General features: G+C 33.7%; 1 protein-coding gene across 1 annotated transcript; it reads left to right on the top strand.

Annotated features, from left to right (window-relative positions):
* The first annotated feature begins 16,121 nt into the window (after positions 1-16,121).
* LOC115695641 (uncharacterized) lies at positions 16,122-18,062 on the top strand. The gene is made up of 2 exons (XM_030622694.2): positions 16,122-16,872; positions 17,734-18,062. The coding sequence occupies exons 1-2, from the start codon at positions 16,387-16,389 to the stop codon at positions 17,887-17,889; spliced, it is 642 nt and encodes a 213-aa protein (XP_030478554.1). The 5' UTR covers positions 16,122-16,386; the 3' UTR covers positions 17,890-18,062.
* Positions 18,063-72,089: the final 54,027 nt, after the last annotated feature.

The following is a 72,089-nucleotide window of genomic DNA, read 5'->3' on the forward strand; positions in this document are numbered from 1 at the left end:
GTTCAAATCTTTCTGAGTAAAGAAATACTTGAGACTTTTATGGTCGGTATAGATCTCACACTTCTCCCCATAAAGGTAATGCCGCCAAATCTTCAGTGCAAAAACCACTGCGGCCAATTCTAGATCATGAGTCGGGTATCGCTGTTCATAATCCTTTAACTGACGAGAGGCATAAGCGATAACCCGGTCGGCTTGCATCAATACACACCCCAAACCCTGTTTGGATGCGTCACAGTAGACTACGAACTTCTCCTCGTCCGAAGGCAAAGCTAGCACCGGAGCAGTAATCAATCTCTGCTTCAGCTCCTGAAAGCTAGCTTCACATTTATCTGACCAGATAAATCGCTGATTCTTCTTTGTAAGCTCGGTTAGGGGCATTGAAATTTTGGAGAACCCCTCCACGAACCTACGGTAGTACCCAGCTAATCCCAAGAAGCTTCTGATCTCTGTCACTGTCTTCGGTCTCGGCCAATCCCTGACGGATTCAATCTTCCCGGGATCCACCTTGATCCCATCTTTACTCACAATGTGCCCTAGGAAGGACACCTGAGATAGCCAGAACTCACATTTCTTGAACTTGGCATAAAGTCTATGTTCTCGAAGCCGTTGCAGTACCATCTGAAGATGTAACTCATGCTCCTCTTCTGATTGAGAGTACACGAGGATGTCGTCGATAAACACAATCACACAGATATCGAGGAAATCCTTGAATACTCTATTCATCAGGTCCATGAATGCTGCAGGAGCATTGGTTAGTCCGAATGACATAACCAGAAACTCGTAATGTCCATATCTAGTGCGGAAAGCCGTCTTTGGAATGTCCTCCTCTCGGATTCTCAACTGATGATAACCCGAACGGAGATCAATCTTAGAAAAGACCGTCTTCCCCTGAAGCTGATCGAACAAGTCATCGATCCTAGCTAATGGATATTTATTCTTCACCGTCAGCTTGTTCAACTCCCTGTAGTCGATGCACATCCTCATAGATCCATCCTTCTTCTTGACGAACAAAACCGGGGCTCCCCAGGGTGACACACTGGGCCGAATGAACCCTATGTCAAGCAACCCTTGGAGCTGAATCTTTAATTCCTTAAGTTCAGCTGGAGCCATCCTATACGGGACTTTGGAAACCGGATCCACCCCTGGTGCCAAGTCAATCACAAAATCAATCTCCCGCTGAGGTGGTAACCCTGGAAGTTCTTCGGGAAAAACGTCCAAAAATTCCCGAACCACTCTGATGTCCTCTGGCCGAGTGGAGTCCACCACCACGGCCAGAAACCCTAAGCACCCGCCGTGCAACAATTCTCTCGCTGACATAGCCGAGATCACCGGGATCCGAGATCCCTGAACTGAACCCACAAATACAAACGGTTCTTCACTTTCCGGTTGGAAGACAACCATCTTCCTTTTACAATCAATGCTCGCCGAATATTTAGATAGGAAATCCATTCCTAAAATAATATCGAATTCGACTAAGCTCATCTCTATCAGATCAGCGCTTAACTCTCTATCATCTATCCTGATCGGCATAGACCTAATCCACCTATTGGAGATAACCAATTCTCCGCCAGGTAACAGGGTTCCAAACCCTGATTCATATCTATCAAAGGGTCTACCCAACTTACTAAAGACTCTGGCCGCCACATAAGAATGTGTAGCCCCAGAATCAAACAGCACTGAATATAGCGAGTTGTTAATAGAAAGCTGACCTGTGACTACTGATGGGCTGGCATCTGCATCAGCCTGCGTGATAGCGAACACCCTGGCTGGAGTGGGTATCGCTGGAGCTCTCGGTGCCTCTGATCGGAGCTGGGGACATTCCCTCTTGAAGTGTCCGGGCATGCCACAATGAAAGCATCCCTGACCTTTGCACTCACCCCGATGGTGCCTCTTGCAGCTAGGGCACTCGGGATAGGAGAATCGGGTCTCAGTACCACCAGGACGACTCCCTCTATTCTGGTTCCCCCGGAACCTCTTGTTCTGACTCGAGCCACCTAAGCAGTGGGTGCCCTCTTCCTCTGATCAATGGCCGAACCACTACTCCCCCTGCTATAGCCTGATGCAGGAGGGGTAGGAGCTCCGCCACTCACTGGAGTACTGGCTGATTCTGACATGCACCCCACTGCGCCCTCAGCTCGCAGTGCCTTCTCCACCATCTGAGCATAGGTGGTGCTGTCGTCTGTGGTGATCATCAGGTCATGCCTGATCTTGGGGTTCAACCCGTCCAGATACTTCTCCTTCTTGCTGAAGTCGGTCGGCACAATTCCCGAGGCTAACCTCGCCAACCGATCAAACTGAGTAGTATACTCAGTGACGCTCATGTTCTCCCGCTGGGTCAGGTGAACGAACTCTTTCCTCTTGGCGCTTCTGACCGCCTCATTGTAATACTTTGCGTTGAAGAGTTCCTGGAACCTTTCCCAGGTCATGGTGGTGACGTCATGGATCTGAGACACCATGTCCCACCATACCAACGCGTCCTCCTGGAACTGAAACGTGGCGCACACCACTCTGTCGTTACCGGTGACACCCATGAAATTCAGTATCTTGGTGATCACCGTCAGCCATTGCTCGGCTTTCATTACATCCGGACCTCCCAGGAAAACCGGAGGTGCTTGCTTCCGGAACCACTCATACAATGGTTCCAATCTATGGGCCGCCACCACTATTTCGGCACAGGCGGCGAGGGCGGTGCCACCGGAACTATGGGCACCGGGCTGCGGGAGCACCCTGCCGTCTCAACCTCTCGAATCTCGAGGTCTTGTTCTTCGATCCGGCTTGCATTTCCGCAAACCGTAACTCCCGGCGGGGCTCCCCGATCGGGCGGGGAGCACAGGCGGCAGCCTGTGGCGGGTTCTCATCACCCCGACCACGAGCCCTGCCTCGGGGACCTCTGCCTCGGCCCCTAGCAGGTGGGGGAAACTGAGCTCCCTGTCCTTGGTTCGACCCTACGGAGTTGCCCTGACTCCTGGTAGTCCGCCTGGCGTCCATCTGATTAGAACCGCCTGCGAAACCAAGAGTTGGCATATCAGGTCGTATTCAAGGCGAGCTTACTAATGCCGCTTAATTTGGAAATTAAAAACGAAACATGCGCCTATTCTACTATCAGGCTACTAACATGCTTCCTAACAGGCTTTTCTTTTTCACAACTGAATACTACTAAAGCAATAAAGGCTTACTGAACCGTGAACCGAGCTAACTGCTGATGACGATTGTACATGTCGTGACGATCTTCGGAAGACAACCTGGCGGCTCTGATACCAAATTGTAACACCCTAACTAACTTAGGCGTATTACGTGATTTTTAAACGTACTGTGCAGCTCGTTGCTAATCAACGAGGTTTATGGAAAAACGTGATTAATTAAAATTTTGCTTTTTAAATAAACTTATAAAACAGTATTACAAAAGACTCGGGATCCCGATTATAAAAATATTTACAAAAAGTTTAACTGTTCAACTGTTACATAAAATTAAAAGTCGTCTAACGACCAGTTACAAAATTCAGCCCTGCTGTCCCGAGGATCGTACGCTCCAGGCCTAACCGCCCCGACATGTACAATCTCATAAGCTCGCTCACGGTCCATCAGCTATAGCGTTGCCTTTACCTACACATGAACATAAACTGTGAGTCAACAGACTCAGTAAGAAAAGCATAATAATACTCATACATAATACTAACTACCGTGTCCAACACGATACTGAGTCCCGCTACTGCCATGTCCAACATGGTGCGAGCCACTTCTTGCCATGTCCAACATGGTGCGAGTTACGAACGTTCATAGGGACGGTACTATTGACACGTAACAACTCGATCGGTCGAACCGGTCATACTCCGTCTTGGTCATACTCCAGCCTGTACCGACGTGTTCCTATATCCTCCTGATCGGTCGAACCGGTCATACTCCGGCTGCTGGTCATACTCCAGCCTGTACCGACTGGATACGTCAATAGTACGGAACCACCAACCAAGTGTCAGCTTGATCGGTCAAACCGGTCATACTCCGGCTGCTGGTCATACTCCAGCCTGTACCGACGTGACAGGGTTGGATGGTTCGAAGCCTATATACAACTAATGTAATCTAATAGGCTTCCTACATGCACGCTAAACATGTAATCTACATATGCATACTGTTATACTAATCTTACCTGGATTCCGATTTCAGGTGTGCCGGTCAACCTGACTGGAATCGAAGCCGAGCGGCTACGGACATCGGCTCCTAAACCATAAAAATCACAACGCTATAAGTGACACGCTAAATCACTTCCCGGGGACTAAAACTAGGAACTAAAAGTTTCCCTATCGATAAAAAGCATGGCAATACCCCCAAAAACATAAAAACGAGGAAAACTAGGGTTTCGGAAAATTCCCCAACCGGTAGACCGGTTGCCCAACCGGAATTCCGGTTCTGGGAATTACTGGACACCCATCCGGAATTCCGGTTGCACAACCGGAATTCCGGTTCCTCGCAGGAATTTTTCAAAAATTCCTAACTCAACCAAATCAAACCCAAATGGTTCCAAACCTTCCAGACCTGCTCTAAATACCCCAAAGAACAAATCTAAGGCATCAAACAAACCCAGAATCCACAGATACACAACTTGCCATTAAAGCTCAAGCTTTGAGTTCTAAACTCAAACTTGAGCAATTCCCACAAACATGCAATAAAATCAGGTTAATTCTACCTAATTAAGCATGAATAAGCCTCTGAAAACTATTAGAAACTACAGCAACAACACAGAAACAGAATCACAATATTTTCCTCCAAAAATCACATTTTTTTGCATAGAAACTCAAAGCTTTAAACAATCTATCCAACATGCTTTCAACATAGCTCAATTAACATTAATTAACATGCTTAAACTCAGAAACAACAACCAGATATCAGCAGCAACAACAACAATTATTCAAGCATGCATTTCAACAATTTTTTCATCAAAACTCAAGAAATTAAAGAAGGGAGAAGGTGAGCTAACCTAGCTTGTAAAGGACCTTAAGAGATGATGAATTAACAAGCCAAAATCAAAGGAGAAAACCCACTCCTTGCTGCTCAATGCTTGGCCGAAAATGGAAGGGAAAGAAAGAGAGAGTTTCTTTTTGAAAATTCTATTTTTGCTAAGTGTTGAACTTTTGTGTGAAAAGGAATATAAATCACATAGCCTATAATAAATCCATTTCAGCCAAAAAAACACTTAAATAAATATTTATTTTTCAAATAATAAACTCACATAAGACAAAACACTAATAGGGCAAAAAGACCATTTTGCCCCTCCACCATAAAATCATGAAAATCATACTAAAGGGGTATTTTTGGGACATTCTAAATTCCCGGCCATTCCCGACATTCCCAATGTCTAAAACCCGTCCCCAAACTACTAACATACTAAGTTGTGATTTCTACTGAGCCAAACGCCGAGTTCCAAAATACCGGACACCGGAAATGCAAAATATGCAAGCTACTGAATAACATAAATAACAGTATAATAAATTATTTAAATAGCTATAAATAATTTCATAATTAATCATAAACAACTGTTAATTTCCAAATTAACTAAGCGGGCTTTACAAGCTAAGTATTTTAAGAATAAAATACATTGAAGGGTATGTAAAATAGTAAATTTGTCCCTACTTGATGTAAACTGTCGATAGAGGATTAATGACTATTTAGATTAAAATAATGAAGAATCATACCATATATGTATTTGGTATATAGAGTAGTTTTTGTAATCAAGAATGCAATTTTGAATCTATAGTGGAGTTAGGAGAAATTCATAAGTTAGAAAATTTATTCATAAATTTTGGAAACTGCTTAATAAGATATTCGTTACATAAGCCTATATGGTCCTCATATTATATGGGATAATATTGACTTTAGATTTAGTTAGTTGATATCGTAAATTAATTAGAATTTTAAAGAAGACTATATCTTATTTATGAATTTTTAATAAGGAAGGGAAAATTTGAAAAGAAAAGTAAAGAAATAGTTTATTTATTAATAAAGATACTTTATAATGCTAATTAATATATTAAAATAGTAATTTTTGGGGTAGTTATTTATAATTGTTGAGCAAATTAAATTAGCATTTAAATAATTAGAATAGAAAAATAGCACCTTAGAAAAAGATGGAAAGTTTCATTAAATGAAATAAATATGGCAAAACACAAATCTATTTGGGCCTATGGAGGGTTTCGGACAAGGGATTGATTTTGAGAGTCATTATCTTTTCCTAAAGCCCATTCTATTCTTACTTTAACCCTGAAAGTGACCATATAAAAGGAATGTTAAGGCTTTGTAACACATAACAGTGTTTGTCTGCCAAAATAACAAAAACTAAATCGGAAAAAGCCTTCTTTTCTCTAAAGTAATTTTGAGTTCTCTTTCTCTCTTTCACTCTCAAATTTTTGGGTCTTATAGTATTGAGTAATTGGCCACACAATTCAAGGTAATACATAGATCTGTGTGGAAGACTCTGCAAAAGAAATTGTTTGTTATATTAAGGAAGTAATCCAGGTTCATTACTTGGTGATACTCTACTACGGAAATGATTCAAGGGTTAGAGTACTGAATTAAAGGAGTCATTATATTATGCTACTATTTTTGTAAGTAATCCTAATCTTTAAGGTGTTTATTATCGTTTTATGAATTTTATATTTTAGGATGTTAGAGTATATTGTTTATAATCAACAAACATGTTAGTAAATTAATATCCTGGTAAAATAAGTTCCAGACTGAGCCCCAAACATGGATCCCAGATCCAAACCTCAAACCCTAGACCTCAGACCCTAACCTAGATGCCTAATCCCAACCTGGCCTCGGAACATGAACCCCGACCCTAAATCCTGGACCTCGGCCCCGACCCCAACCCCAGCTCTAATCCTAATCTAGACCCCGGCCCCAGACCTTGACCTTGAGAGAGTAAGTAATGGGAGATAAAATAATGTGAGAAAGTGATGACAGAGAAATAATGTGAGAAATTAGTGGGAGAGGAAATGATGGACAAAAGGATGAGAGAGAAAGTGGTGAGAGAAAAATAGGGAGAGCGAAAATGATGTGAGAAAAGATGAGAGAAAATAATGTGGGAAAATGATGAGAGAGGAAGTGGTGAGAGAGACTGAGGAGAGAGAGCGAGGAGAGAAAAACTAATGTGAGAAAATGATGAAAGGAAAGTGATTAGAGAGATAATAATATAAGAAAGTGATGAGAAAAATGATGTGAGATAGAGTGGAGAAAAAATGTTGATAAAAAGTGAATTATTTTTTAAAAAGAAAACAATATTTTGTTGTTAGCAATATTCTTATTTTGTGTAACTTTATTTTCTGAAATTGTTTTTGAAAATAAGGCTAAACATGTCTAATTATTCTCAAAAAATAATTTTTTATATATTTTTTAAACAATTTTTAATTATGATGCAAAAAATGTATTATAGTTCTCCAGACTACCATTAATTACTAACGGTGGAAGAATAATTGCCTAAAAATTAAAATTAAGAGATCAACTTACGAAAAAAAAAAAAAATAGAGACCAACTTATCATAAACATACAGTGAAGGGATGTGCCATATATAAATAATCTTATTATTATCATATCACATTACATACCTAGCTTTATACCATGCAATCCGTAACAACGCGTATAAATTTAGAGAAATGTTAGTAAATAGCCTTATTTTTCTCTCTAGTAAAAGTTAATGTCTCCTTATTTTTAGAATAATAAAGCAAATATTCTTTTTTATTTTTTGCTACCTTAAATACCCTTGACTATACATAAGGTGTTATCATATTGTGGTACATCAGTTTATTTTTCAATTATAGTTGGAGTATGTTATATACTGTAATGGATGTGTATATATATTCTATTGAATGAATTTGGTTGTTCACTTTTTATCAACAAGTGTTGATATACAATAACTACAAAACTAGTTATTGTATATATATGAATATGAATTATATATTTCATACTAACTTAGAGAGAGAAAAGTTATGATATATCAATTATTGTACTAAGATAAAAAAAAATTGATGGAATATTAATTTTTAGTTTGTGGTATATACATTTTAATTATAGTATATACATTTTGTGTACAAAAATTTAACATTCAGCAAAATAAAATAATAAAATTTAGATTGTATAAAAATATACCCCAATCCTAACCTACTATACCACTATAAAAAAATAATATACTAGCATAGTAAAAAAAAAATAGGGATTTTTACATTAGGTTTCATCTTTAGCTATTTTTTTTTACATTTTTAATACCAATCGATTTTTTAAACATTTTTACAAAACCTTTCCTTCCTTGGATAGTTTTGTTGAAGCTGAAGTCCTAACCCTTGCCTTTTCCCAATATTTATTTCAGCCACGATTCATCTATCATTTTTAACCTCTCTCTTTCCTGTCTGTTATACTCACGATCCTCTATTTTTGTTCAACCGATTGTATTTTCCAACTGTATAAATAGCCACAATGAGGTCATGTTCGAACTCCCCTTCACCTGCTAAAAGGTTTCCTAAGAAAACTAAAAAACTCCTCAGAAGAGCAACAAAGCTTAGGTTCAAGCTAATACCAAAATGAGGTTGAAAGGTATTGGAAAAAAGGGAAGGTCAATTGAATGTGATGTACCAGAGGGCTCTAGTTTTAGAAAAAAAGGCATCTACCATCTAAGGTAGAGGCTCGAACGACCAAAATGATCAAATCTTTGAAGAACGTCAAGTATGTAAGATTTCGAGTGTTTTTTTTTTTTTCCTGCTGTGTGTGTGTATTTTTTTTCTGTTGTGTGTGTTTTAGTTATTTCAATGCCCAGTTAAAAAAAGTTGTTGACCGAGGTTTTCGGCAACCAATAAAATAATAGTAGATTAAAGAGCTGTAAGAAATTAAGAGAATGATTTTTACGTGCTTGGGGCGTTAATGAGCCTTAGTCCACGAGTCTGTGTATTTATGAGTGTATTTAATACAGAGAATGTTCTTGGTGAGTATTTACTCTTCTTGCACTTATGCAACCCAAAATTCTCGACTCGATTAATGAGCTTTGAGGGGGTATTTATAGTGTTTTTGGTGGGGTGATTCCCAGAATCATAGTACATGTATTTCTGTAACTATCAATAAAGTTGGGTGTTCCCAATGAATATACCATGGGTAATGCATGGTCAAATCCCTAAGTGTTGTAGGACTTTTATGTGGAATGTCCTTATTGCCTTTTGATTGACGTGACTCTTCGCAGTGTAGCCGTCAATAGGCTTAAGTGATCATAGCCTTGCAGGTGCAGATCGGGGGTTGTGTCGACAAACTTTATTGCGTGTGGCAGTCCCAACACGTTTCCTCCCATGCGGCATTAAATGCGAGATGACTGCTGAGGGGAAGCCTGACACCTCGCGAAGATGCTTTGATGGTACTTAGGCCTCTGGGAGCATAGGGGACTTCGTATGCCTTCTCCGGGAGGCAGGTCCCGGATGCTACCTTTCTTCATAAAAACTTAGCAATTAATTCAAATGTTAAGATCTTTTGGTCCACGTGTCCCTGTCTGGTTGGTCCACGTATATTGGGCAAAATCAGGGGCAACAAAGTTATATTCTAGTATTGATTGAGTTCTTATGCGGTTATTATTTTGGATTTTTTTTTTTTTTTTTAAATTTTGTTGTCCTTTCTGAAAAAATAGTTCATGGGTTTATATCTTTCACTATTCTGTTTTTAATTAGTTATTTTTTAGTTTTCATAGAGCTATTATACGACTTTTATTCTAGGGTTCATGAGATATTTTTTTTTTTTAAAAAAAAAAAAACTTGATCATTGTATTAGATCTTTCATTTATCAGTTGTTTTTGATTTGTATTTGAGTTTTAATTGAGTGTTTTAGTTATGTTACGATTTTTTGAGTTTTCTTTCCTTTTTAAATAATAGTTCGTGAGTTTATGTCTTTCACTTTTCTTGTTTCTAATTAGTTACTTTTTAATTTTCATTGAGTTATTATACAGTTTTTATTCTAGGATTCTTGAGTTTTTTTTTTTTTTTTTTTTTTTTTAAAAAAAAAAAAAAACTATATCATTGAATTAGGTCTTACATTTATCAGTTGTATTTGAGTTTTAATTAGATTTTTTTTAGTTGCATGTTTATTAATTTTTACAATAACATTATTTTTTAGTTATTATATTGTTGTTTTTATGTTGTTCAGTTCGTGATATACTTATAGTTTGTATAACTATTAATTGTATTTTTAGCAGTTCATTATTTTATTAATATTTGTCATCCTAATATTTTCATGTTCATGGTAAGACTTCTAATGTTGTTGACGAGTTCAAGCTACCAAAGAAAAATATTGCCAAGGTTTACATATTATTTTTTTATTTTGTGTTGTTTGAAATATTCTCTGGTTGTAGTTCATTCATTTAAAAAAAATATTTCATAGTAGAAAGTTGTTTTATAGTTTGTGTAATGTTGTTTTAAATGCTATAGGAATGAGATTATATTTATGATCAGAAAAATTTATTCGTTGCAAAAGCTTTGTCTATAAGTACCTTCAAAATTATCCAAGAGCTCAAGGTTTTCTTATCACCTAAGCAACTTGAAATTTTTTGAAAATTATGATATTTTTATGTTATTTTGTTGTTGCTTTTATGTTGTTTTAATGTTATTTTATAGTGATTGCAGATGTTTTGTAGTATCGTTTGCTGAATACTTTATTGACATGAAACATATTCCCTCTGAATTCAATGTTGAGAAACACTGTGATAGGCTGATTGTGATGTTCTACAAGTATGTATGCTCCCATGGAAGAAATGAATAATGTTGATAGTGATGATGAGGCTCCTCGAAAGGACACAAAGAAGATTTTGTTTTAGACCCAAATTTGTTTATAGTTGTTATTTCTAGTTGATGAAGAAAGTGTTTTTTTTAATAGATACACACATTTCAATGTAGTTGTTCTTTTTTTTTTTTTATTTTCCCGAGACTTTTTTATTTGTTTTAGTTTGATTGAAAGTGTAATTTTATGATAATTGTATTTATTTTTTAGTTAACTTTTGTTGTTTAGTTAACATAAATTTTATACACTAAAACAACATAAAAAGAACCTAACTACAATACTTTTTTAATCAACTAAGCAGGAATCTGTTTTGCATATTGTTGATTTTTTCTAATTATTTGTTAAAAAGAAAAGTGAGTAATTTTTTTTCTAAAAGAACTTATTTTTTCACATAGTTGTTTTATGACCATATAATATTAAGCAACATATTCACAAAATCAACTCTTATTGATTCAAATGTTACTTTTATGTAATATCTATATTAATAATTTCAGTATTCATTTGTCCCAACCATCTTTTACACAATAAAAAAAAATATAAAAAATATGAAATAACCAATGAAATTATGTTTGATCATCTAAATATATAAGTGTAGTAGTTTTATAGTTGTTGAAGTGTTGTTTCTTAGTTTTCATTTGTAATGTCCCTACATATTTTTCTGTTATGTTCTTTTTGTCCACAATTGGTGCACTTGTATTGTTTTTTTATTTCTCAAGTCACAGTCAGCCTTATTTTCCTTGGCCTTCTAGATTTGACTCTTTCTATAGGAGGCAGCACTACGATGTCTTGGAAAATTTTTGGTAGATCCCATTCTCGTTGGTTCCCGACTGGGTCAATTATTTCTTGATATGTTGTACCCATGATTTTGTTGTGTAGTTGTGTGCACAATATTAGTATGTGTCTATGTTCATGTCTTTCATCACAACCCACATGGAATTTCATCATTTTGAAATCTATTGCATGCGAATGTTCGGTCCTGCAAGTTTACAATGTGTGTTCTGTCTTCATCTAGCACCTCAAATAAGTTTTTATTTGTTGGCTTCACTTGTACATATTTTGATACGTTTTGTATAGGCATATCATTTTTTGTGCAGAATTATATAAAGCAACTTACGAATATCGAAAAAGCTTTATAAAAAAAAACGGCTTTAGTATAACTGATGCTACATATAATTTTAAGTTACAGTTAATTGCAACGAGTATACATGGTTGTCTATGAGTTTTTTTAGGAGGATGGGGTCAATCTTGTCGTGCACTTTTGTGCCTCTTTTCTGCTATTATATGTCCATTATTGTATTTGTGTACGCAAGCACTCGAACAATGTTGTTACTGGTGTTTGCCTGGCTACTACATTTTGTTGAGTTAAGTGTTTCAGTTGTATTTAAGTTGTTTCACGGTTGCATTGTAGTTCATCCATCATTATCTGCATTAGTTCAGCAAAAGTGCAATCTCTTGATTTTAATTCTCCACTTGATTCGCAATCAACATAGTACTTGTTGTCATCCCAATGACCATTGTTTTGTACCCAAATTGCAGAGATTCCATACATAAAACTAGCGTATCGATTTTTTAATATTATTAAACAACCATTTTAATACACGAGAACAACATATAAACAACTGTTCCATAACAGTGTTCAGTATATGACCTTAAATGTATCACTATTTTTTCAAATGTGAATTATTTACACTAATTTATTTAGATCAACCAATTTTTGGTATGAATTTGCTTTGATCTGCTTCATAAACACTAAATAACAACCTATTATGAAGAAAAACATTTAAAGTATTGGTACCTTGTATTTTTTTTTTTTTCAGATTCTTCCAAGTTGAATCCCTTTTGGGTTGTCATTAAATTCTCTGCATAATAGAATTTGAATTATTATTTTTGTTTTGTTCTTGTGTGATTTCAAATTGATAGAGGTTGCAATCTTTTTTTTTTCTTTTGGTTTACCTTTTGGTTTTAAATTTGTCAGGATTATTTTATTTTGTTGTTGAGATCTTCATTGCACCTTTCTTTTGTATAATTTTTTTGGACTTGAAATCGTGCCTTGGTTGAGAACGAAAATGGAGGAGATATGGAAGCTTTGGTGTGGCTGGAAACAAAGAAGAAGGAGAGATGAAGATGGGGGTTGTTTTGTTTCATTCCGTATATTTGAAAAATAATGTTTTTAATTTCCTTTTTTGTTTATTTTTTCTTAACAAGATGAAAATATAAATTTTGGGCCTAAAAAGTCTGTTAAGGAAAAAATTCCAAAAAAAATATATACGTATATATGTACAATTTTTAACATGGAAATAATATACCCCAATCAAATATATCTATATCTCAAATTTAAACTAATATTCTAAGTTTTCTTTAATTTCACTCAATATATACTATATCACATAAAAGTGATATACTTTACAGCAATATAAATATACCACAAAACTAATATTAGTGATGCACTTAATTTTTTTCATTTCCTTCATGATATACTAAATCACGTAAAATAGATATACCAATCCTTTTAATTAATATACCAATCAATTAATAAGTTTTCTTTATTCTTTCAATTAATATTCATAAAAGACCTATACTATTTTTTTTATTTTTATTTTTTATTCATATAAAAATATATACCACAATTCAAAGTAGATGTATCACCTTTTTTTTTTTTTTTTTTTAACGTAATCACATTTAAAAATTAATATAACATCATAGTGAGAAATAAAAATACCAAAAATTTAGTTTAATATAATAAAAATACCAAAAATTTAGTTTAATATTCCACAATTTTTTTCCTTTCATTTTTTCATATACCATAAAAAAAATAAAAAGAATATACTCCAATGAATATAACCATACCTCAAACGTAAACTACTATTCCATATTTTTTCCTTCTTTTGTTCTTCATATACCAACCAACATAAGAATAATATACCACATTATTAATGTAATATACTCGAATATGAATATACTGTAATATACTTTGTCTTTCGTTCTACCACTCCACATAAAAACAATGTACCACACTCTTAAAGTAATATACTCGAATATGAATATACTATAATATATTTTATCTTTCGTTATTCATATACCACCCTATATAAAATAATATACTACACTATTAAAGTAATATACTCGAATATCTTTATCTTTCGTTCTTCATGCACCAAACCACATAAAAACAATATACCACACTATTAAGGTAATATACTGGAATATGAAGATACTGTAATATAAAAATTCCTTGAAAATTAAGATCCCTTCAGTGCAACTTAAAAAAGATAAAAAAAAAAAAAAAAAAACACAGTGTAACCATTAAAATTTTACTCAACTTGATAATTTATAGCTTATTTGATTCAAAAAAAAAAAACAAAAGACATTTACTAAGTAGGAGGCGAGATAGTCTGGAGACGAGAGAATGAAAAGAGAGTAGAAAGCTAGGGTTAATTATCCAAGGTTATAATTATAATTTCATCATTAAATTTTTATCCAAATAGCTATTTTGCTAAATGTTTATAAAAAGAAACATTTACTATTTTAATTTTTAAATTTAGTCATTTTGCATCTCAGCCCATAAATTTATTTGCAAAACAAACAAATTATCACGTATTCAAAAAGAGAAAAAATATGACATTAATTCATTTTAACAACCCTTTTAAATAATAATAATAATAATAATAATAACATTCGAGATGCTCATGGTGAAGTTGTCATCACTTCATTCTTAAAACCAGTTGTCACTGCACTCTTAAAACCATTGATGGGAAACTCTCCTCATATAAATGTCTAAGGCTACTTTTCATAGTTTAAATTGGGTTCTCCAATTGCAACAGCAGATCACTCTTCTTAAAACAGATGCCCTAATAGTTTTGAATGCTTTAAATGTACGTTTCTTTGCAATTTCTTCTTTCAATTATCTAATTATAGATATTTATACTCTTTTATCCTTTCTTTTTAGAATTAATGTTACTCATATTAAACGTTCAGCTAATATGATTGGCCCTCAAGATACTTTAGATCAGTTGAATGAACACTTAATTAGAAAATTTTCCTCCACTAATAAAATACTTGCTATTGTAAATGATTTACATTTTTTATTTATCATAGCTTAGTATTTTCTCTAAATAAATAAATAAACAACTTTCTCATAGTAGTGGTCTTTCATGAAGCAATGGCTGGTGTAGTGTATGGTATTTGGCACAACAGAAATCTATATGCCTTTTACGGGAAGAAATGTCTTACTCCGGAATGTGTTAATATGACCCTCAAGGCTAGTATTAAATCAAGAGTGTACTGTGTAAATGTAAAGGACACTATCTTCAATAGAGTTATTCTAGAGTACATAAGAAGGATGTAAAGTTGTGTGAGTCTGTATAAGACCACACTCTCTGCACAAATTTTAAAAGAAGCCAATCCATCACTATTCACTTGCAATTCAACCTGTAAATTGAATAGGATTCTTAAGAATTTTTACAATTTTTAAAAGTACCTTGTAAAATAATGATGCATATTTTTTAATAAAAAAATATGGCTTGAATCAATGCTTAGATTTGATCAAATCAACTTTTACATTCCGAAAGCTAAGTAAAATATGCACAAATGAGGATAACAAGGTCCTTTAGTTCAGCGTTACACAACAATTTTCATTAATTTCTGCAATTAAAACACTATAATTCACAATTTTAAATTGCATGAGAAGGAAAAAAAAAATCAATATCGTTTCTTCCAAATGATTATTAATTACATTATAAAATATGCAAAGAATACCTTCAACATTGTAAATTATTATACATAAATGGACTATACATTTCACAGACCCCAAGTCTAGTCTAGTAGATAGAGTAACATGTTAGACAAAGTAAGAATTATATATTTATATGTAGTGTACCCCAATAATAACTAAAATAATAAATAAAGAAAAGAAAAGAACTAAATTGTTGGATGTATTCCTCCAACCACAGTAAACCAATTGAATATAGCTATATTATGAAAAGTCAAGGAGTTACATTCTACATGACAGTTTATTTTCGATGACTATATATCAAGTATACATATAATATATATATGTGTACTTTTGTATGTATATATATATATATAAATTATAATGGACACAGCAACCCATTTGTGGGGAACCCCAACAGAAGAAGCGGTGGGTGGTGAAATAAGGGTAGGGGTCCTTCTGTGTTGGTTGTCCAGAAGCAGATAACCATTGGAGACAATTATGCCCCAAAACATTAATAATAATTTGTAACCAACCATATATTATAATAACCTTACTACCATATAGATATATTTTCATATCTATGTAGCCCAAAATACAAAAATATGTCAAATCCCATTTCTCAAATTTATTACAATTTATTTCTTGATCACAGGCAGTAACACATGGTCTGCGGCTTTAATTAAACTTTTATTAATACCATTCTTACTAAACATTATTCTATTAAATTGTGTCACTTCTTATTTATTTTCTTACAATGATTCTCAATTGGACCACACCTATTTCAAGCTTATATATATTATGATTATTTATACACACTACTTGTAAATTGAAGAAACCAAAAACCTGTCTAAGAGATTTGAGAGTATACTATTGTACTTTAAAAAATGGCTGCCACAAATGAGAAGCAGAAGAAGGCCGGATTCATGTCCCTTTATAAGCCGGCGGCAGCCACCACCACCGCGACGTATCAATTTCATCTGCCGGAGCCAAAGAAGGGCAGTGATAAGGGTGGCAATTACATCTCACGAAGCTGGTTTTTCATGAGAAAACCAAGAGGAGGAGGAGGAGTACGTAGTAATAAAGATGATCAAGTTGAAAAGGCCATCCAACAAGGAGGCAGTGGCGGTGGCGGTGGTGGCGATGGTGGTTGTGGTGGTGGAGAAGTGGTGCCAGTGGTAGCTGATCAGGGAAGAAAATCAGTGTCACATGTTGAAACCAATTTGAGATCAGTTGTTGGATTTCTACAAGTGAAGGTTTTGGTGAGTGACATGCCTAGTTTCATGCAAGTGCATGCCTTTAGATGTGCTAGGCGTACTCATGATACCTTGGAAAAGTTTAGTGCAAAACACATGGCTTATAATATCAAAAAGGTACTTAATTAATAATTACTAATTACATTTCTCCCCATTCTCTGCAAATATAATTTCTGTTAACATATATGTTAACAGAAAGACTATAATTACTAGCATTATGTGCATATATGATAATATGAAGCTGCAGAAGCTGGCTATTGCATATTCATTCAATTATTACATATTCGTAAAGTCAAAGACTATAATGAGTCATGAATAATATCTCTAGCTATATATTACAGTTTTTGTGAAAAGATTGTAAGAATGCTTTTTAGAAGTACGTGTATTGAATCTGGATCTCTTTCATTGTATATAAATGCCATGTGTTTTTGAGTATGGGGCAGCTAGCTTATGATGAGAAGCTTTTCCATTCTGAAGATTTTCACTGCAGAGTTTTGTGTTAAAATATATAACTTGGAATTTGGATCTATCTATCTATCATCGCCTTATTCATTTCATTTTTCTATTAGATTACAAATTTTGTCAGGATCAAATGTTACAAACTTCTTCAAACAACCCATGTGGCTGTAATAATAAAAAAATACATAATATTAATTTCATCTCTAATCATCTATACCAACAACTAATTATATTCAATTGACTACAAAAGTAGTTACAAAAGGCACTAAATCATTTATTTTTTTATAAATATAATTACCACTCTGGCTTTTCACACTTAATTATAAATGGTCCATGTAATGCTTAGTAGAGTATACATTTTGATAAATTTATTGTGATTATAAATTTATAAATACTATGTCCTGATAAAGTTAATGAATAAAGTTTAATTATCGAACTTATCTCATAAAAAAAATGTATTTACAGCCATAGATATAATATAGTATATTGAACAGCAGAGTAATGTGATTTTTGATGCAGGAATTTGACAAAGTACATGGGCCAGCGTGGCACTGCATTGTGGGCTCAAGTTTTGGGTCGTTTGTGACCCATGGAACTGGTTGTTTCCTCTACTTCTCAATAGAGAAACTCCACATTTTATTATTTAAAACTAAAATTGAGAAAGCAGCAGATTAATATTATTAATTATCAAAAAAAAAAAAAGCAGATTAATATTATTATTAATTTTATTTTATTATATATATAAATATAGTCCAGGCCAGTACTATTTTCCCTAGAATTAATGTAAATCCATTTTACTCTCTGTATTAAGAACCTTGCACATGGTTAATATTTATATATTCTGCACATTCTCTACTGTAAATTTTATTTGGTTCAAGTTTTTGCTGGAATGATTGACCGACTAAAAACGAGTAGATTAATAATGGACTATACTACAATTTCGACTTTTATCTTCCCATTTTTTTTGAATGAAAAGAATAAAAACGAAGATAAAAATGTTTTATATCATTTTTAGTTGAGCACTTAACCTTTATTTTTGGTTATAAAGAAAATAAATAAATAAACAAAAAGTTGTCAAAGACATAGACCTATACATACAAACCTATGTCTTCAGTTATTATGTTTTTATCTCTTTGGAAAAAGATGATCGAATAAACTTTTCATTTTCTCTACTGTCATTCTCTTTCTGAACCAAAAATTTCACTGAACTCAAACCACTCTTTGCTCCATAAACCTTGATTATGCCTCATGTTTTTTAAAAATCTTTAATATTTCTTAGAAATATTTACTACATACTACTTTTCCTCCAAAATTTACATTAACTTTTCATAACCGACACAACCACCATACTCAGCTCGAACCACAATTTGCTCCATAACCATGGTTTTGCCTCATTTTGTTCTAAAATTCTTTTATATTTCTTAAGGATATTTACTACTTATACTAACTTTTTTTTTCAAAGATTACATTTATATTTTAATAAGGAAATTTTTAAATTTATACTTTCTTTACTCTTTTTTTTTTTCATCTTTACTTTCTTTATTTATTAAATTTTCTATTTTTTCTTGCCTTTCTTATAACCCTTTGTATTTTTTGGAGAGATTTTTTTATTTTTACATTTAAAACAGTTTTTTTTTTTTTATACATATATATTTTTATAGAATTCTACATAAAAATCTCTATTGCAACTAACAGAGCAAACTAAATCGCAACCAAAAATTATATAGCAACACACATGGAAACCACCGGAAAAAACTATTTTAGAAACCCAAACTGTAAATTTAAAAAAAATACTATACATGGTAATTTTCTTTTGGGTAAATTATGGCAAAACCCCCAATACTTTCAGTTTACTTGCAACTAACCCTCAAAACTCAATTTTTAGTGGTAAAACTCCCAAAACTACGATACCGTTAGCAATTTACTGTTTCCATCAAAATTTAGCTGTTAAGTGCCATGTTGGCTTGTCCACGTGGACACAATGTACACATGGCACAATTTTATTGGTCCACGTAAATAATTAATTTAAAAAATAAAATCAAATAAAAAGATCAATTTTTTTTCCTATTTTTTTTTTTCTTTTCATTTTTTTTCCTATTCTTTCTTTTCTTTTTTTTTTTTTCATATTCTTTCTTTTCTTTTTCGTTCTCTCCTTTTTCTTTCTTCTTTTCCTCCGTTTCTTCTTTTTCTTTTCATTGCTCTTTCTGTTGATGATGCAAGGAGCCAAGAACCTAGACCCGTCGCCGATGACCACCCTGCCTGCTGCCGTCACTGAGGACCCCCAACCAAGGTTAGTCTATCACCTCTGTCTGTGTCTCTCTTTCTCTCTCTTAGCCCTCTTCTCTTTCTCTCTTTGACGACTCTCTTCTCTTTCTCTCTCTTTCTCTCAACCCTCTTCTCTTTCTCTCTCGATGCATGTACCCACTCCGTCGCCAAGGACCACTGAGCTAGGCGCCATTGCCGAGGACCCCCGAGCTCCTCCATCCCAATCTCGATTTCCTCTCTCTCTCTCTCTCTCTCTCTCTCTCTCTCTCTCTCTCTCTCTCTCGATCTGCCCCGATCTAGGGATTTCCATAATTTTTTTTTTTTTGCAATCTTGCTGATATTTCTGTGTATAAGTGTATTTGAATATTATTGTGTTCTTTGTTTTCAGATCTAAGAGAAAATAATGGTTGTGTGAAAATAAATTTAGGGTTTTTATGTAATGACCCCTTTAGTAATTTAGTTTGGTAAAGGCAATTAGCACTAATTTTTATTATTTTATTATTATTTGTGAATTAATTTATTTATGGACCCCAATATTTAGAAATAAATATTAGAGTTATAATTTCTCAATTTCGGAGATTTTATTAAACTCTAGGGGTATTATTTAGCTTATATGTGAAATATGTTATTTTTGTAATTTTTGCTCGGCGACAACGGAAAATGCGATGGATGGTTAGATTGATCACATGGGTAAGTTTAGAACCTTATTTCTTAGTGGGAAATATTTTAGAGAAAATAAATTATCGGGATTGAGCGGGGTTATGGAATTTGACCATTTTACCCCTAGCTTTTGAAACACCTAAGTGGTTAACTTAAAGGGCAAATTGGTAATTTGTTGCTAAGTGATTTGGTGGCTCCCTAGGGTGGGGACACCTGTCCATTTTATTCAGCAAGCTATTAGATTAGGTTAATTCTTTTCATTTGAAGGAAAAAGTCAAAAATTAAAGGAAATTGCATTTCTCTTGAACACTCTCTCTTTCTCTTTTTCGGCTGAGACAAAACCAGAGCAATGATCAATTTTTCCTTCCAAATTCTCTGAATTTAAGCTAGGGATTCAAGGAGGAGCAATCAAAGGTAACCCTAGAACTATAGTGTTATGTTTTGAAGCTTTAAAGTTAGTTTGAACTTGTAATTTTGAGATTTAGTGGCTGTTAGGTTTAGGCTTGCTTAAGGTTCGAATCATAGGGTTTAATTGAGTTGGTATTAGCTTCTTGTGGCTGGTTTTGATGGTTGGATTAGGTTGTATGCAATTTTGAGCTTTGAGTTCAAAGCTTTGAGCTTTAATGGCATAAATTGATTTGGTGTGTTTTTCTGTGAAATACTGGCTGGGTTTTATTGTGTATGCATTATTTAGGAGCTCTGGAAAGTTTGGTAATATTTGGTGGAAAATTGAGCAATGGAGGAGGTGTTTTGGGAATACTGGTGCAAACCGGCTAGCCGGTTTGCAATGCCTCAAAAACCGGCTAGCCGGTTTTGGCAGGATTCCCGAACACTTCGTTTTCTCAATTTTTGTCCATTTCAGTGCCTCGGTTGGGTGTTTTCCCATTTCCAGAGTTAGAATAACCCATTAAGAGCATGGCAGAACCTAGGGTTTTGGTTTTGGGTTTCCCGGGATTAGGGTTTTAATCATGTGACTTACCCGGTTTCAAAATGTGATTAGGACATCCATCTAGCACGAGATTTCCGTTCAGGTCGGCCAGCACACTTGAATTCGGAAAACAGGTAAGAACTGTGTATAATGTGTGATGTGATTATCTGAATGTATGTATGTGTTAATATGTATACATGCTTATTTGTTGTGATTCATACTCTACCAACACTTGTACGGTTGCGGTACGGAGTGCATTGGTAAGGTGTATGATGTTTGGAAGTATGTCATGGTGTTACCAGCACTTGTACGGGAAGGTACAAGGTGTCTGTGGTACAACACTTGACAGTATTCAAGGTGCGGTCATACCCTACCTACACTAGTACGAAGGTATACTGAGTGCATGTGGTACATGGTACATGGTTGTGTCCTAGTTAGAACGTTCATACTCATCTGTTAAGCTCTGTAAATAGGTGTATGGGCGCCTATTTACAGGTCGGAAATTATATGATATGTTATATGCATTTCTTACTGAGTCTGTCGACTCACAGTTCTGCTTCCATGTGTAGGTAAAGGAAAGGCTAAGGCTGAACAGGAGTGAACCCGAGCTCAGATGGGATTGTACATCTCAAGCAGTGCGACCTGGAGTGTTCGGTCTCGGGACATCTGGGAGTTGTATTTTGAAAGTCGTTGTGCGACCAATGAATTTGTATATTTTGGAATATATATTTTGAAATGTTAATTTTACAAAGTTTGAAATCGGGATCCCGGCACTTGTAAATATTTTATTATATTACAAAGTTTAATATTTAATGCAAAAGTTTTAATTTGACACGTTTTTCGAGAAACTTCTTTGATTAGCAAAGATTGCACAATAATTGAAAAAGCACTGTAGCGTGCCTTAGCATCTGATAGTGTGAAGAAGAAAAATATTAGAGAAAAAAAAAACATATTTTTTCAGAAAAATATTTTACGGTTGAAAGAAATATATATTTTTTATTTTTTATTTTAATTTTTTTAATATAATTATTTACGTGGGCTAATAAAATTGTGCCACGTGTACACTGTGTCCATGTGAACAATCTGACTTGGCAGTTAATAGCTAAATTTGGATAGAAGTAGTAATTTGCTAACGGTATTGTAGTTTTGGTGGTTTTACCGTCAAAATTTAAGTTTTGGGGATTAAATGCAACTAAAGTAAAAATATTGGAAGTTTTGCCGCAATTAACCCTTTTCTTTTTTTTTTTATTGATTTTTTTAGCTGACTTCTCTTTTTGTTTTTTTTTTCTTTTTCTTATGTATCCTTTTATTTTTCTTCTCTTTATTTATCTTTTTCTTTTCTCACCCTCTATATATATATATATATATATATATATCTCTTTTTTATCTTACACTAATTTATTTATCTTTAAATATATATAATAAATGTATATTTTTATATCTTCTATTCTAATACTTTTTCACTCTCTCATAAAATTTTATTTTATTATTTTTTTTTAAAATACACACTTCTTATATTTCTTTTTTCTCTCTATTACATTTTCTTACTATTCACAGTCAAACTATTTCATACTATTTCTCTTTAATTAATCATATTTTATAAAATACAATCTTAATTAATTTCTTTTAACCTTAACTAAAATACGATTCTTTTACTTTCCCATTTTCTCTCATATTTTTTTAACTCTCTTACTATATCTTAGAAAAAAATTAAGAGAACTCCTCCTATATCTTTCTCTGTTTTATATGATTAATAAAAATAGTATTTTTTGAAATATTTTGTAGTTTATTCGAAGTTGATTTATTAATAATTTGCATATTTAAGGTTGATGTCTTCGTATTTTTCTATTGATTTATAGATATCTTTTTATTATTTTATAGTTATTTTTATGTTACTTTAGATATTTTATAGTTATTTTTATGTGTTTTCTTTTGTAAAGTTGTTGTTTAGTTTATGTGTATTTTTTATGGTGTATATTTTAAGTTTTTTCTACACAATTTTTTTGTCGTATATATGTCACTACCACAAACAAAGGCCTTTAATCTCGGTTTTTAAGGCCTTTTATCTTAGTTTTCGCTAAAATGAAAATCGGGATCTATGCCAATAGGTTAAAAAGTCTTTGAAAAAACTGGGATAAAAAGTACTATTTTATCCTAGTTTTTATCAGAAACCTGGGATAAAAAGTACCCTTTTATCCTAGTTTTCTCATAAAAGCGGGATAAAAGGGTACATTTTATCATGGTTTTTATCCCAATTTGAATATGTATAAAAAAAAAATTACATAATTAAAATAATTTTTAAAAATAACAATAGTAATTAGTAACTTTAATTAATAAATAACATTTTATATTGTATACAAATCTCTAAACTTCTATACAATAAAATACAACTAATCAATATTTATAAGTAAGGAAGCAATTGACTTAACCACTGCGCTACTTGATGTTCTGCCTCACAATATTGGGATAGGTGGCCAAACTGTCAAATCAAAAATTTAAAACTAATTAAAAGGAAAATACTTTTATATGTTTGTATTTATAGTGAAGATGAGTACATACTTACATTTTCTTTTATAACTTCAATAGGATTTAAATGTTGAAACATATTACGAATATAAGTTAGTACATAGTAATCTAAAGCTCTAAACTTACCCTTTCAATATTGATAAAATTAGCTTTGGGGTGGCTTTTTAACCGGGTTTAAGAAAATGATTCTTCCCAATATCATACCTGTTGGGTTTTATGCCCTAAATAAAACTCATTTCAATATAATCAGATTTACTTATTAATAAAGATCAGAAATAACATTTAATGTTGCATGGTTCACATGATTTATTTCATAATTATATATATAATGTATAAATTCTATTTAAGTCCAGAACATATGAATTTGTTAATGATTATAGTGTCGTCAGCACAGTGGAATATAATCTTGATTATATGTTCGAAAGTTTATTCCCTGATTTTTCAGAACACTGGATTTAGACTGACATGATAATCAGCGATAGGTATTCTTACACCTTGGATAAGTGTTATGTCCTTTCCAGGGCATTGGCAAAGTTTACCAGTATCGGATGTATGGAGTATACATCGGAAGGGACCGATTTTGAACTTTGATTAGATATATTAAAATTTACTGTAATATCTATTCAATTCAATATCACCCGTTGATCCTAGATCAAATGATCTTAATATTGATATGGTTAGGTTCGATCTCAAGAGTATTATACATGTTCTTTGATTTGTTAGTTAAGCCTACTTTTCGGTCAGGGTTATACGTACATTTTGGGATAATGATAGTATAATTGAGTGGGAGCGCTACCATAAATATGGAGTCTATAACTTCTATAGGAATTTAGAAGTGAAACGATGATATCCTTCGAGCTTGGCTAAACAGAGATAAATGGTGGAGATCCCATTTCACTTCGCTGAAATATCATTTATACGCAGCTAAGTGTTTTAAGGATAAAATAAATTGAAAGTGTAACGGTAACTTAGTGCCTATTCAATGTAGATCATCTATTAGAGGGTCATTGATCAAATTAGGATTATAACAATGGATAACTAATGACGTATCTATATCGTGGAACATATAGAGCGTTCTATATGACTGAGAGTGCAATTCCAAGTTCTAAGTGTGGATTCAATAAGGAATTAATAAGTTAGGGAATTTACTTGGTAAATTCGGTTCGACTTATTGGAAGCTCGAAAATATAGGCCCATGGTTACCATACTAGTTGAGACCATACTGCTTGTAAGACTCAGTTAATTGATTTTAATTAATCAATTATAATTCTAAGGTTAGACTATGTCTACTTTATGAATTTTCACTAAGCAAGGGCAAAATTGTAAAGAAAAGAGATTCTAGGTTTGTTTATTAATTAAGAAACTTTATATGTCTAATTAATAAATATATTAAATAACAATATTATTTAATAATTAATTTTTAGTTATTAAATAATTAGAATTGGCATTTAAATGGTTGAATTTGAAAATTGGCGTTTTTGAGAAAATGAGATGCAGAAATGATAAAACAGTAAAATTGCATAAGTGAGGCCCATTATCCAAAACCCATGGCCGGCCACTCTTATAGGCTTTTATCATTTATTTTTTCATTATTTTAATGCCAAATAATTCTAACTTAAACCTAGGTCGTTACCTATAAATAGATAGTGATGGCTCTCATTCACACTTAACTTTTGTTAACTTTGTCAGATGAAATTTGAGCCTCCTATTCTTTCTCTATAGCCGCCACTTCCCTTCTCTTTTCCTCTTCAATTTCGAACCTTGAGTGAATGAGTGAGTGCCCACACACATCAAGTGGTATCTCAATCATAGTGTGTAAGACTGTAGGAGATTCCAAACAACAAGAAGGAGAATCAGCATCAAAGGAAGGAGAGAAAAAGATCCAGGTTCAAATCTTGATTATGTTCTGCTACAGAAAGGAATCAAGGGCTAGAGATCTGAACGGAAGGAGTCATTATATTCCGCTGCACCCAATGTAAGGTTTTCTAAACTTTATATGTGTTTATTTCATTGTTTTAGAATTCATATTAGGATGTTAATGAAACATACATGGTAGTAAGTCTAGATCCTGGTAAAAATATTTCCAACAATACCTATGATCAACATCCATTGGTGGCTAACATATAACCATGTTAATTAATATGAAAGTAAAATATTATAGCAAAAGTTTCAAATACATTCCTCACTACAAAAAAAATGTTACTTTTAGTGACAACTTTTTAGTCACAACATACTTTTTTTTGTGACTAAATGTGACTTTTAGTCACAACAAAATATTACTTGTTACTAAAACATAGTATTTAGTTACAAGTTGTCACTAATTTAGTTTTTGTGACGCCCGTATTTAAATATTTCTAAACTCAAAAGATAGCTTGATTATATTATAACTTTATTAACATATAGGTCGAGATCCCGAGTATCAAAATACGATATAAAAGTATTTTACTAACATATAAATATATTATATATATTTTTTTTAGACATGCGAACAGGCAATTTCAAAATACAGACTCAAAATAGCAAAAGACCGAAACCCTCCAGGTTGCACTGCCGCGATATGTACAATCACTGCCGAGCTCCATCTCACTGTTCCTCTAGCTTTGCTTTTCTTTTACCTACACAAGGTAGCAAACTGATGAGTCAACAGACTCAGTAAGATATGCAAGATATATATGTAAATAATGCGATGACAACTTTATGATTAAGCCGCCCTGAGCTCAATAATTAAGCTCACCAAATGGATAAGAACGTTCTTAAGGGAAGTACGACCACTGTACCAAATGCACTATAATACCAACCCATCAAATGATATTGAGCATGTTTCCCATCCTAAGTGTTGTACACATGCACGACGTATCCCTTAGTACTCGTGTTGGTAACACTGTAGCCATACTAATATGTCACACTATACTAACACTCTTAAATCACATTCATATTAGCGCTAGTAGTGCAAACATCCAAAACAAGCATACATTCATATATATATATATTCTTATGCTATCTTACCTCGTTCCGTGCTCAAGTGTGCCGGTCAGCCTGAGTGGAAACGCAGCTTGACGCTTTATAGGGCCCTAAACCATAATGTTCAGAATTCGATGAGAGACACGCTAAAACACTTATCGGGGATTTAAAATTGAAACTAAGATTAACCCTATCGATAATTAGGATGCCAATACCCTAAATTATGTAAAAACGGGAAAAACTAGGGCTCGGGAAAAATCCCCAACCGGCAGACCGGTTCCCAACCGGAACCCCAGTTCCTGGGTACCAACCGGTCGACCGGTTGCTAGAGGCTTCCCAGAACCGGTCGACCGGTTCTGAGCTAGGAACAAAAATTCGATCCCTTTAATTTAAATCAAGCCCAAACTTTCCAAGACTTTCCAGAACACCTGCTCACACCATAATGAATCAAAACCAAGCAACAGAACTCAATAATTCACACCAAATTCAAAAACACCATTAGAGGTCAAGGTTTGAGTTCTCAAACTCAAACCTTGACAAAACCTCACTACAATTCACAAAAACAACATGAAACAACTCAAGTAACCTTAATTAAGCTTCAGAACTTCAATTCAAACAATAAACTCTACCACAGCCCCCCAATTACAAAATTCAAGAGTTTGTCTAACTTAAGTTTCAACTAAAATCAAAAGGGAAGAGCTAGGGAACACTACCTTGGATCAAAGCTTCACCAACACTGCTAGTAACCCCAAAAATCAGCAAGCAAATCCAACCCTAGGCTAGGTTCTTGATGCTTCGAAAATGAGAGAGAAGGAGAATAGGTGAAATGATAAATTTCTATGATATTCTTCAAAAGAATAAAACCCTCCTTTATTTAATATTAATGTTATTTTCAGCTAATAACATTCTCACAAAAGGACAAATTCCACTAACCAAAAGACCTATATACCCCTAAAGTAATAAAACAAAATAACCATATGCATCATGGGCAAAATGGTCAAACCAAAATCCCGACAAAATTCCAACACTTCCAGAACCCAACAATGATACCCCGATAGTACTATTCTAAACATATAAAATACGACTCTCTAAAGGCCCAATGTCGCATTCCACAGCTTTCGAACACAAACACAGAAATTGAGTAATTTACATAAATAGCATAATAAACATATATGATACTAAATATATTTCTAAAATATGTATTTCATAAATATTAAGTAAATCTCATGGATAAATCCTAATTAACTCAATAATCCATAACATTAATCTTAGGCGGTCTTTACAGTTTTAGTCACAACAAGTATTGTGACTAAAAATACATTTAGCCACGGACCTTGTAGTCACAACATAAGAATCATGATTTATAATTAGTCACAATTTTTTCACTTTTAGTCACAGTTTTGTTGTGACTAAAAGTAAGATTTTTTGTAGTGCCTAAGCATGCTTATTAATAAAATAATAAAAAAAATGTTCATTTAACAATTTTTTTAAAAAAATGGATAGAGTTTTCCTTCTTTCTATGACATTTTCCAATTTCACACGTACGTAACAATACAATAAAAACAACACAACAAATTGGAAAGCTAGACAAAAATTCATAATAGCATTTAACAATACAATAATTTGCCACACATTCGACCATAATACATTTATTTAAAAAATCTACTTTACTACGGATGAATATTTAAGGTATTCAAATTTTTCTAATATGCATATATAAATTCTTCGTTCACCACAGTATAGTATATCTCAAAACCTACATCACTACAGATAAATATCTAATATATTCAAACTCCTCTAATATTTTGATAATTAGTAATTAATGATCACCGAAATTTTATTTTGTTTTACAAGAAGTTTGTCTCAACTAGTATGGGGACCATGGGCCTATATAACCGAGCTTTCAATAAGTAGATCTAGAATTTACCGAGTAAATTCCCTAACTTATTAATTCCTCATTGCACCACTATAGATGTAGAACTGCACTCTCAATTATATAGAACGCTCTATATGTTCCACGATATAGATACGCTATGAGATTATCCATTTGTTATTATCCTAATAATCAACGATCCTCTATAGATGATCTACACTGAGTAGGGACTAATTTACCGTTACACCCTTCAATGTATTTTATTCTTAAAACATTTAGCTATTAGCCCAAGATATATTTCCAAGAGGGGGGTGAATTGGAAACTTAAACTAATTTTGGTAAATTAAAACCTTTAACACAAAATTAAGTAATTAACCACTTAATCAAATAAAAGCAAGTGAAATGGCAAGCAATATTTATAATAAATAATAAAACTTGTAAAGTAAAGAGTTTAAGGGTTAGAAATTGTAAACTCTCGATTTTTACAAGGTTCGGTAAAACTAAGCCACCTACGTCCTTGGTCATCAAAGCTATGGACCTAGCTTTGAGTTCCAATATTGAGCCAAGTTAACGGGCTTGACTAACCCTTACAATCGAGAAATTTTCACCAAGGTGTTTCGAAACTTCTTACAATGGTTTCGACCACCGAGGACTATTAACCTCTTTATCAAATTGTTGTAGTGCCAATCTCACTATAACAGGGTTGTTTACAATACTGGTGCCAACACCTCACCTCAATCACAATATGAAAATATGTTTGAAATTACAAGCAAAATCACTTTAGAATTATGATAATACAATGGAAACCTAGGGTGATAAGCAAGCACACACAAGATGAATAAACACAAATTTCGGCCAAAAGTGTGTGGAAAGTGCTTGTTGGATTTTAAACTTGGAAGCTCATTAATCTCACTTGGATAGGTTAGGTGCATGACATAAATGCTCAGCCAACTTTGTGTGAAAATCAAGTTTATATAGTGTTAGGGTGAAAAGTAGTCGTTTATGGCCATTAGCACGCATTCTAAGACAAATTCAACCGTGAACTGGGATTCTGGATGGGAACCGGAATTTCGGATGGCTAACAGTGGGAAAATTAGCATTTTTCCGAACTAAAACTTGTATAACTTCTTACTCGATTATCCGATTTTAGAAATTCCAATTTTGTTCGATTATCCGATTTTAGAAATTCTAATTTTGTTCTCTTAGTTAAATGCAATGTGATTTATAAATCCAATTAAAAAAATTTTGAACTATCAAGTGAGAAAACTTGTTGCACAAGTTAGTGAGTGGGCCAAAATTTGAATTTAAAAATCCTAGTGTGCTATGCAAATCACTTTAACAAGACAAAAGTAAATTTATACCATTTGATTTTGGGTAGTCTTGATGTAGATGAGCCTCCTAGTTTGATTTGCATGTTTTTGATCCCAAGCTGACTTTTCTCGAGAGTTGACTTTGACTTTTAGGTTGACTTTTGACTTTGGGCTTTTGAAGATCTCTTTTGAATAGGGTCTTGAGTTGTTGATCCCTTGATGAATCTTTTGCTCTTAATATGTTTGTTGAATCCATTTTGGGTCACTTTAAGAAGTTTGGTAAAAATACCAATTTGTCCTGAAAAATTATTTTCTCTTTTAATTTTGCTACAAAATTAACAAATCATTAGTAACAAATAATAATCAAATATTTATTAATCATCAAAATAAGGAGACCTAAAAGTTTGAGTTAACAATCTCCCCCTTTTTGATGATATCAAATATTTAATTATTTTGAAAAGGGAAAGGAAAAAATTTAAACAATGTATATTGGATTAGCTCCCCCTTAACGTCCCTTAACGTGTGCAAGAAAAAAAAAAATTACCTTTTAATTTTACCTTGCATATTTTTGTAAACTCCCCTTCAATTTTATACTTAAGATTAAAATATTAGATATCCAAAAAAAATTGAGGTTGTAACAAAAATAAAAATAATCATGGATTTTCTCCCCCTTTTGATTCATCAAAAAGGGTGGCAATTCGAATTCACAAAATAAAGAGAAAAATAAAGAAACACTTCGCATGCATTAGAAAAAAAAATTAAAACCATTACATCCAATAATGACTAAGACAAATAACATTCAACAAACTAAAAAAAATAAAGAAAATACAATCCAACACAAAGTCAAGAGGCATTAAGCCTTTGCACACAAACAAAACAAAATGAAACAAGAGTAAAGATGCAAAAAAACAAATGCAAGAAAACTAGTTTGGTGGAGGGCCAAAACGATCCATGTATACCCTCCATTGTGCCATCTCATCTTGAATATTTTCAAACCCATGGACCATGTCACTCCTCATGGTGTTGATATAATTATTGAGATTGGTGAATTGAGAGTTGATATTATTCCTCAATATTAGAAATTGAGTGTCACACATATCAAATCAATACTCATCATAGTGAGAAAGACTATGTAGTTCAATTATCATCAGAAGGAGAGCCCAGGTTCAAATCTTGATCATACTCTACGACGAAAAGGATCAAGAGTTAGAGATCTGAACATACATGTTTATTTGAACTTGGGTAAGGATTTCGTAATCCCTTATATGTTTATTTATCCTTTAGGATATTCATATTTAGGATGTTAGATTATAGTTATGTAATCAACATACATGTTAGTAAATCAAGATTCTAGTAAAATAATAATTTATAGTATATATACAATGTACATACACTATATATACACCATATAGATACTATATATACTATATATTATATAATATATACACACATAGGAACACGAAGAGACCCTTGACCCGTGAGGGTCTTTGTTCTCTAACATGACAAAGATAGGGACATGAAGTCCCTTAGCATGTTCTGCATGCTTCGAATGGACCGATGGGTTCTAAGGTGGTTTGAATGGTGGTCAAACCACTATGGTCTTCGACCACTTGAATGGTCAAAACGAAGACCCAAATGGGTCTTAATTTATTGTCCCGTCCGCACGTTAGAGGGACTAACATCCCATGCATGCTTCGACATGAAATGAGGAAACTACCTTTATTGTCATTGACGTCATGGATGGTCGGGGTCCTTGTAACTCGAGCTCCACACGGTGGTAAAATGGCAGTGCACGGCTAGGGCTCCATAGAACCGGAGCTCCGTGCTAGCGAACATTAAACCGTAAAAGTTACGTAAAAATTATTTTAAGGAATAAATTACATAAAATTCCTATGCCATATTATGGCTTACACAATTTTTCTATAAAATTAAAAACAAATCCTACACCCAATTTTTACCATATAATTAACATCACCATCTCACATACATTCATAATATTATAACTGTTAACGCAAATTTTCGTTAACCAAATTTGAGCCGCACGATGATAATTCAACACAAAAAAATAAAAGCTATAGAAAAATAATATATGAACACATGGTTTTTTACGTGGTTTTGTAGTTAAAATTTTGCATAGTCCACGAGTCAATGTTATTCAGATTTCTGAGTATTTTTTCAGGGCCTCTTTCATAAGAGCTTTTTCGTCCTGTTTTTGAGATTGTTTGCCACTATTTATAATAGTATAGCGGCATTTAATTATAAAAGCTGACCAAAATATCACAAAATGTAAATGCGGTGTATGATTTTGAAAATCGTATAGCTGTGATTTTCTCGCTTTAACTAGGTCAAGAATATCGTGTATTAAACACGTCTTTAATTCCTGAATTTGGAGATGTCTCGACAAAAACTTGATTGTAGTGATCCCAATAGCGAGTTAGGACCATTCTTCTTTTCGAGGTCGACAATGTATGTCTTACGTCGATCGCAGGTATACAAAAATCTTCTGACTTGCCTGGTTTATGAGCCTCGCTCCTGTTAGTTGGATGAAATTGTAGGAAGTTTCCTCATAGCGAGATGGTCATCTCGCATACTTGTTCTTCGAGCCAATCTGACTTTTACACTTAGTTTGCTCATTGCAAGCTAAGGTATGTGTCACTTTTCTCCGGTGCCTTGCTATTCACCTTTAGCGACATATGGTTTCTCGTCAATACACTAAGTGCCAGTTTGTACATTGATTCCTCGCCTAAGACTTTACAGTCAGCGGGTAACAAATGTACTTTGATACTTACGTAATTAATGAGTTATTCCGTAAAAGATATTGCACCGATTCACATTGCCTTTACCTTGACACGTGTCCTCCAGCCAAATTTCGGGTATAACAATTGCCCCTTAAAAAGTTCTTTTTTATAGTAAAAAGAGCTTTTTAATAATTTCGGAGGGCATTTTTGCCAAAATCCTTTCTTATCAATGAACTTCATGTATAAAAGTGCGGCTCAAGCTGTTCATGTTTCATAAACCTCTGGCTTCTTTAGTGAAATCCATTTTCAGAATGGATTATTTCCTTCCTCCCAAAATGTCTCTTCTGAGTTCAGAGGTTCGTCCTTCCAGACACATAATACCCAAATGCACCAACCATTTTCCATTTGTCCCTACAGACTTCAAGCCTCAACTGGAGTAAAAAACGATGGATTTCAGGGCTGAGGAGCTTCCGACCAATCCAGACTAGGGGAACCCCGTAGCCTGCCATGGCCGATCCTCACAAGTGATCCCAAACTAGGGTATAAATCTTGTGAGCGATCTCAAAGGTCCTCCTCAGGCTGATGAAGAATTCCAAAGGAAGATTGGCATGGTCTCAGGTTGATCTGGGAAGGAAGTTGGCGTGGTTTCTATCAGAGAATTCAGCCAACCCAAGACCCTAACCTGTGCCAGGAGATCTTTGCGTCAACCTCTCTCTAGTGTAGAGAAATTTCCTAAGGCTGGGAAAAAGATCTCGGCTTCAAGAAATGGGATCTTCTGATGATGAGGGGAATGAGGTCTGTGTAGAGATCAAGGCTCTCTACGTGTAGCCGGTCTTTCTCAAGATATGTGTAGTCGGTCTTTATTCGAGCTATGTGTAGACGATCTTTTTCAAGCTATATGCAGACAATCTTTCTCAAGTTCATCGGCTTCCCCTCTCATCCTTTGTTTAGGAGAATGACTTAATGGTTTGCCCCTAGTGGCATTTTTGTAAAGACAAGTTTATAACCAATCTTAGGTTTTTCTTATCTTAAATGCCTTGTATTGTTTTCATTCGAACTTAATACAATTGTATCTGCTTGCGTTTTTATTCACAGTGTAAGAAACTATATTTTGATCAAATGTACAGTACTTTTGGGTTTTTCCATTGCTCGTAATCTTCTTGTTTAAGTAGTTAGTAATCTACCAAACTTTATGATTTTTGAGCGGTTGTCAATTCTCCTTCGTAATTGCAGTTATAATCTGCCTTAAGCAAACTCAAATATACTTTAAGGATTTTATCACTTTGTATATTTTTAATTTTCTCATATGAATAGTTATATTATCTATTCATTTTCTAAGTTTAAGTACTTCTATTAAGTTGTCGTGATGCCTCGTTTAGTACTTTCTTAGCTCGCGAGAACCGTTAGTATTTAGTTTTATACGCGAGTTATAACTTTTGATTTTCCTCTCCCGTCGGATAGGTTATAAATAAAAAATTATAGTTGTTTAATCCCTTCTTCGTCAAAAAGGTTTGATCAAGGTGTTAAAACGATTCGACCCCTCTCTCGTCAAAAAGGTTTGGTCAGGGAGTTATAACAGTTCGACTCCACTTTCGTCAAAGAGGTTTAGTCGAGAACCTTTGAATTTAAAAAAAAATCAAAATGACGGGTTTGCATTATACAATGTATTTCCAGATGAATTCTGGTTAATCATACATTGATGCCCCTTAAGTAATTTTTAAAGATTAAAACTTTGTAATTACTTAATATAAATGATTCTGTTAATTCATAACTGAAGTTTAAAGTGTACATTAGTAATGCGAGTTACATCATTAATTTATTGATAGTAGGGTCGCAAATTTTCTACGTTTTAGTAGCTCTTTATTAGCAAGCCATCAAGTCGAGCCAATTTATAGACTTCGACTCCAACTACTGCTTCGATGATATGGACCCTCCCAGTTTGGGTTGAACACTCCTCCTGATGCATCTCTCGTATTTGCAAACACTCGTTTTAACACCAAGTCTCCAACATTGTATAGTGTTTTCTTGACTTTTTTGTTGAAGTATCTTGCAACTCGGTGTTGGTATGCGGCATTGGTGATTTGCGACTCAGTTTGTTTTTCCTCAAGTAGATCCAAGGAAAATTTTAAAAGTTCCTGGTTTTCTTCTTGATTATAAAACTCTCTTCTGTGAGTCGATATGTTCACTTCAACAGGAAGCATTTCTTCTGAGCCAAATGCTAGCGAGAAAGCAGTGTGTCCTATGGCTGTCTTCTCGGTAGTTCTATGGGCCCAGAGTACTTGAGGTAGCTCGTCAACCCATCTGCCTTTGGCAGCGTCTAACTTCTTCTTGATAGTATCCTTTAGGGTTTTATTGACGACTTTTACTTGTCCATTTGCCTGAGGCCTGGATACTGACGAGAAGCTTTTGATAATTCTATTCCTCTCGCAGAATTCAGTGAAAGAGTCGCCATCAAATTGGGTTCCATTATCGGATACTATTTTCATGGGAATTCCAAACCTACAGATAATGTTCTTGATGACAAAGTCAAGGACTTTCTTGCAGGTTATGGAGACAAGGGGCTCGGCCTCTGTCCATTTAGTGAAGAAGTCGACTGCTACCACCGCATACTTAGCTCCTCCTCGCCCAGTGGGTAATGCCCCAATTAGTTCGATCCCCCGTATAGAAAATGGGTAGAGCGAGGTCATCATTCTAAGTTCTGTTGGCGGTACGCGAGGTATATGTGAAAACCTCTGACACTTGTCACATTTCTTGACAAACTCATGTGTGTCCTTATTGATCGTTAGCCAGTAACATCCTTGTCTAATGATCTTTTTAGACAGACTTTGCCAACCTGCATGATCCCAACAGAAGCCTTCATGAATTTCTCTAATGATTTCGTTTGCTTCTGCGAGAGGAACAAACCAAAGTAGGGGCATTGAATACCCTCTTCTACATAGTTTGCCTTCGATCATTATGTAGCGAGGCATTGTATACAATAGTTTTTACGCCTTGTTTTTATCATTTGGAAGTTGCCCATCAAGTAAATAGTTGATAATAGGCGTCATCCATATTGGAGAGTGATTTATCATCTCAACGTCTTCAGTTTCACATATACTTGGCTCGCTCAGCATTTCCACAAGAACTAGATTTAGTTAATCCAGGTCATTCTGCGAGGCCAGCTTTGCTAAGGCATCGGCGTTGGAGTTTTGTTCTCTCAGAATTTGTTCGATTTTAAAGTAATCGAATATTTCCAAATTCTTTTGAACTTTCTCTAAATACTTTGCCATTTTTAAGCCTTTGGCTTGGCATTCCCTGAGGACCTGGTTCATGATCAGCTGCGAATCACTATGACAAATGAGATTTTTGACTTTCAAGGCCTCTGCTATCTTTAAGCTGGTGATCAAGGCTTCATATTCGCCTCGTTATTTGATGCATCAAATTGGAACCTCAGAGCGTAGTGAAACTTAAAGCCTTCCGGCAATATTAATATTACCCATGCACCTGAACCCTGTTTGTTGGATGTGCCTGTTAGCCCAGGATATGTTTCCAAGAGGGGGGGGGGGTGAATTGGAAATTTAAACTAATTTCGGTAAATTAAAACTTTTAACACAAAATTAAGCAATTAGTCACTTAATCAAATAAAAGCAAGTAATATGGCAAGCAATATATTATGACAAATAATCAAACTTGTAAAGTAAAGAGTTTAAGGATTAGAAAATGCAAACTCTCAATTTTTACAAGGTTCGGTAGAGCTATGCCACCTACGTCCTTGGTCTTCAAAGCTATGGACCTAGCTTTGAGTTACAATATCGAGCCAAGTTAACGGGCTTGACTAACCCTTACAACCGGGAAATTTTCACCAAGGTATTTCCAAATCTCTTACAATAGTTTCGCACCCCCGAGGATTATTAACCTATTTCTCAGATTGTTGAAGTGCCAATCTCACTATAATCGGGTTGTTTACAATACCGGTGCCAACCTCACCTCAATCACAATATGAAAATGTGTTTGATATTACAAGCAAAATTACTCTAGAAATATAATGATACAATGGAAACCTAGAGTGAAAAGCAAGCACACTCAAGATGAATAAACACAAATTTTGGCTCAAAGTGTGTGAAAAGTTTTTGTTGGATTTCAAACTTAGAAGCTCATTAATCTCACTTAGATAGGTTAGATATTTGAAATAAATGTTAAACCAACTTGCTTTTTGAAAGAAAAATCGAGTTTATATAGTGTTTAAGAGAAAAATAGCCATTTATAGCCGTTAGCACGCTTCCCGAGATAAAGTCAGCCGTGAATTGGAATTCTGGATGGGAATCTGAATTCTGGATTGATGACAACCGGAATTCCGGATGGCTAACAGAGGCAAAAATGCCATTTTTTGGGACTAAAACGCGCATAACTTCTTACTCGATTATTCGATTTAAGAAATTCCAACTTTTTTCTGTTAGTTAAACAAAATGTGATTTAGAAATTCAATCAAAAAAAATTTTGAACTATCGTGTGAGAAAACTTGTTGCACAAGTTCGTGAATGAGCCAAAATTTAAATTTATAAAACTTAGTGTGCTATCCAAATCACTTTAACAAGACTAAAGTAAATTTATACCATTTGATTTTGAGTAGTCTTGATGTAGATGAGCCTCCTAGCTTGATTTGCATGTTTTTGATCCCATGTTGACTTTTCCCGAGAGTTGACTTTCGACTTTGACTTTGACTTTCGGGTTGACTTTTGACTTTGCGCTTTTGAAGACCTCTTTTGAATAGGTCTTGAGTTGTTGATCCCTTGAAGAATATTTTTGCTCTTGATAAGCTTGTTGAATCCATTTTTGGTTGCTTTCAAAAGTTTGGTAAAAATACCAATTTATCATGAAAGATTTATTTTCTCTATTAATTTTGCTACAAAATCAACAAATCATTAGTATCAAATAATAATCAAATATTTGTTAATCATAAAAACAAGGAGACCTATAAGTTTGAGTTAACAGGGCCATCCAAATATGACTTCCAGTTTTTCGCGTTTCGCTGATCAGGTGGGATTTCTTCTAGAGTTATACTTTCTATCAAGAAGTCAGCCAAAGCTTGGCCCTTGATGGATGTTCGAGGATAGTATTGTTGGGTTTTATGCCCTAAATAAAACTCCATTTCAATGTAATCCATTTAATTTAACATCAATAAAGAAACAGAAGTATTTTTCATTCATTTGTGTATGTTTTGGTTCACTTTATCAATTGCTTGTCTATTTGATTTATAAATTCATCTTAAACCCTTTTCAGATACTTGATCCTGTTTATTGTGTTGTCAACACTTTGGAAAGTAAACATGACTATGTGAATAAAGTTTCCTAGATTTATCAGACACAAGGTTTTACTGATATGATAATCTACAACAAGAGTTTACTTGCATTTGGAGAAATGCTATGTTCTTTCCAGAACATTAGTTAAAGTAAAGCTCAGGTTGGATGCATGGAGTATGCATCGGAAGGGACCGATATTGAACTTTGACTTAGATTTATTAAACTTACCGTAAAATCTATTCAAGTCAATATTGCCTAGTTGATCCTAGATCAAATGTTCTTAATCCTGTTATGATTAGGCTCAATCTTGAAAGGCTATTCGTGTTCTTTGATTTGTTAGTTAAGCCTACTTTTAGGTCAGGGTGATACGTACATTTTGGGAACACGGTAGTGCAATTGAGTGGCAGCGCTAACATAAACATGGAATCTATAGCTTCTATCGAGCGAATAGTAAGCAAAGGATGATCTCCTTCGAGCTTGACCAAACGAACATAAATGGTGGAGTACTCATTTCACATAAGCTGAAATATCATTTATACAAAGTCAAGTGTTTTAAGGATAAAATACATAGTAGGGTGTAACGGTAATCTAATCCCTTTACAGTGTAGATCATTCATATAGAGGATCATTGATCAAATTAGGATTATAACAATGGATAACTAATGATGTGTCTATATGGTGGAACATATAGAGCATTCTATATACTGAGAGTGCAATTCTAAGTTCTATGCGTGGATTCAACGAAGAATTAATAAGTTAGTGAATTTTAGTAATAAATTCTTGATCTACTTATTGGAAGCTCGGTTATATAGACCCATGGTCCCCCCACTACTTGAGATAATATTTCTTGTAAGACTCATGTAATTGTTTTTGATTAATCAATTATAATTCTCAAATTAGACTATGTCTATTTGTGAATTTTTCACTAAGTAAGGGCGAAATTGTAAAGAAAGGGTTATTAGGGGCATATTTGTTAATTATGATACTTTGTGGGGTTCAATTAATAAATATGATAAATGACAATATTATTTAATTATTAAATAGTTAGAATTGGCATTCAAATGGTTGAATTAGAAAATTGGCGTTTTTGAGAAAATCAGATACAAAAGTGATAAAACTGTAAAATTGCAAAAAGTGAGGCCCAAATCCAATAAGCCATGGCCGGCCACTTTTTTAGGTATTATCCTCTGATATTTTCATTATTTTAATGCCAAATAATTCAAACCTAACCCTAGTGGAATGCTATAAATAGGTAGTGAAGGCTTCAGGAAAATTACAATTCTCATTCAGAAAAACCTGAGCCTCTCTCTCTACCTTTGGCCGCCACTCTCTCTCTCTCTCTCTCTCTCTTCTTCCTTCATATTTAGAAACCCTTAGTGATTAGAGTAGTGCCCACACACAGCAAGTAATACCTCAATCATAGTGAGGAAGATCGTGAAGAAAGATCTTCGGCAAAAGGAGTTTCAGCATCAAAGATTCAGAGAAAGAGATCGAGGTTCAGATCTTGATAATACTCTGCGATAGAAAGGATACAAGGGTTAGAGATCTGAACGGAAGGAGTCATTTAATTCCGCTGCACCTAATGTAAGGTTTCCTCAACTTTATATGTGTTTATTTCATCGTTTTAGAAAGTTCATATTTAGGGTGTTAATCAACATACTTGTGAGTAGATCTAAGATCCTGGTAAAATAATTTCCAACAGGTATGTTATGTCGAACTGCCCCAGTTCAATCAACCATTTTATCAATCTTCCAAAAGCATCTGGTTTTGATAAAACTTGTCTCAAGGGCTGATCGGTTAACACTTTTATGGGGTGAGCCAGAAAGTATGGCCGTAGTTTGCAAGACGTATGGACTAGCCATAACGCGAGTTTTTCTAGAGGGGGATGTCTGGATTCTTCCCCTAGTAACCTTTTACTTACGTAGTAAATAGTTTGCTGGTGCTTGCCCTCTTCTCGCACTATAGCTGCACTAATCGCATCTACCGAGATGGCTAAATAAAGAAATCACGTCTCTCCAGTTATTGGTTTCGCTAAAATTGGAGGTGTTGCGAGATGCCTTGTTATGCTCTGAAAGGCCTCTTTTCACTCTTTTATCCACTCGAACTTTTTGTTGCCTCGCAATATGTTGAAGAACGGCACACACTTATCAGTTGACTTCGAAATGAACCTGTTAAGTGCTGCCATTCTTCCTATCAGGGCCTATACTTCATTAGGCTTTGTTGAGGATGGTATGTCTATTAATGCCTTGATTTTTTTCAGGATATTCCTCAATACCCCGCCCGTTAACTATGAATCACAAAAACTTTCCCAAGAAAACTCCAAAGGAACATATTTTTGGGTTTAGCTTCATGTTATACTTTTTTAATATTTTAAAGCCTTCCGCGAGGTCTGAGGTATGATCCTTACTCTTTATCGATTTCACCAACATATCATCGACGTAAACCTCCATGTTTCGCCTTATATGGCTTGCGAACATTTTGTTTACTAGTCGCTGATACTTTACCCCAGCATTCTTCAGTCCGAACGGCATGACTTTATAACAATAGAGTCCCATGTTGGTTAGAAAGCTTATATGTTCTTATCTGCGACGTACATTTTTATCTGGTTATATCTATAATATGCGTCCATAAATGACATAAGCTCGTGCCAAGAAGTTGCATCCGCTAGTTGGTCGATCCGGGGAAATGGAAAACAGTCTTTTGGGCACACCTTATTCAGATCAGAGGAGTCAATACAAGTTCTCCAAGTTCTGTTAGGTTTCGGGATGAGAACAGGATTGGCTATCCACGACGGATAAAACACCTCGCGTATAAAATTGTTGACTAATAACTTGTCAACTTCCTGTTTTAGTGCCTCTTGCCTCATAGAATCCTGGGGCCTCCTTTTTTTTCTCTTCCCTGGGTAGTTTGGATCAACATTTAAGTGATGGCAGATAACCTTAGGGTCAATCCCTTGGGTTTTGTGCCCTAAATAAAACTCATTTCAATATAATCAGATTTACTAATTAATAAAGATCAGAAATCACATTTTATATTTATACATTTACTATTCCTAATTCAATTCTAATTATCATAATTAAATTAATTAATATTTTTTAAATTTGATTCATGATATTAGTGTAATTTGAATTTGAAATAGTCAATATCTATTTTTTTTGCTTAATTATCTATCTTATTTTTAAATTTGATTATATCTTATCTTATTTTTAAATTTAAGGTCAGATATTAAATTTTTTAAATTAAATTCTTTTTTAAATAATTTGACCTTATTTAAATTTAAAATAAGATAACTATAATCATGTAATTTTAAATAGATGTAAGATATTTTGCTAACTTTTAAATTTTGTTATTTTATTTATTTAAATTACATTTAAAATCTGAAAAAGATATTCATTTATCTTTTTTAATTTTTTTAATTTTTATTTATAAAATAACATTAAATTTTTAAAAGTTAGCAAATTTTGAAATGATATTTAGGTTGGTTGAAACCTAATTTTTCAAAATTGTAGGTTTAATTTTAATTTTAATTTCAATTTTTTAATTTCGAAATTTTTCAATTTTTTTTTTAAATTTTCAAAAATAATTTTTTATTTAATTAATTATTTTTTCAAAATTATTTATTTAAATTAAATAAATCCTACATCCAACTATCCACCTAACCTTGTTGCAAGAGTATATGTTTTAGCTTGTTTGTAAGTTTTTAAAACCTATTATTGCTTGATTGCAAATAGCCATGGTTAACTTGTTGACAGATCCAATGATCTGATTTTAACTCATGGCTCCCTTGGTCAAGTAAATAATTTGTAACAGGTATATTTACAATCTTCTTTCATCTGTGTATGACCTAGCAACATGATAGGATCCATCCAAAGTGTGCCTGTGTGAGCCTATGTGTTTAATTTCATTATAGATGCATATAGGTTGTTGTTGCTAAATAAAATATCATAGTTCTTGATAGATTTTATTTAGGCCCATTTAGTTTCTTGGGCCTATTCAATTAATAACAGTTGTTCATTTTAAGGTTAAATTCCTCTCTTTTGGGCCTTGTGTGAGAGTTGGGAGCCATAGAAGTGGGTACGACATACTGAACCTAGCACCCCCTCACATGAACCACCCCAATTGTGAAGGCCCATTTGCTTGATTTGAATAACTGTACTAGGTTAATTAAATTAGTTTAACCTAATAAAATTGATTAGCAACATAATTAATTTCATTTATTTTGAAATTAATTTAAGAAAACCATAGTTTAAAGAATTTTATATTCTAAGCTAAACTATATGTATTTTCTTGTATTTAATTAAATATAGAATTATAACCATCTAGATTCTTTCTTTAATTTAAATTTTTCATTAAATATTCCTATTTAAGTTGATATTTAGTTATCTATAACTAACCAACTTAAATCTGAATATCTTTTGGATTTAAAATTTCAAAATTAAGTTGAGGAATTTTAGGCATTGGTGATTAAGATTCTTTAGATATTTTTTAAGTTAATATCATTTCGAATATTAACTTAAAATGGAATATTTTTAAATTAAGTGGTTACAACTTAATTTTAATTTAATTAAATCTAATTTGAAAGATATTTAAGTTGATTTTTTTTAGATTCTTCTAAAACAACTTAAACAAGATATTTTCAAATTTGTTCCATTATATATTCGAATTTATTTTTCGAATTTAAATAATAATTTAAATTTAATTAAAGTTGATTTTTTTATTTAAACCAACTTTGATTTGTAATTTTTCATTATTATTATATGGAACTTGTTCGATATTTATTCGAATTTATTTTTCGAATTAAATAATAATTGAAAATTAATTAAAGTTGATTTTTTATTTAAACCAACTTTAATTTGTAATTTTTCATTATTATAATATCGAATAAAATGATTATACAAAATACATATTTTTTTTAAATAATGAGCTTTTAATCAAGAGACATTCGATCTCCATTGTTGGTTTTACATCGCGTTTGTTTTAGTGAGTAATCCTCCCTATTGGAGGAACGTTCATTAGCAATTTCGCACCGTTTAATCTCGAAAGATAAGTAGTTTGTAAGTGTTTTGTATGGTATGGATCACCCTAATGGTGGCGACCATACTTGACTTGCAAATTATGAAACAGTGGTGGAAGCTCATAAGATAGAATTGCCTTGACTCTCGCCTAAACGGGACAACGCTGAATTCCAATCTTGATCGAATAAAAGGTTGCTAGAATGATTATCATTTTAGATGAGTTGACAACTCTATTCAATGGATGATGCTTTGACTCTCGCCTAAACGGGACACTGTATCAGTTTGTTGAAAGACCTTGGAAAATAAACTATGTTAGATTTAGTATTTCTATAACATATGTGATTATTTGTTATTTTCTGAACTTGTGTATGAATTTATGAACCAAAACCTTACTTCTGTTTTATTGATGTGTTGTAGTGTCATTATGAATAACTGTCACCCCGATCCTCTCCTAGTTAATATCTTAGCCAAAGAACTCTATAGTGTGAAAATGTATCCTGGTAGTTGCCTAAACTCGCACCTGTTGATGATGAATCTGAAGTTCCAAAAGGCAAATCTACTAGGAATTGATTTATCAAGAGAACTATGGGTCCAACTCATTCTTAATAGTCTTCCTCCGGAGTATAATGAATTTGTTATTTCTTATATGATCAACAATTTCAACTCCTCCGACATGGACAAGCTCGAAGCAGAATTACAAGCCCATGAACGGAATATGATTGCAATGGGTCCCTCTGGGTTTGCAATTCATAATCAGAGGAAAAGGACTAAGCATGAAGGCTCTAGCAAAACTGCTACTTCAAGTACAATTATCAAACATAATCTTCTATGTTCGAATTGTAATGAAAAGGGACATCAAGAAGAACGATGTCCCAGGCTTCTAAACAATTCAAACGAAGGTAATGCTTTTGTTTTTGAATCATGTGTTTTAGAGAATGACAAATTCGTCTGGATTGTTCATTCTGGGTCTACTAACCATGTATGTTCTTCACTGCAGTTGCTTGAAACTTGGGAAAATCTGCTTCTAGGAGAGTTAAAGCTTAAAGTTTGCAATGGCGAGTTAGTGTCAGTCAAAGCTAGAGGAAAAGCCCGCATCAAGTTTCAACAAAGATTTTTAATTTTAGAAAATGTTTTATTTATTCCAAACTTTAGTAGAAACTTGATTAGTGTCTCATGTTTGCAAACACAATCTTATATATTGAATTTTTCGAGTACAAATTGTTTAATTTCTCGTAATGGATTTCAAATATGTGTTGCTACCATGGAACAAGGGCTTTATGTTTTAAGACCGAATACATAAATTTCACTAAACAGTGAACTTTTCAATGTAGCTAAACCTAGAAACCTCAAAAGAAAAGAGATTGATAATGATGATCAAACGTATCTATGGCAATTACGTTTAGGTCATGTAGGCTTCGATAGACTCAATAGGCTAACCAAAGGCGGTCCATTGAAAAATATCGTCTTAGGTGAACTGCCAGTATGCGAGTGCTGCCTAGAAGGAAAAATGACTAAACGTTCTTTCTCTGCAAAGGGAGAGCGTGCCCAAATCCCCCTAGGGTTAGTGCATTCTGATGTCTGCAGACCTTTGAATGTAAAAGCCCGAGGTGGTTATGAGTATTTTGTCACTTTCATCGACGATTACTCTAGATATAGTTTTCTTTACCTAATGCAAAAGAGATCTGAAACGTTTGAAAAGTTTCAGGAGTTTCATGCTTTGGCTCAAAACCAATTAGGTAAATCATTAAAGATCTTGTGAACTGATAGGGGTGGAGAATATATGGATATGCAGTTCAAAGATCATTTAATTGAACTTGGAATTGAATCCCAATACACTGCCCCAAGCACTCCACAACAAAATGGAGTTGAGAAAGAAGAAATCGCACTCTTTTGGAAATGGTTAGGTCTATGCTGAGTTATTCAACTCTGTCTACGTCCTTTTGGGGATATGCTATACAGATGGAAAATGACATTTTAAATGTTGTTCCATCTAAAGCAGTCCCTAAGACACCCGTCGAACTTTGGAATGGTCGTACACCTAGTTTACGCCACTATAGAATTTGGGGATGCCCTGCTCATGTCTTAAGAAAGAAAGAAGGCAAACTTGAATCATGTACCGAAGTATGCATGTTTGTCGGAAATTCTAAAGAGACTAGGGGTGGACTATTTTATAGTCACAATGATATCAAAGTGTTTGTTTCTACAAATGCTACTTTCCTTGAAGAGAACTATATTAAAGACAACAAACCGAAAAGTAAAGTTGTTATAGAGGAATTGCTTTCAGATATAAGTCCTTCCAATGTTCCGTCCTCTTCCACTCGTGAAGAAGACAATCCCACTCCCTCAGTTGAACCAACTGAGAAATCTACTACTAAAGTTTCTGTTCAGAAGATCACTGCACCTCGTCGTAGTGGGAGTGTTTCAACAAAACCAGCTCGTTATGGCTTGGATGGTGAAATCAATATGGTCGTTGGTGACGGTATTGAAGACGATCCATTAACCTATAAACAGGCAATGGCTAGTCCGCAACAGAAACGATGGTCGGACGGCATGGATTCAGAAATGGATTCCATGAAAAAGAACAAAGTCTGGGAATATGTAGACGCACCTGACGACTATCATCCGATAGGATGCAAGTGGGTTTACCAGAAGAAAAGAGGAGCTGGAGGCGAAGTCGAAACTTTTAAAGCTAGACTTGTAGCCAAGGGTTATACCCAAAGAGAAGGCGTGGACTATGAGGAAACTTTTAGTCCTGTTGCCATGCTCAAATCCATCCGAATTCTTCTCTCCATAGCTGCTGCTTTCGATTATGAAATCTGGCAAATGGATGTCAAGACTGCCTTCCTTAATGGGGTACTTGAAGAAACCATCTATATGGAGCAACCTGAAGGCTATGTTCTTCCTGGGCAGGAAAAGAAAGTTTGCAAATTAAAAAGGTCTATCTATGGACTTAAGCAAGCTTCTCGCTCATGGAATAAAAGGTTTGATGAAATCATCAAGACCTACGGCTTTCTTCAGAATGAAGATGAACCTTGTGTTTACCAACTCAAGGAAGACAAAGTAGTAGTATTCCTGGTCCTTTATGTTGATGGCATTTTGATTATTGGAAACTATGTCAAGAAAATGACTCACATCAAGGAATGGCTTGTTGGAAGTTATTTTACCAGGAACTTAGATCTACTCACAAGTATGTTGATTTAACAACCTAAATATGAACTTCTAAAACGATAGAAAATTAAACACATAAGAGTATCAGAAATCTTACATTGGGTGCAGCGGAATATATGTCTCCTCCCACTACGATCTCTAACCCTTGATTCCTTTCTGTAGCAGAGTATAATCAAGATCTGAGCCCGATAGTCCTTCTTTGTTGTTTCTGAATTCTACACAGCCTTCCTCACTATGATTGAGGTATTACTTGATGTGTGTGGGCACTACTCTAGCACTTATAGGTTTCGAAATAGTGAATGAATAGAGAGAGAGAGGGTGGCGGCTCAGAGAGAATTTTCAAAGAGAAAATTCTGTCAGAATAATGTTGTGTATCAGTTATGTTAAAATCTGAAGCCTTTGCCTTGTATTTATAGAAAACCACCCAGGGCTATGATTGAATTAATTGACATTTAATATTGAAAAAAAATCAAAGGGAAAAGGGAACTTAAGTGGCCGGCCTAGGCATTGTGGAAACAAGGCTTGCCACTGTTCCAACTTTCCTTTTCCTACACTGATAGTTTCCTGTTTTGTCAAAAACTGCCAATTCCTTTGTTCAACCACATAAATGTCAAATCTAATTATTTAATAATTAAAATTAATTATCAAATAATATATTGTCATTTATTTTATTAATAATGAAACTAATTAAAGTTTCCTAATTAATAAATATGCCCTTCAAAATCTCTATTTACTGTTTTGCCCTTAATAAGTGATAAATTCTCAAATAGACACAGTCTATCTTGAGAATTTTAATTGATTAATTAAAATAAATTAAATGAGTCTTACAAGTAATATTATCTCAACTAGTGGGGGGACCATGGGTCTATATATCCGATCTTCCAATAAGCAGATCTAGAATTTACCACTTAAATTCACTGACTTATTAATTCTTCGTTGAATCCACACATAGAACTCAGAATTGCACTCTCAGTATATAGAATGCTCTATATGTTCCACCATATAGACACATCATTAGTTATCCATTGTTATAATCCCAATGTGATCAATGATCCTCTATATGGATGATTTACACTGTAAAGGGACTAAATTACCGTAACACCCTACAATGTATTTTATCCTTAAAACACTTAACCCTATATAAATGATATTTCAACTAAGTGAAATGAGTACTCAATCATTTATCTCGTTTGGTTAAGCTCGAAGGAAATCACCCTTTGCTTACTATTCGCCAGATAGAAGCTATAGATTCCATATTTATGTTAGCGCTCCCACTCAATCGTACTACCGTGTTCCCAAAATGTATGTATTGCCCTGACCAAAAATTAGGCTTAACTAACAAATCAAAGAACACGAATAACACTCTTGAAATTGAGCCTAACCATATCAGGATTTCGATCATGTGATCTAGGATCAACTTATGATATTGAATTGAATAGATATTTACGGTAAGTTTCAAAAATCTATTTCAAAGTTCAATATCGGTCCATTCCAATGCATACTCCATGCATCCAACCTGAGCTTTACTTTAACCTATGTTCTGGAAAGAACATAACATTTCTCCAAATGCAAGTAAACTCTGTTGTAGATTGTCATATCAGTAAAACCCAGTGAACTGATAAATCTAGGAATACTTTATTCACATAGTCATGTTTACTTTCCACTGTGTTGACAACACAATAAACATGATCAAGTATGTGAAAAGGGGTTTGGATGAATTTATAAATCAAATAGACAAACAATTCATTAAGTGAACCAAAACATACACAAATGAATGAAAAATACATCTGTTACTTTATTGATATTGAATAATCTGGATTACATTGAAATAGAGTTTTATTTAGGGCATAAAACCCAACATGGCTCAACACTCAATTCGATATGAAAGATTTGGGTGAAGCAGCCTATGTTCCTGGTATTCAGATTATCAGAAACCGGAACAACAGATCTCGTGCTCTCTCTCAAACAACCTACATTGACAAAGTTTTAGAGAGATTCTCCATGAACAACACCAATGGGGCAAACATGCCTTCTAGATATGGTATTCGTCTATCTAAGGAACAGTCTCCGACTGATCCTCAAGAGATAGAGGACATGGCGAAAATTCCCTATGCTTCCGCAGTTGGAAGTCTAATGTATGCAATGTTGTGCACTAGACCTGACATTTGCTATGCAGTTGGAATCGTGAGCAGGTATCAGTCTAATCCAGGATATGAACATTGGAATGCAGTTAAGTATATTCTGAAATACTTAAAGAGTACAAGGAATCTTGTGTTAGTCTAGAAGGGTGGTGCTTTAAATCCCATAGGCTACACTGATTCAGATTTCCAGGCAAGTCTTGAAGACAGGAAATCTACATTTGGGATGGTGTTTACTCTTGGGGGTGGAGCAGTGGTTTGGAGAAGTGCAAAATAAACCGCGATATCGGACTCGACTATGGAAGATGAATACATAGCTGCAGCCGAAGCTGCTAAAGAACTTGTCTGGCTAAGAAAGTTCTTCACCAGTATAGGTGTCGTTCGTGGAATGGAAAAGTCTCTGGTCCTACTTTGTGATAACAATGGAGCAATAGCAAACAGTAAAGAACCTCGAAGCCACAAGAGAAGCAAACACATTGAAAGGAAGTATCACATTATCAGAGAATACGTGGCAAGAGGGGATGTACTAGTTGAGAAAGTTGACACAGAGGACAACCTAGCTGATCCATTTACCAAAGTCTTGGACATGACAACATTTGAAAAGCACCGTCAGAATTTAGGATTAATTGATATATACTGATTAGTTTTATATTAGTGCAAGTGGGAGTTTGTTGGGTTTTATGCCCTAATAAAACTCCATTTCAATAGAATCCATTTTATTTAACATCAATAAAGAAACAGAAGTATTGTTCATTCATTTGTGTATGTTTTGGTTCACTTTATCAATTTCTTGTCTATTTGATTTATAAATTCATCTTAAACCCTTTTCACATACTTGATCCTGTTTATTGTGTTGTCAACACTTTGGAAAGTAAACATGACTATGTGAATAAAGTTTCCTAGATTTATCAGACACAGGGTTTTACTGATATGATAATCTACAACAAGAGTTTAATTGCATTTGGAGAAATGTTATGTTCTTTCCAGAACATTGGTTAAAGTAAAGCTCAGGTTGGATGCATGGAGTATGCATCGGAAGGGACTGATATTGAACTTTGACTTAGATTTATTAAACTTACCGTAAAATCTATTCAAGTCAATATCGCCTAGTTGATCCTAGATCAAATGTTCTTAATCCTGTTATGATTTGGCTCAATCTTGAAAGGCTATTCGTGTTCTTTGATTTGTTAGTTAAGCCTACTTTTAGGTCAGGGTGATACGTACATTTTGGGAACACGGTAGTGCAATTGAGTAGGAGCTCTAACATAAACATGGAATATATAGCTTCTATCTGGCGAATAGTAAGCAAAGGATGATCTCCTTCGAGCTTGACCAAACGAACATAAATGGTGGAGTACTCATTTCACATAAGCTGAAATATCATTTATACGAGGTCAAGTGTTTTAAGTATAAAATACATAGTAGGGTGTAACGGTAATCTAATCCCTTTACAGTGTAGATCATTCATATAGAGGATCATTGGTAAAACTAGGATTATAACAATGGATAACTAATGATGTGTCTATATGGTGGAACATATAGAGCAATTCTAAGTTCTATGCGTGGATTCAACGAAGAATTAATAAGTTAGTGAATTTTAGTAATAAATTCTTGATCTACTTATTGGAAGCTCAGTTATATAGACCCATGGTCCCCCCACTAGTTGAGATAATATTGCTTGTAAGACTCATGTAATTGGTTTTGATTAATCAATTATCATTCTCAAATTAGACTATGTCTATTTGTGAATTTTTCACTAAGTAAGGGCGAAATTGTAAAGAAAGAGTTATTAGGGGCATATTTGTTAATTATGATACTTTGTATGGTTCAATTAATAAATATGATAAATGACAATATTATTTAATTATTAAATAGTTAGAATTGGCATTTAAATGGTTGAATTAGAAAATTGGCGTTTTTGAGAAAATCAGATACAAAAGTGATAAAACTACAAAATTGCAAAAAGTGAGGCCCAAATCCAATAAGCCATGGCCGACCACTTTTTAAGGTATTATCCTATGATATTTTCATTATTTTAATGCCAAATAATTCAAACCTAACCGTAGTGGAATGCTATAAATAGGTAGTGAAGGCTTCAGGAAAATTACACTTCTCATTCAGAAAAACCTGAGCCTCTCTCTCCACCTTTGGCCGCCACTCTCTCTCTCTCTTCTTCCTTCATATTTCGAAACCCTTAGTGATTAGAGTAGTGCCCACACCCAGCAAGTAATACCTCAATCATTGTGAGGAAGATCGTGAAGAAAGATCTTCAGCAAAAGGAGTTTCAGCATCAAAGATTCAGAGAAAGAGATCCAGGTTCAGATCTTCATAATACTCTGCGACAGAAAGGATACAAGGGTTAGAGATTTGAACGGAAGGAGTCATTTAATTCCGCTGCACCCAATGTAAGGTTTCCTAAACTTTATATGTGTTTATTTCATCGTTTTAGAAAGTTCATATTTAGGGTGTTAATCAACATACTTGTGAGTAGATCTAAGATCCTAGTAAAATAATTTCCAACAGGTATGTTATGTCGAACTACCCCAGTTCAATCAACCATTTTATCAATCTTCCAAAAGCATCTGGTTTTGATAAAACTTGTCTCAAGGGCTGATCGGTTAACACTTTTATGGGGTGAGCCAGAAAGTATGGCCGTAGTTTGCAAGACGCATGGACTAGCCATAACGCGAGTTTTTCTAGAGGGGGATGTCTGGATTCTTCCCCTAGTAACCTTTTACTTACGTACTAAATAGTTTGCTGGTGCTTGCCCTCTTCTCGCACTATAGCTGCACTAATCGCATCTTCCGAGATGGCTAAATAAAGAAATCACGTCTCTCCAGTTATTGGTTTCGCTAAAATCGGAGGCGTTGCGAGATGCCTTGTTATGCTCTGAAAGGCCTCTTTTCACTCTTTTGTCCACTCGAACTTTTTGTTGCCTCGCAATATGTTGAAGAACGGCACACACTTATCAGTTGACTTCGAAATGAACCTATTAATTGCTGCCATTCTTCCTATCAGGGCCTATACTTCATTAGGCTTTGTTGAGGATGGCATGTCTATTAATGCCTTGATTTTTTCAAGATATTCCTCAATACCCCTCGCATTAACTATGAATCACAAAAACTTTCCCGAGAAAACTCCAAAGGAACATTTTTTTGGGTTTAGCTTCATGTTATACTTTTTTAATATTTTAAAGCCTTCCGCGAGGTCTGAGGTATGATCCTTACTCTTTATCGATTTCACCAACATATCATCGACTTAAACCTCCATGTTTCGCCTTATATGGCTTGCGAACATTTCGTTTACTAGTCGCTGATACTTTGCCCCAACATTCTTCAGTCCGAACGGCATGTCTTTATAACAATAGAGTCCCATGTTGGTTACAAAGCTTATATGTTCTTATCTGCGACGTACATTTTTATCTGGTTATATCTATAATATGCGTCCATACATGACATAAGCTCGTGCCAAGAAGTTGCATCCACTAGTTGGTTAATCCGGGGAAATGGAAAATAGTCTTTTGGGCACGCCTTATTCAGATCGGAGAAGTCAATACAAGTTCTCCAAGTTCTGTTAGGTTTCAGGATGAGAACAGGATTGGCTATCCACGACGGATAAAACACCTCGCGTATAAAATTGTTGACTAATAACTTGTCAACTTCCTGTTTTAGTGCCCCTTGCCTCATAGAATCCTGGGGCCTCCTTTTTTTTCTCTTCCCTGGGTAGTTTGGATCAACATTTAAATGATGGCAGATAACCTTAGGGTCGATCCCTTGGGTTTTGTGCCCTAAATAAAACTCATTTCAATATAATCAGATTTACTAATTAATAAAGATCAGAAATCACATTTTATATTGCATGGTTCACATGATTTATTTCATGATTATAAATTCTATTAAGCCCTGAACATATGTATTTGTTCATGATTATAGTGTTGTCAGCACAGTGGAATATAATCATGATTATATGTTCAAAAAGTTTAATTCCTTGATTTGTCAGTTCACTGGATTTAGACTGGCATGATAATCAGCGATATGTATGCTTACACCTTGGATAAGTTATGTCCTTGCCAGGGCATTGGCAAAGTTTACCAGTATCGGATGTATGGAGTATACATTGGAAGGGACCGATATTGAACTTTGATTAGATATGATAAATTTACCGTAATATCTATTCAATTCAATATCACCTAGTTGATCCTAGATCAAATGATCTTAATCCTGACATGATTAGGTTCGATCTCAAGAGTGTTATTCGTGTTCTTTGATTTGTTAGTTAAGCTTACTTTTTGGTCAGGGTGATACGTACATTTTGGGAACATGATAGTACAATTGAGTGGGAGCGCTAAACATAGATATGGAATCTATAGCTTCTATAGGTATTTAGAAGTGAAACGATGATTTCCTTCGAGCTTGACTGAATAGAGATAAATGATTGAGATCTCATTTTAGTGATTATATTAATTCACTAAAATATCATTTATAGGTGGTCAAGTATTTTAAGGATAAAATACATTGAAAGGGTGTAACGGTAATTTTATCCCTATGTAATGTAGATCATCTATAGAGGATCTTTGATTATTGGGATTATAACAATGGATAATTAATAGCGTATTTATATTGTGGAACATATAGAGCATTCTATGTAACTGAGAGTGCAATTATGAGTTTTATGAGTGGATGCAATGAGGAATTAATAAGTTAGTGGATTTACTTGGTAAATTCTAGATCAGGTTATTGGAAGCTCGGTTATATAGGCCCATGGTCCCCATATTAGTTGAGACCATACTGCTTGTAAGACTCAGTTAATTGATTTTAGTTAATCAATTATAATTCTATAATTAGACTATGTCTAGTTTATGAATTTTCACTAAGCAAGGGCTTAAATGTGAAGAAAAGAGATCCTAGGTCTTATTTATTAATTAAGAGACTTTATTAAGTCTAATTAATAAATATATTAAATGACAATATTATTTAATAATTAATTTTTAGTTATTAAATAATTGGAATTGGCATTTAAGTGGTTAAATTGCAAAATTGACGTTTTTGAGAAAATAAGATGGGAAAATGACAAAATGGCAAAATTGCAAAGTGGGGCCCATTATCCAACCCTTGGCCGGCCACTATGCATGGATTTTACCATTTATTTTTCTATTATTTTAATGCTAATTAAATCTAACCTAAACCTAGGTGGTTACCTATAAATAGATAGTGATGGCTCACACTTAAAGATTGATGCAATTTCACTTTCAGAAAAAATTTCATGAGCCTTCTTTCTATTAAGCCGAAACCACATTCTCTTCTTTCTTCTCTTCATAATTTCAAACCTTGAGTGATAGAGTGAGTGCCCACACACATAAAGTGGTATCTCAATCATAGTGTGTAAGACTGTGAAGAATCCAATCAACAAGAAAGAGAATCGGGCTCAAGAAGGAGAGAAAGAGATCCAGGTTCAGATCTTGATAATGCTCTGCTACAGAAAGGAATCAAGGGCTAGAGATCTGAACAGAGAGTCATTTAATTCCGCTGCACCCACTATAAGATTTCTCAAACTTTATATGTGTTTAAATTACATTGTTTTAGAAATTCATAGATGTTAATGAAACATATTGTTAGTAAATCTAGATCCTGGTAAAATAATTCCAACAATCATATCCCCATGACTCCAGGCAAATTGATCTTGGTTCACCTTCGAAAAGCTTATTAACTGCTATTTGAGATGCTCGTCCAGGTTCTTCCCAATCTACACACATTTTGTGGGATTTCCTGGATCGAGAATAACCTCTTCCAATTCTTCAATTGGTTTTAGCAGGCTTCTTTCATCTTGAACTCGAGGATCAAGATCTTCATATTTCTTCTCATTTTCTCCTGCCAAGATCGTCATTAACTATTGACCGACCTTTCTATGCTGCAACTTTATGCGATAGCAATCGCGAGCCAGGATCTGGTTGTTGGAAATTATTTTACCAGGATCTTAGATCTACTCACAAGTATGTTGATTAACACCCTAAATATGAACTTTCTAAAACGATGAAATAAACACATATAAAGTTTAGTAAACCTTACATTGGGTGCAGCGGAATAATATGACTCCTTCCATTCAGATCTCTAACCCGTGTATCCTTTCTGACGCAGAGTATTATCAAGATCTGAACCTGGATCTTTTTCTCTCCTTCTTTAATGCTGAAACTCCTTCTTGCTGAAAGTCTTTCTTCACGATCTTCCTCACTATGATTGAGGTATCACTTGCTGTGTGTGGGCACTACTCTAATCACTAAGTGTTTCGAAATCATAAGGAAGAAGAAGAGTAAGAAGTGGCGGCTTGGTATAGAGAGACAAGGCTCAGGTTTTTCTCTGAAGGAAAAAGTCGAAAGTTAAGTGTAAATTTCTTGAAGCCTTCACTATCTATTTATAGCATTCCACTAGGGTTAGGTTTGAATTATTTGGCATTAAAATAATAAAAATATCAGATGAAAAACCCTATAAAAGTGGCCGGCCCTAGACAATGTTGATTTGGGCCTCACTTTTTGCAATTTTGCAGTTTTATCACTTTTGCATCTGATTTTCTCAAAAACGCCAATTTTCTAATTCAACCATATAAATGCCAATTCAAACTAATATAAATAATATTGTCATTTATCATATTTATTAATTGAACCATACAAAGTATCATAATTAACAAATATGCCCCTAAAACTCTTTCTTTACAATTTCGCCCTTACTTAGTGAAAAATTCACAAATAGACATAGTCTAATTTGAGAATTATAATTGATTAATCAAAACCCATTATATGAGTCTTACAAGCAATATTATCTCAACTATTGGGGGGACCATGGGTCTATATAACCGAGCTTCCAATAAGCAGATCAAGAATTTATAACCTAAATTCACTGACTTATTAATTCTTCGTTGAATCCACGCATAGAACTTAGAATTGCAATCTCAGTATATAGAATGCTCTATATGTTCCACCATATAGACACATCATTAGTTATCCATTTTTATAATCCTAATTTGATCAATGATCCTATATATGAATGATCTACACTGTAAAGGGATTAGATTACCGTTTCACCCTACAATGTATTTTATCCTTAAAACACTTAACCCCGTATAAATGATATTTCAGCTTATGTGAAATGAGTACTTCACCAATTATTTTCGTTTGGTCAAGCCCGAAGGAGATCATCATTTACTTACTATTCGCCAGATAGAAGCTATAGATTCAATGTTTATGTTAGCGCTCCCACTCAATTGCACTACCGTGTTCCCAAAATGTACGTATCACCCTAACCTAAAAGTAGGCTTAACTAACAAATCAAAGAACACGAATAGCCTCTTGAGATTGAGCCTAATCATAACAGGATTAAGATCATTTGATCTAGGATCAACTAGGCGATATTGACTTGAATAGATATTACGGTAAGTTTAATAAATCTAAGTCAAAGTTCAATATCGGTCCCTTCCGATGCATACTCCATGCATCCAACCTGAGCTTTACTTTAACTAATGCTCTGGAAAGAACATAGCATTTCTCCAAATACAAGTAAACTCTGTTGTAGATTATCATATCAGTAAAACCCTGTGTCTGATAAATCTAGGAAACTTTATTCACATAGTCATGTTTACTTTCCAATATGTTGACAACACAATAAACAGGATCAAGTATGTGAAAAGGGTTTCAGATGAATTCATACATTATATACATATAATCATGAAATAAATCATGTGAACCATGCAACATTAAATGTTATTTCTGATCTATATTAACAAGTACATCTGATTATATTGAAATGAGTTTTATTTAGGGCATAAAACCCAACACTGGTCGCCACACACCACTCCCTATCTGGTGTTTGGAATTTTAAAGATAGGTGCTTGATCAAACTGACCGCCCCTAGTCCGATCAGTGCTGGATGACCCAACAATATGTTGTAGGCCAAGGGTAGGTCGACAACCAAGAAGTCTTGCATGACAATAGCAGTTAAAGGTGCCTCGCCTAAAGTTAATGCGAGCTCGATTATGCCAAGGTTACCGATGCTATCTCCGGTGAATCCGCAAAGATTCACCATGAAAGGCCTTAATTTGGCCTTTTCGAGCCCCATTTTCTTTAGAGTCTCCTTATATATGATATTTACCGAGCTACCATTGTCTATTAACAATCTCTTGATCCTCTTATTGGAGAGTTGAATGGTTATGACCAACGGATCGACATGAGGGTGTTGGGTTTTATGCCCTAAATAAAACTCTATTTCAATGTAATCCAGATTATTCCATATCAGTAAAGAAACAGAAGTATTTTTCATTCATTTGTGTATGTTTTGGTTCACCTTATCAATTATTTGTTTATTTGATTTATAAATTCATCAAAACCCTTTTCACATACTTAAACATGTTTATTCTGTTGTCAACACAGTGGAAAGTAAACATGACTATGTGATTAAAGATTCCTAGATTTATCAGAACACTAGGGTTTTACTGATATGACAATCTACAACAGAGTTTACTTGCATTTGGAGAAATGCTATGTTCTTTCCAGAGCATTAGTTAAAGTAAAGCTTGGGTTGGATGCATGGAGTATGCATCAGAATGGACCGATATTGAACTTTGACATAGATTTATTAAACTTACTGTAATATTTATTCAATTCAATATCACTTAGTTGATCCTAGATCAAATGATCTTAATCCTGATATGATTAGGTTCAATCTCAAGAGTGTTATTCGTGTTCTTTGATTTGTCAGTTAAGCCTACTTTTGGGTCACGGTGATACGTACATTTTGGGAACACGGTAGTGCTATTGAGTGGGAACATAAATATAGAATCTATAGCTTCTATCTGGCGAATAGAAAGTAAAGGATGATTTCTTTCGAGCTTAACGAAACGAAAATAAATGGTGGAGTACTCATTTCACTTAGCTGAAATATCATTTATACATGGGTAAGTGTTTTAAGGATAAAATACATTGTAGGGTGTTACGGTAATTTAATCCCTTAACAGTGTAGATCATCTATATAGAGGATCATTGATCAAATTAGGATTATAACAATGGATAATTAATGACGTATCTATATGGTGGAACATATAGAGCGTTCTATATAGCAGAGAGTGCAATTCTAAGTTCTATGCGTGGATTCAACGAAGAATTAATAAGTCAGTGAATTTAAGATGTAAATTCCTAATCTGCTTATTGGAAGCTCGAATATATAGACCCATGGTCCCCACACTAGTTGAGACAATATTACTTGTAAGACTCATTTAATTGGTTTTAATTAATAAATTATAATTCTCAAATTAGACTAAGTCTATTTGTGAATTTATCACTTATTAAGGGCGAAACTGTAAATAGAGAGTATAGGGTATATTTATTAATTAAGAAACTTTGATTAGTTTAATTAATAAATATAATAGATGATAATATTATTTAATAATTAATTATAATTATTAAATAGTTAGAATTGACATTTATATGGTTGAATGTGAAAATTGGCAGTTTTTGAGAAAATGGGAAACATAAATGATAAAATAGGAAAGTTGCAAAAGTGAAAGGCTTGTTTCCATAATGCCATGGTCGGCCACTATAGTTGCCTTTTATCATTTAATTTTTCATTTTTTAATGCCAAGTAATTCAACCCTAACCCTGTGTGGTATTCTATAAATAGAAGGTAAAGGCTTCAGGAAACACACATAACACAATTGCATTATTTTCCTTTCACTAAAATTCTTCCTGAGCCGCCACCTTCACTCTCTCTTTCTTCTTCTCTGTTTCAAAACCTCTAAGTGATAGAGTAGTGCCCACACACATCAAGTAATACCTCAATCATAGTGAGGAAGACTGTGAAGAATTCAGAGTCAACAAAGAAGGACATTCGGGCTCAGATCTTGATTATACTCTGCAAGAGAAAGGAATCAAGGATTAGAGATCTGAGTGGAAGGAGACATATTATTACACTGCATTCAATGTAAGATTTCTCATACTTTATATGTGTTTATTTATGTTCGTTTTAGAAGTTCATATTTAGGTTGTTAATCAACATACTTGTGAGTAGATCTAAGATCCTGGTAAATAAATTCCAACAGAGGGTATCTCACGTTCTTCTTGTCTTCCTCTTTGAATGTAATGGGGGGTTCCTCGGTTTTCACCTTCTTGGAAGGTTTTGGGGCAAAGACCAACTGCTCGTTCTTTATCTCCTTCACATATCATTTTTGAGCGTTATTGCTTTCCCTTATGATATGCGGCCCTCTCGAAATAACCAGGATGTCCTCTCCTTCCACAAGAATAGGTTGTAACCCCTGGTTGTTTGGATTATTAGGCTGACTGGGCTGGTTGTATCCCTGGCCCTGTCTTTTCACATACTATTTAAAATGGCCTCTAGCGATGAGACTCTCTATCTCATCTTTCCATTGGGGACATTCGTCGGTCGTATGCCCAATATCTTTATGGAATTTACAATATTTGTTAGGATCTTTTTTGCTCCTCGAATTCCTCATAGTTTCGGGCTTGTCGAAGGCTACCTTCTGCTCATGTGCGATGTAAATATTTTCCCGAGTTTCATTAAGCTCGGTATAAATAGTACACACTAACACGTATTTTTCATGCTTCTTTTATTTTTTCTATCCTTCGATGATTCCCTAATTTTGTCCTTTCTTTTTGGACCAAATACCCCCGAGTTATCAATTCTCGTGGAAGCAGTCCTTGAAGAAACATTGTTGGGTTTACCTCCCGAGCTTATTTTCAACAAGTTCATTTCCTTTTGGGCTTCTTCCTTTCGGACAAACACCTGAGCCCTCTCGTTGAAGTCAGTGATGTTTTTTACCGGACGTCCTTGTAAATCATCCCACAACTCGCCCCCGGCAGTTGATGGATAAGTGGAGATCCCCGCCTGAAGGGTTGTAAGTTGCGTGCTATCATCCAAATATCTAACCCTAGCGGCAGCCATGCTAAAACGACTTAAGTACGCCTAAAGTGTTTCGCCAGGCTACTGCTTTATATTAGTTAGTGAGGCCGTTTCGGGTCGCCTATCCCTAGCGGCCTGAAATTGCTTCTTAAAATCCCTGGACAACTGCTCCCAGGAAGTTATTGAATGACGAGTAAACTTTTTAAACTAGCTACTCGCTGCTCTAACAAGCGAGGTGGGGGAACAAAATACAGCATAAATTGTTCGTCATGTTACTCGCTCCCATTATCGTGTTAAAGTTATTCAAATGCGAGACCGGATCTGTGGTTCCGTCATAGGATGAGACATGCAGGTTTTTGAATCCTGAAGGAAAATGGATATTCATAATATCTGGGTGATACGGCTCAAGCTCCTCGTTAGAGTCGTATCCAGATAATTTCCCTAATTTTCCCAGTTGATATCTCCTGAACTTGTCCTCCAGCTCGTTTATCCGCAATTGGATTGGATCCTCTTGCTTTGGACCAAGCTGTTGGCGAAAGTCAGGTTTCTTCCGATTCAAGTGCTCTCGCAGATCTAGTTGGGAGTAATTGCTGGCAGATCTCGTCTTACTCATAGACCGCGTCCTACTCATAGACGTTGTCCTATTCAAAATTAAAGTACAATTTAATAACAGAAAATAACATGGTTCAATACAAATTCATACACAATTCAGAAATTATGAAGCACATAGCAAGTAGGAATGACAAGTGAAAATACTAAAACATACAATCCTAAATAAGTTCCAAGGTTTTCAACAAACTGATATCAGTGTCCCGTTTAGGCGAGAGTCAAAGCTACCATTCATTGAACAGAGTTTTCAGCTCGTCTAAAATGTCAAACATTCTAGTAACCTTTTATTCGATCAAGATGTGAATCAGCGTTGTCCCGTTTAGGCGAGAGTCAAGGCTATTCCATCTTATGAGCTTCCACCATTGTTTCATATTCTTGCAAGTCTTATACAGTCGCCACCATTAGGGTGAGCATAAACTATATAAAAAACTTACAAGATTACTTATCTTTCGAGATTAAACGGTGCTAACTTGCTAATGAACGTTCCTCCATTAGGGAGGATTACTCACTAAAACAATAGCTATGTAAAACCAACAATGGAGATCGAATATCCCTTTAACAATAAAGCTCATTATTTAATGAAGGGTTGTATTTTCTTCTAATATTTATTTTAATCAATTTATTTTAAATATATATTTATTTAATTAAAATTTCCAATTTAGAATTAAAAATTTCAAATATAAATTTTAATTTAATATTTATAAATTATACTTAGATGGATATGAAAATAACGTGAATTATTTCCATCTCAGTAATAATTTCCATAAATATTTAGAAAATTATTCAATTTAAGTTGTTTCAAAATTAATTTAAATTAATTTACAACTCAAATTTAATTTTCTATAAATATATATTGCATTTCGAAAAATGAACTGTATAAGAATACTACTTTCGAAAATGCTTTAAAATAAAATAAAATAAATCCTGGAAAATTACTCTAATTTTATGTTGGCCCAAAATTAATAAAAAATTAATTTTCAACAAATATAATTTCCCTATTTAATTAAATATCTAAGAAAATTTTCAAATATTTAAGTATCATGATTAAAAATCAACTTAAATATTAATTTTCTATTTAATTAAATACACTAGAAAAATACTTCAAGCAAAATAGATAATATCTATCTAGACTTTCATTGACTAATTAATCCAATTTCTAATTATAATATATTTTAGTTCATTTATTTTAATTAATCATTAAATGAAAAAATCAATGATTTAAGTTGGTCCAAAATTAAATAAATAATTTTCAACTTTAATCTATTTTTCAAATAAAATTCGAAATTTCTGCATCAAAGAAATGCAATTTCGAAATTTTGGGAAATGATTAATAAATAAAATAAAATATATTTTGAAAATTATTCAAACTTAAGTTATTCTGAAATAAGATTCCAAACTTAAAATAATTTTCAACTTTAATTAAATAACATGAAAATAACAATATTAAAGTATCATGATGAAAATCAACTTAGATATTGAAATTTTCAATTTAATTAAATGTATTAAATTCAAGAAACAAATAATTAAGTAAAGAGGAAACTTAATTATTAAAGTGTTTCGCCAGGCTGCTCCTTTATATTAGTTAGTGAGGCCGTTTCGGGTCGCCTATCCCTAGCGGCCTGAAATTGCTTCTTCAAATCCCTGGACAACTTCTCCCAGGAAGTTATTGAATGACGAGTAAACTTTTTAAACCTGCTACTCGCTGCTCTAACAAGCGAGGTGGGGGAACAAAATACAGCATAAATTGTTCGTCATGTTACTCGCTCCCATTATCGTGTTAAAGTTATTCAAATGCGAGACCGGATCTGTGGTTCCGTCATAGGATGAGACATGCAGGTTTTTGAATCCTGAAGGAAAATGGGTATTCATAATATCTGGGTGATACGGCTCAAGCTCCTCGTTAGAGTCGTATCCAGATAATTTCCCTAATTCCCCCACTTGATATCTCCTGAACTTGTCCTTCAGCTCGTTTATCTGCAATTGGATTGGATCCTCTTGCTTTGGACCAAGCCGTTGGCGAAAGTCAGGTTTCTTCCGATTCAAGTGCTCTCGCAGATCTAGTTGGGAGTAATTGCTGGCAGATCTCGTCTTACTCATAGACCGCGTCCTACTCATAGACGTTGTCTTTGAGTGGCTTACCGATTTACTGGTTCCCATACTTTCTCGATCATTAGCTCGTTGAGTACTTTCTCCTCTTCAAGTTGATCGGCTATAGGTTCTAGATCGCTTCGAAGTCACACTTGCTTCTTCACGCTCTGTTCTAACCTCCTGAGAGCGGTTTGTTGTATTTCCCCCATCAGGATCTGTACGAGTCCTCGCTCTATGGGTTTAGGAAGAACGTTGGTGATTTCTAGCAGGTGATCTTCGTTCTCCCGGTTGAGTTCCAAGATCCTCCTCATTTTCATGAGGGATTTCTCGTTCATCAGTTTCTGGTCATCTCCTTTCAGGCTGTTCAACTTGATTCTCAAGGGGTGTCTCATTTTCCCTGGGTTGTTCTTCCTGGGCCTTTTCCTGTCTCCTGGTTTGTGAGCCACGAGGTCTACCTTGTGGTCTTCTCACTCCAGGTTCAGGTTAATTTTAAGCGTTTGTCCCCTGCGCCGCCCTGGCTGAATCTGTCTCACGTTCTAACTCAACGTTTCAACACTGCGCCTCTTCCAAACAGCGTCTCAGGCGGCGACTTTCCGTTTCATAAGTTCTTTCTCCCATGGATTGGGCACCTCCACGGTTGAGCTCTTCACCCCTCGCCCCGGGATTCTGACCATTCCCACGCTGACTTCTCCTCGAGTGGGTTGTCCGCGTACTAGGACCAATGTCGGGTTCAGTTCTCCAGGAACGTTTGGTCCAAGCACTGGGGCCAACCTCAGGTTGAGCCCTCCTGGAATGGGTAGTCCTTCTGGACTGCGGATTAGTAGATCTTTTGCAGCCCATGGGCTCTTTTCCAGTACGATGGTTAGTGTTGGAAATTATTTTACCAGGATCTAGATTTACTAACAAGTATGTTGAATTAACAACCTAATATGAATTCTAAAACAATGAAAATAAACACATATAAAGTTAGAAAACCTTACAGTGGGTGCAGCGGAATAATATGACTCCTTCCGTTCAGATCTCAAGCCCTTGATTCCTTTTTGTAGCAGAGCATCACCAAGATCTGAACCTGGATCTTCTTTTCTCCTTCTTTGATGCAGAAATTCCTTAGTCTTACATACTATGATTGAGATACCACTTGATGTGTGTGGGCACTACTCATTCACTCAAAGTTTCGAAATTTAGAGAGAAGAAAAGAGAGAGAGAGGCGTGTGAGGCTTTTTCTAAGAGAAACAAAGTGATCAAAGATGTGTGTGTATTTCCTCAAGCCAACACTTTCTATTTATAGAATTCCCTCTAGGTTTAGGTTAGAATTGCATGGCATTAAAATAATGGAAACTACAAATGGAATTTACTATGCATAGGGCCGGTCATACAAAGGGTATTGGGCCTCACTTTGAAACTTTCCCATTTTGTTATTTTCTATTCCCATTTTTTCAAAAATGCCAATTTTCCAATTTCACCTTTTAAATGCCAATTCTAATTATTTAATAACTTGGAAATAATTATCAAATAATATTGCCATTTAATATATTTATTAATTTAGACATATAAAGTCTCTTAATCAATAAATAAACCTAAAATCTCTTTTCTTTACAATTTCACCCTTGCTTAGTGAAAATTCATAAAGTAGACATAGTCTAACTTTTAGAATTTTAATTGATTAATTAAAATCAATTAACTGAGTCTTACAAGCAGTATGGTCTCAACTAGTATGGGGACCATGGGTCTATATCACCGAGCTTCAATTAAGTCGAACCGAATTTACCAAGTAAATTCCCTAACTTATTAATTCCTCATTGAATCCACACTTAGAACTTGGAATTGCACTCTCAGTCATATAGAATGCTCTATATGTTCCACGATATAGACACGTCATTAGTTATCCATTGTTATAACCCTAATGTGATCAATGATCCTCTATATAGATGATGTAAATTGAAAAGGCACTACTGTTACCGCTACACCTTCAATGTATTTTATCCTTAAAACACTTAACCATGTATAAATGATATTTCACCTAAGTGAAATGAGATCTCCACAATTTATCTTCGTTTGGTTAAGCTCGAAGGAAATCAACCTTTACTTCTATTTGCCAAATAGAAGCTATAGATTCCATATTTATGTTAGCGCTCCCACTCAATTGCATTACCGTGTTCCAAAAATGTACGTATCACCCTGACACAAAACTAGGCTTAACTAACAAATCAAAGAACACGTATAACACTCTTGAGATTGAGCCTAACCATATCAGGATTGAGATCATTTGATCTAGGATCAACAGGTGATATTGAATTGAATAGATATTACGGTAAATTTTAACATATCTAATCAAAGTTCAATACCGGTCCCTTCCGATGTATACTCCATACATCCGATACTGGTAAACTTTGCCAATGTCCTGGAAAGGACATAACACTTTTCCAAGGTGTAAGAATACCTATCGCTGATTATACCATGTCAGTCGAAATCCAGTGTTCTGACAAATCATGGAATAAACTTTTGAACATATAATAAAGATTATATTCCACTGTGCTGACAACACTATAATTTTTAACAAACACATATGTTTTGGACTTAAAAAGAATTCATACATTATATACATATAATCATGAAATAAATCATGTGAACCATGCAACATAAAATGTTATTTCTAATCTTTATTAATAAGTAAATCTGATTATATGAAATGAGTATTATTTAGGGCATAAAACTCAACAAACTCCCACTTGCACTAATATAAAACAAAAAGTGCATTTCAAATAATCATTAACACCTTGATATACCAATCAAGTGTAATAGTAGTAAACTCCTCGTAATAGGATCTGACAGGTTGAATTAAACACAACCTCTTCTCCACCATTACTCTTCCTTAATCACAAAATCCTTGATAATGTGAAATTCCTCTCTATATGTCTTCTCTCTTGGGATACTGGATTATATACTTTTTGGCAACTACTCTTTGGTTATTCAGGAAGTAACCCTAGTAGTTAAGGCAAGTTGGAACGGTGCCACAAAAGTATAGAACTTTCGTTAGACTGAATAAGTATCTTTCCTGCAACTTTTAACATTCAGTCTCTTTCTTGTAGACCAAGTGATTTCAGATAGGTTTTTACACTTCTCCAAAATCACTACTCCACCCCCAAAGTAATCACCATCTCATCAGCAGACTTTCTAGCACACAGGCAAGTCTCGAAATCTTATGTGGTGTAGTCTAAGAGTTTCAAAACCACCCTTATTGACTAACATATAGTTCCTCTTCTTAATCTTAAGATTTACTTGATTATCTTCCAATGTTCCTCTCCTGGATTAATCTGATACTTACTCATTACTCCCACTCAACAGCAGGTGTTTGGTCTAAGGCATACTAAAGCATATCTGAGACCTCTCACTGTTGATTTAAGAAATTCTTTCATGGCTTTATCTTCTCTGGAATAGTTGAAAATTTTCCTTAGATAAATAAAATCTATATCTAAGAAGTTGTGAAGCTTCTATAGATTTCCATTGGAAAGAAAATGTATCAGCATCTCATGCTTGCATTAGAGTAAGTAATTTCCAGGTATACCACAAGCCATAGGTTTAGATAAACTCGAACCTATAATACTAGGAATAGGAAGTTTTGTTAAGTCCATTGAATAGACTTATGAACGAAAATTTCCTTTCATGTCCTTGTAATAGAAAAGTTTAGGTTACTCCATGTGAATGGATCAAACCATAGTTCTCTTGGCTTTTTTCTTAGTTTCTTATCTTGACAATCCATTACTTGTTTAAACTCACAATGGATTTTAATCACTAGTGTCTTCCAAGTCATAAGAAGGTGAGTTCCTAGAAACTCTCCCACTACGACAAGGTACCGTGAATTATGTCTAAGAAAACTAAATGATATTGACCTCTTCGGTTGTGACAAGACAACAGAGGCAGTGGGATCATCATATGTAGAATAAGATGATGGAACACTTTTGGAATCAAGAAAAAATATCTCCTTTATTTGCTACTTTATTTTCAGACTTAGTCATTTTCTTAGAAAAGTAGTATTTGTTTAAACAAACACTTTCTTATCTAATGACTATGGGATGCTCCACGCCAAATCACTTAGAATAGCTAACAAACATGCAAACCAGGGTTAGCAGTTCTAGCTTTTCTTAAGATTTCGATTAGGTCATCCATGACTATGGGATTGCATCATTCTGAAATTTTATTTCCTTAGAAGGATTTAGGCAACGACTAGTAACTAATCATCAATATGCAACTCGAATTTCTGGGGAGGTAAGTTTGGATATAATTCAAAATCAAATTAATGATCTTTGAACTGCATTGTTGGGTTTTATGCCCTAAATAAAACTCATTTCATATAATCAGATTTACTTATTAATAAAGATCAGAAATAACATTTTATGTTGCATGGTTCACATGATTTATTTCATGATTATATGTGTATATAATGTATGAATTCTTTTTAAGTCCAGAACATATGAGTTGGTTAAAGATTATAGTGTTGTCAGCACAGTGGAATATAATCTTTATTATATGTCCAAAAGTAGATTCCCTGATTTGTCAGAACACTGGATTTAGACTGACATGGTATAATCAGCGATAGGTATTCTTACACCTTGGAAAAGTGTTATGTCCTTTCCAGGACATTGGCAAAGTTTACCAGTATCGGATGTATGGAGTATACATTGGAATGGACCGATATTGAACTTTGAATTAGATTTTGAAACTTACCGTAAATATCTATTCAATTCAATATCATAAGTTGATCCTAGATCACATGATCGAAATCCTGATATGGTTAGGCTCAATTTCAAGAGTGTTATTCGTGTTCTTTGATTTGTTAGTTAAGCCTAGTTTTGTATCAGGGTGATACGTACATTTTGGGAACACGGTAATACAATTGAGTGGGGGAGCGCTAACATAAATATGGAATCTATAGCTTCTATTTGGCAAATAGAAGTAAAGGATGATTTCCTTCGAGCTTAACCAAACGAAGATAAATGGTGGAGATCTCATTTCACTTAGGTGAAATATCATTTATACAGGGTTAAGTGTTTTAAGGATAAAATACATTGTAGGGTGTTACGGTAATTTAATCCCTGTACAGTGTAAATCATCTATATAGAGGATCATTGATCACATTAGGGTTATAACAATGGATAACTAATGACGTGTCTATATCGTGGAACATATAGAGCGTTTCTATATGACTGAGAGTGCAATTCCAAGTTCTAAGTGTGGATTCAATGAGGAATTAATAAGTTAGGGAATTTACTTGGTAAATTCGGTTCGACTTATTGGAAGCTCGGTTATATAGACCCATGGTCCCCATACTAGTTGAGGCCATACTGCTTGTAAGACTCAGTTAATTGATTTTAATTAATCAATTATAATTCTAAAAGTTAGATTATGTCTACTTTATGAATTCTCACAGTTTAAGGATGAAATCGTAAAGAAAAGGGTTTCTAGGTTTAATTATTAATTAAGAGACTTTGTATGTCTAATTAATAATTATTTTAAATGACAATATTATTTAATAATCTATTTTAGTTATTAAATAATTAGTTTTGGCATTTAAATGATTAGAATTGGAAAAATGGCATTTTTTGAGAAATAGAAATAAAATTGAGGAAACTGCAAAATCCAAGTGAGGCCCATTTCCCTCTATGGCCGAGCACCCCTTTGTGTTTCCCAATTATTATTTTTATTTTTTAATTGTCATGTAATTGCTAATCAAAGCCTAGCTATAATAGGAAAGTGGTGAATCACACTAAATAAGGCAGTTAATCAATTACACAGTAAAAGAGGAAACTGTTTTATTTGGAAAGTTGTGCTCTCCCTTCTCCCTATATATAGCAGCCCTTGTTCTCTTCTCTTATATATCATATGGAGCATAAAGCCACGAAATTAAGAGAGAAAAGAGAGAGAATTTTCGAAATCCTTGTGAGATGAGTAGCGCCCACACACATCAAGTGGTATCTCAATCATAGTATGTAAGACTATGGAATTTCTGCATCAAAGGAGGAGAAAAGAAGATCCAGGTTCAGATCTTGGTGATGCTCTGCTACAGAAAGGAATCAAGGGCTAGAGATCTGAACGGAAGGAGTCATATTATTCCTCTGCACCCACTGTAAGGTTTTCTAACTTTATATGTGTTTATTTTCATTGTTTTAGAATTCATATTAGGTTGTTAATCCAACATACTTGTTAGTAAATCTAGATCCTGGTAAAATAATTTCCAACAACTGGCACCAGAGCCATGGTAATGATTTACTTTCATGTAATATGAATTAAAACGATGATTGCATGTTTCTGTGTTGATTTGGATGGTTTCATGTTGGTTTATGTGCTTATGTGATGAATGTTAATGTTGTACGAAATTTTTCCATGAAATATATTTTTTCAATTTTGGAAAATATTTTATTTGGATTCCTTGTGAAAAATTAAGCAATTTTGTTTTTTACGGAACTCGATTCCGATAAAAATTGAGAAAGTTATGAATTTTGGAAAAATAGGGATTTTGGGTATGCAGGGTGCTCAATCGCACGCGTGTGACACGTCCGAGTGCACCCTGCCAGCGCCCGTAAGCCTCGCCCATGCACCCTGCTGACGCCGAGAAACCTCGGCTGGGTGCCTTGTGTCTGCGCGCGTAGGAGGCTGCGTGCAGCCTTCCTGGGCTGCACGTGCAGCCTCCTGGGCAGTTTCCCAAAAATTGCGTTTTTTTGAGGTTTTTCCCCAAAAATCCAATTTTTTCATGGGATTGTTTCCCAAAATTCAATTTTCCTTTCTTAAATATTTCTAAATTGAAATGTTTCCAATTTTAAATATTTTCAATTTGGAATTTTTTCCAATTTTAAATATTTCTATTTTAGATTGTTTCCAATTTTTAAATATTTCCTATTATGGTCAGATTTAAAAATTTGTTAAGTTCTTTAATATTTATTTATTATTTAATTATAAGATTAGATATTTTGATATTTAAGATATTTTAAATTAAAAGATAACTTTGTCTTTTTATTTAAAATATTATATTAAAATTATCTTATATGGCAAATTAAATAATTAATAAATTTGAAATTAACATAGATATTTTTATAGATATACTTACCATAATGTTTTTCAAATTCAAAAATTTATTATTTTGTTAAATATTTAATTATTTATAAATTATAAGTATAAAAATGATATTTTTTCTATATATATCATTTTTTTCTTATTAGAAATTTATAAATCATATCTTAAATATTTAAATAACATAGATATTTTTGTAGAGATTTGAATATTGCTTAATTTGAGATATTTTGACATATAATTATGGTAATTATTATTTAACCAAATCTATTTTAAAATTGGTTTATTTTATTAAATTATAAGATCTGAAAGTGATATTGGAGATTCTTTCCTTTTAAATCATTGATCTTATTAGATATTTAATTTAATTTGATTCAAATAAACCTAGATATTTTAAAATTAGTTTCCTTTATTTGGTTAGTTTAAGAATAATAATTTAATTATATTAATATCTTTTTTCACATCTGTTACATGGACAATGTTTGTTTATTTAATATTGTTTATTCAAAATTTTTTAACAAACCTATTATTTATCTGATCCTAATTGGTATGATTAACTTGTTGACAGATCATGATCCAATGATCTGATTTTAATCATAGTCCAATTGACGATAGATCTTATAAATAATTTGTAACAGGTAAATTTTGTACTTCTTTCATCTGTGTAAACCTAGTAACATGATAGGGTCCATCCAAATCATTTGACCTGTGTGAGCCTATATGTTTGCTTTTGGGCTTAGATACAGATAGGGAGCCCATTTAAGTTTTTACTAAGTAAATGGACTAGGTTGCTAAAATAAATTTTGACATAAGAAAATTTATTTAGGCCCAATTAGATTTGGGCTTATTCAATGAATAACAATTATTTATTTTAAGGTTAAATTCCTCTCTTTTGGGCCTTGTGTGAGAATTGGGGGCCATAGAAGTGAGTACGACATACTGAACCCAGCTCCCCCTCACATGAACTACCCCAATTGTGAATGCCCATTTGCCTTATTTAAATAATTTTATTAGGTTAATTATATTAGTCTAACCTAATTAAAATTGAATTAGCAACATAATTAACTTTTAAAATATATGAAATTTATTTTTCATTGTAATATTTTAAAGTTAATTTTAGAAAAACACTTAGTCAATGATATATTCTAGATAGTTATTTCTAGTACTAGTTATTATTTCTAATATTAAATAGGAAAATATCATTGATTGTGAAATTAATTGTCTCATAATTAATTTTGGTACAATCTAAGTTTAGAATATTTTCCTAGTATTAAACTAGAATTAATAATTAAGTTTCCTCTTTACTTAATTATTTATTTCTTGAATTTAATACATTTAATTAAATTGAAAATTTCAATATCTAAGTTGATTTTCATCATGATACTTTAATATTGTTATTTTCATGTTATTTAATTAAAGTTGAAAATTATTTTAAGATTGGAATTTTATTTCAGAATAACTTAAGTTTGAATAATTTTCAGAATATATTTTATTTTATTTTATTAATCATTTCCCAAAATTTCGAAATTACATTTCTTTAATGTAGAAATTTCGAATTTTATTTGAAAAATAGATTAAAGTTGAAAATTATTTATTTAATTTTGGACCAACTTAAATCAATGACTTTTTCATTTAATGGTTAATTAAAATAAATGAACTAAAATATATTATAATTAGAAATTGGATTAATTAGTCTATGAAAGTCTAGATAGATATTATCTGTTTTGCTTGAAGTATTTTTCTAGTGATATTTAATTAAATAGAAAATTAATATTTAAGTTGATTTTTTAATCATGATACTTAAATATTTGAAATTTTTCTTAGATATTTAATTAAATAGGGAAATTATATTTTTTGTTGAAAATTAATTTTTATTAATTTTGGGCCAACATAAAATTAGAGTAATTTTTCAAGATTTATTTTATTTTATTTTAAAGCATTTTCGAAATGCAATATATATTTATGGAAAATTAAATTTGAGTTGTAAATTAATTAAAATTAATTTTGAAACAACTTAAATTGAATAATTTTCTAAATATTTATGGAAATTATTACTAAGATGGAAATAATTCACGTTATTTTCATATCCATCTAAGTATAATTTATAAATATTACATTAAAATTTATATTTAGAATTTTTCATTCTAAATTGGAAATTTTAATTAAATAAATATATATTTAAACTAATGGATTAAAATAAATATTAGAAGAAAATACAACCCTTCATTAAATAATGAGCTTTATTATAAGGATATTCGATCTCCATTGTTGGTTTTACATAGCTATTGTTTTAGTGAGTAATCCTCCCTAATGGAGGAACGTTCATTAGCAAGTTAGCACCGTTTAATCTCGAAAGATAAGTAATCGTGTAAGTTTTTTTTATATAGTTTATGACCACCCTAATGGTGGCGACTGTATAAGACTTGCAGGAATATGAAACAATGGTGGAAGCTCATAAGATAGAATAGCCTTGACTCTCGCCTAAACGGGACAACGCGGATTCACATCTTGATCGAATAAAAGGTTGCTAGAATGTTTGACATTTTAGATGAGCTGACAACTCTATTCAATGAATGGTAGCTTTGACTCTCGCCTAAACGGGACACTGATATCAGTTTGTTGAAAACCTTGGAAATTATTTAGGATTGTATGTTTTAGTATTTTCACTTGTCATTCCTACTTGCTATGTGCTTCATAATTTCTGAATTGTGTATGAATTTGTATTGAACCATGTTATTTTCTGTTATTAAATTGTAGTTTAATTTCGAATCTTCATTGTTGGTCTAACTTGATTTGTTTTTCTAATGAGATAAATCCTTAATGGATTTTCACCATTAGACTAACATAATAGTGTTAGATCTCGAAAGATAAATATTGTGAATGCAACATCTAGCTGTTCATCAATTGATGACACCCTAGACTAGTATTTTACAATATGAAACAAGAAGATTGTATAAATAAGATTACTTTGACTCTCGCTAATCGGAGCATCGTTGGATTCTTATTTAAAACGAAATTATCCTAATTCCTCTTAGCTTATTCATTTCGAATTAGCTTAATAACATATCATTGGATGAATGGTCTATAAATCATATAAAGTCTTAATTTCTCTTAAGAAATTAGATGACGCATATGATTATATTCCCAGAATTCTATCCCTAAATGATATAAATCCTCAATCTTAGATATCTCCTACTTGTATAGGCAAATCATAGAGTTAGATTAGTAGTGGTGGTCCAAGAAAGAATGACTAATTATACAGTTACACTTTCACAAGTGTTTAATAACCATTTTCTATCAATGGATTTAAACTGTATGAGTTTAGTATTCTGTGACCAGAATCCACTTGCACTA

This window comes from Cannabis sativa, chromosome 6 (genome assembly GCF_029168945.1).
Source record: "Cannabis sativa cultivar Pink pepper isolate KNU-18-1 chromosome 6, ASM2916894v1, whole genome shotgun sequence".
In the NCBI taxonomy this organism is placed as follows: domain Eukaryota; kingdom Viridiplantae; phylum Streptophyta; class Magnoliopsida; order Rosales; family Cannabaceae; genus Cannabis; species Cannabis sativa.

Coding starts and splice junctions, on each gene's coding strand:
- LOC115695641 (XM_030622694.2), top strand. CDS start 16,387: ATGGCTGCCACAAATGAGAAGCAGAAGAAGGCCGGATTCATGTCCCTT. Junction 16,873..17,733: donor TGGCTTATAATATCAAAAAG/GTACTTAATTAA, acceptor TTTTTGATGCAG/GAATTTGACAAAGTACATGG.